At 42.9% G+C, this 71,320-nt stretch overlaps 4 protein-coding genes across 11 annotated transcripts; 3 read left to right on the top strand and 1 right to left on the bottom strand.

Annotated features, from left to right (window-relative positions):
- Positions 1–8,668: 8,668 nt before the first annotated feature.
- On the top strand, positions 8,669–9,869 carry LOC129830571 (extracellular matrix protein 1-like). The gene is made up of 3 exons (XM_055893141.1): positions 8,669–8,859; positions 9,008–9,267; positions 9,377–9,869. The coding sequence occupies exons 1-3, from the start codon at positions 8,787–8,789 to the stop codon at positions 9,578–9,580; spliced, it is 537 nt and encodes a 178-aa protein (XP_055749116.1). The 5' UTR covers positions 8,669–8,786; the 3' UTR covers positions 9,581–9,869.
- Positions 9,870–23,112: 13,243 nt separating this feature from the next.
- On the top strand, positions 23,113–37,470 carry LOC129831438 (26S proteasome non-ATPase regulatory subunit 4-like). 6 transcript variants are annotated; one of them, XM_055894834.1, is made up of 10 exons: positions 23,113–23,222; positions 24,401–24,541; positions 24,784–24,898; positions 25,032–25,118; positions 25,381–25,449; positions 35,432–35,641; positions 35,802–35,898; positions 36,073–36,207; positions 36,512–36,546; positions 36,846–37,470. In XM_055894834.1, the coding sequence occupies exons 1-10, from the start codon at positions 23,197–23,199 to the stop codon at positions 37,017–37,019; spliced, it is 1,089 nt and encodes a 362-aa protein (XP_055750809.1). In that variant the 5' UTR covers positions 23,113–23,196; the 3' UTR covers positions 37,020–37,470. The 6 variants fall into 6 exon arrangements, with proteins under 6 accessions (XP_055750809.1, XP_055750807.1, XP_055750805.1 ...); XM_055894832.1 differs by having other exon boundaries at positions 35,802–35,913; XM_055894830.1 differs by having other exon boundaries at positions 35,802–35,940.
- A 104-nt stretch (positions 37,471–37,574) lies between these two features.
- On the top strand, positions 37,575–53,648 carry LOC129831437 (zinc finger protein 687b-like). Of its 3 annotated transcripts, none has more exons than XM_055894828.1 (10): positions 37,575–37,805; positions 38,544–40,883; positions 41,146–41,408; positions 41,903–42,087; positions 42,512–42,688; positions 42,987–43,149; positions 43,329–43,664; positions 45,277–45,389; positions 45,723–45,819; positions 45,995–53,648. In XM_055894828.1, the coding sequence occupies exons 2-10, from the start codon at positions 38,558–38,560 to the stop codon at positions 46,568–46,570; spliced, it is 4,236 nt and encodes a 1,411-aa protein (XP_055750803.1). In that variant the 5' UTR covers positions 37,575–37,805; positions 38,544–38,557; the 3' UTR covers positions 46,571–53,648. The 3 variants fall into 3 exon arrangements, with proteins under 3 accessions (XP_055750803.1, XP_055750801.1, XP_055750802.1); XM_055894826.1 differs by having other exon boundaries at positions 41,110–41,408; XM_055894827.1 differs by lacking the exon at positions 37,575–37,805 and adding an exon at positions 37,812–38,071 and having other exon boundaries at positions 41,110–41,408.
- Positions 53,649–53,677: 29 nt separating this feature from the next.
- aqp10b (aquaporin 10b) lies at positions 53,678–56,389 on the bottom strand. The gene is made up of 6 exons (XM_055894835.1): positions 56,212–56,389; positions 55,195–55,321; positions 54,939–55,076; positions 54,732–54,850; positions 54,306–54,523; positions 53,678–54,104 (listed from the first exon to the last, which is right to left on the bottom strand). Exons 1-6 carry the CDS (start codon positions 56,296–56,298, stop codon positions 53,885–53,887), a joined length of 909 nt encoding a protein of 302 aa, XP_055750810.1. The 5' UTR covers positions 56,299–56,389; the 3' UTR covers positions 53,678–53,884.
- Positions 56,390–71,320: the final 14,931 nt, after the last annotated feature.

Below are 71,320 nucleotides of genomic sequence, written 5' to 3'. Positions count from 1 at the left end.
GGAGTGCCAAGTCTAGGTCCAAGAGGCTTCTAATCAGCTTCTACTCCCAAGCCATAAGACTCCTGAACATCTAGTCAAATGGCTACCCAGACTATTCATTGTCCCCCCCCCTCTGCACCTATCCTGTGTATGTGACAAAAACATTTTTCAAGAGGCAAAACAAACATTTTTTTTATTTTTATAAGGCCTATCCGGTGGGCTAAATCACAATGTGCTGTCATAATAACATTCAACTTGAATATTTGGGTTTGCAAGAGCTATTTTTGAAACATGAAAAAAAAAATCATGTCATGTGTCCTTGACAGAATGCCAGTTTCCTGAATGAGGCCTGTTGGCTACAACCTGCAGTGTGGTAGTGCTTGTGTCAACTAAAGCCTGTGTGCTTACCAAAGTTGTCATGGTGCAATAGAAAACTGGGCACTTTGGCACAAAGTGCACATTTTGTTTTGTTATAGGGGTATGATGACTGAATGTTCTTCTAATGAAGACAAGGAATGCTCGACTGACTAACGCTATAGGTAGGCCATAGAATGTGTCATTCTGTGCTGTGCACAGCAACCTCCCCCGGTTATTTTCCTTTATCAGCGTAACAGGCTATTATTCACTCACACAGCTAACTTTGCACTTAAATAATGGTGTTTTTGGCAGACTTTATTCTTGGTACTTCACCCTATAATTGCAGCCCTGAGTGATCACCATAACCAGTTTAATATTATTGGTTTCCCCCTACATGAGTAAAATGGTTTCACCTTAATTGGGGAGGATGAGCTCGTGGTAATTTGCTGAAGCAAAATAAGTGGAATGGTATCAAACACATGGTTTGATGCCATTCCATTCGCTCCATTCCAGCCATTATTATGAGCTGTCCTCCCCTCAGCAGCCTCCACTGGTCTGGACATAAGATAACATATGAGTTTTTCCTCTTGTTCATTCATTGAAATTATGGAACTACTGATGCAACCTGGTCACAGAGTGTTTAGTATTATTATGTACGTGAATCCGGAACACTCCCTTTAATATGATATATGTTACGTTTGGTAAAGTTACATGAGTCAGACGGCTACTGAAGGCAAAAATGAAAGGAGGGTGGTTGGTCGGGGTGAATGGGTGGGCGTATAATGTGAACGTCTAGTAACCCAAAAGGTTGGGTGTTCAAATTTCATCTGGACTTGAACCCGATCTAACATCTCTGGAAAGACCTGAAAATATCTGTGCAGCGATGCTCCCCATCCAACCTGACAGAGCTTGAGAGGATCTGCAGAGAAGAATGGGAGAAACTCCCCAAATACAGGTGTGCCAAGCGTGTAGCGTCATACCCAAGAAGACTCAAGGCTGTAATCGCTGCCAAAGGTGCTTCAACAAAATACTGAGTAAAGGGTCTGAATACTTATGTAAATGTCATATTTCAGGTTAATTTGTATAAATTTATAAAAATTCAAAAAATCTGTTTTTGCTTTGTCATTATGGGGTATTGTGTGTAGATTGATGAGGAAAAAATCTATTGAATTAATTTTAGAATAAGGCTATAAAGTAACAAAATGTGGAAAAAGTAAAGGTGTCTGAATACTTTCCGAATGCACTGTACTAGCATGTTAGCTAACCCTTCACCTAACTCTAACCCTTTTAGGTAACTCTTCACCTATCCCTAACCTTAACCCTTTTAGCTAACTTTTCCCCTAACCTTAACCCTTTAACTTAACCCTAACCCCTAGCCTAGCTAACGTTAGCAAGACAGCTAACATTAGCCACCTAGCTAGAATTGAGGATTCATAACATATCATAGTTTTGCAAATTCGTGACATATAGTACATTTGCAAATTCGGAACATATCATATGAAATGAATACATACGAAACATCTCTGAATTACAGACAGAATCATTTGAAATGCTCTGAGACCAGGTTGACTGATGAGGAATGAGAGAAATGTGTCGCTGTACGGACTACAACAATAAAAGGGACTTGATCAAGGTCAATGTTTCCAATCAGGCAATTGAGGTGATGGACAGGAGTGTGACATTGAAGTGGAAACAGGTAATTTTGTGACTGAGATATCAAGAGGGGATTCAATTTGTAAGTAGGGCCTACGAAGATGTCGTGTGTAAACTCATAGAAATAAGGGTCAAGTATTGTTCCCTGGGATACAATAAGATCAAAATACACATAATGTACCTTCAGAGGTACACATATAATCTCACACGGGTACTGTTCGGTAGCTTTAAGGGTACATGTGCGAATAATCTAGTATAATGGTACATTTTTGTAACCAATACTTCTTTATATAAAACAAATATATAATTATCACACTCTCAACTTACGATACATTTCTGTTTCCCAGGGTCCAAACGTATTTTGTGTACCCTCAACTCTTGATGGTACTGATCTGTACCTTAGCTTAGCAGAAAAGCAATGTAGAAGAAAGGTACATATGTGTACATATGAATAAAGGTACGTACAGTATGTGGATTCACCATAAGGTACAACTATGAATTTTTGCAACCTAAAATAAACGGCCTTGTCACCAGGCCTGAGGGCACACGTCGTCTTCTAGGTTTAAATTGAAGATGTGGCAAACAGGAAATCGCAATGTAACCTCAGTAATGTACCATCCAGGTTGTCGGTACCAGGTGGTTAGTCCTTATTAATAGACAGCAATCATTTGTTCACCTTTTCCACACAAACTTTGCGGAACTCAAAACTACAGTGCTCGTCTTTCATTTTTGGTCCGTTATGCATGAATATGAAGGCTCAGCATTTGTTGGTTGCATGTCATGCCTAAGTTTGCTAATCTTGTCAACGAAAAAGTTATTAAAGAGTTTGGCAATATCAAAGGGTTTTGTTGTGAACAAGCCATCTGCCTCAATGAAGGATGGAACTGAGGATGGAGCTTTTTTATATTTGTTTTAGGTGGCTTAGTGCAGAGCTTTTTACTATCATTCTTTATCTTTGTTCCATAGTATAGTTCTTCTTTTCGTTTATTTTTGATACGTGATTTCTCAATTTACTGTATGTTTGCCATTCTGCTGTGTTGACAGACTTATTTAGTATTCCCGTTGCCTCATTCCTCTCCATACAGTTTTTCAATTTATCATCTATACATGGGGAACTGGCAGTTCTGATGGACACATGCCTATCAATAGCCCGAAGAAGCTTTTTCATAAATGCTTCGAGTGCTGTGTCAAGTTGTTCCTCAGTACACACATCAGACCAATTTTCCACATCTTCGAAATAGGAATCATTGCAAAACCTCTTGTATGATCGGTTATACATTATTATAGGTCCAGTCTTGGGAACTTAGTTTTTTCTAAATATGGCTATTACATTATATTAGTATATAATTATAGGCCAAAATAGCATCACTGATGATATACAGCGCCTTCATAAAGTACTCACACCTCTTGACTTTCTCCAGATTTTGTTGTGTTACTGCCTGAATTTTAAATGGATTAAATATCGATTTTTTTTTTACTGTCCTACATTTTTTCTCCCCACCTTTATTTATCCAGGTAGGCTAGTTGAGAACAAGTTCTCATTTGCAACTGCGACCTGGCCAAGATAAAGCATAGCAATTCGACACATACAACTACACAGAGTTACACATGGAATAAACAAAACATACAGTCAATAATACAGTAGAACAAAGAAAAGAAAAAGTCTATATACAGTGAGTGCAAATGAGGTAAGATAAGGGAGTTAAGGCAATAAATAGGCCATGGTGGCGAAGTAATTACAATATAGCAATTAAACACTGGAATGGTAGATGTGCAGAAGATGAAGGTGCAAGTAGAGATACTAGGGTGCAAAGGAGGAAGATAAATAAATAAATACAGTATGGGGATGAGGTAGGTAGATAGATGGGCTGTTTACAGATGGGCTATGTACAGGTGCAGTGATCTGTGAGCTGCTCTGACAGCTGGTGCTTAAAGCTAGTGAGGGAGATATGAGTCTCCAGCTTCAGTGATTTTTGCAGTTCGTTTCAGTCATTGGCAGCAGAGAACTGGAAGGAAAGGCGGCTAAAAGAGGAATTTGCTTTGGGGGTGACTAGTGAGATATACCTGCTGGAGCGCGTGCTACGGGTGGGTGCTGCTATGGTGAACAGTGAGATGAGATAAGGCGGGGCTTTACCTAGGAGAGACTTGCAGATGACCTGGAGCCAGTGGGTTTGGCGACGAGTATGAAGCGAGGGGCAGCCAACGAGAGCATACAGGTTGCAATGGTGGGTAGTATATGGGGCTTTGGTGACAAAACGGATGGCACTGTGATAGACTGCATCCAATTTGTTGAGTAGAGTGTTGGAGGCTATTTTGTAAATGACATCGCCGAAGTGGAGGATCGGTAGGATGGTCAGTTTTACGAGGGTATGTTTGGCAGCATGAGTGAAGGATGCTTTGTTGCGAAATAGGAAGCCGATTCTAGATTTAATTTTGGATTGAAGTTGCTTAATGTGATTCTGGAAGGAGAGTTTACCATCTAACCAGACACCTAGGTGTTTGTAATTTTCCACATATTCTAACTCAGAACCGTCCAGAGTAGTGATGTTGGACAGGCGGGCAGGTGCGGGCAACGATCTGTTGAAGAGCATGCATTTAGTTTTACTTGCATTTAAGAACAGTTGGAGGCCACGGAAGGAGAGTTGTATGGCATTGAAGCTCGTCTGGAGGTTAGTTAACACAGTGTCCAAAGAAGGGCCAGAAGTATACAGAATGGTGTCGTCTGCGTAGAGGTGGATCAGAGAATCACCAGCAGCAAGAGCAACATCATTGATGTATACAGAGGAAAGAGTCGGCCCGAGGATTGAACCCTGTGGCTCCCCCATAGAGACTGCCAGAGGTCCAGACAACAGGCCCTCCAATTTGACACACTGAACTCTATCAGAGAGTTCTGATGAGACTGATGAAGTTGTTCAAGGTTAGTGATTAATTTTTTGCTGGTTTGTGGCCTGCTGGAGGTCATTTTGCAGGGCTCTGGCAGTGCACCTCCTTGCACTAAGGCGGAGGTACCGGTCCTGCGGCTGGGTTGTTGCCCTCCTACGGCCTCCTGCACGTCTCCTGATGTACTGGCCTGTCTCCTGGTAGCGCCTGCATGCTCTGGACACTACGCTGACAGACACAGCAAACCTTTTTGCCACAGTTCGCATTGATGTGCCATCCTGGATGAACTGCACTACCTGAGCCACTTGTGTGGGTTGTAGACTCCGTCTCATGCTACCACTAGAGTGAGAGCACCGCCAGCATTCAAAAGTGACCAAAACATCAGCCAGGAAGCATAGGAACTGAGAAGTGGTCTGTGGTCACCACCTGCAGAATCACTCCTGTTTTGGGGGGTGTCTTGCTAATTGCCTATAATTTCCACCTTTTGTCTATTCCATTTGCACAACAGCATGTGAAATGTATTGTCAATCAGTGTTGCTTCCTAAGTGGACAGTTTGATTTCACAGAAGTGTGATTGACTTGAAGTTACATTGTGTTGTTTAAGTGTTCCCTTTATTTTTTTGAGCAGTGTACAAGCTTCCAATTGGCTCATTCATCCCCCCTCCTCTCCCTTGAACTATTCCCCGGGTCGTTGCTGTAAGACTGTGTTTTCAATCAACTTACCTGGTAAAATAAATAAAAATAGTGTTTAACGTGATTTTTGAATGACTACCACCTCATCTCTGTACCCCACACATACAGATAATTGTAAGGTCCCTCAGTCGAGCAGTGAATTTTAAACACAGATTCAGCCAAAGTCCAGGGAGGTTTTCCAATGCCTTGCAAAGAAGGGCACCCATTGGTAGATGGGTAAAAAAGGAAGGAAACAGCTCATGAATTTCACCATTAGGCCAATGGTGACTCAACAGCATTGTAGTTAGTCCACAATATTAAGCTAATTGACAGAGAGAAAAGAAGAAAGCCTGTACAGAACAAAAATATCCCAAAACACGCATCCGGTTTGCAACAAGGCACTGAAGTAATACTGCAAAAATTGTGGCATAGCATTTTACTTTTTGTGCTGAATACAAAGTGTTATGTTTGGGGCAAATCCAATACAACACATTACTGAGTACTACTCTCCATATTTTCCAGCATTGTGGTGGCTTCATCATGTTATGAATTCACCTTTCAGCAGGACAATAACCTAAAACACAAGGCCAAATCTACACCGGAGTGGCTTACCAAGAAGACAGTGAATGTGGCCAAGTTAAAGTTTTGACTTAAATCTACGTCTAGCAATGATTAACAACCAATTTGAAAAGAATAATGGGCAAATGTTCCACAATCCTGGTGTGGAAAGCTCTTAGAGACTTACCCAGAAAGACCGACCGCTGTAATCGCTGCCAAAGGTGATCTACAAAATATTGACTCAGATGTGTGAATACTAACGTAAATTAGATATTTCTGTATTTAATTTAATACATTTGCAAAACTTTCTGAAAACATGCTTTCACTTTGTCATTATGGGGTATTGTGTGTATGTAGGTGGGAGAGGAAAAAAATCGATTTAATCCATTTTGAATTCAGGCTGTAACACAACAAAATGTGGAATAAGTCAAGGGGTATGAATACTTTCTGAAGGCACAGTATGAGTGATACAGCATGGTCACATTTCATTTGCTCTTTTAAACCTACCCTTTTGGAGTGACTTCAGTAGCAAAAGTCAATCTATTTAGTTTAAGTGGAGATCTCTCAACAATCATTCTCACGATAGCACATTGGTAATAGTCAGTGACAAACATAAGTAGGGCTGGGCATGGTTAAAACCAGGTTATGCAGAAAAGAAAGATGTGAAACCTAGCCCTACATAGTATGTCACCCTATATTTTTTGATGATGTCACACCAAATTAACATCCTGAAGTATAATCTATGTGGCTTTCAGTTGAGCAGAAATAGGAAGGAGAAAATGGAGACACTTTTTTTTAAAAGCCAAGGCAGATATTATTTTTTAACAAGAATTCTGCCTGAAAGATCTAACAAACGTTGACCAAGTTTAAAACGTAGGCTATGAGTAAAAGGAACGTCTGTGGTGGAACTTTTATGCGTAGGGTATAAGGTCGTTATAGAAGGTGATCTTAATACTGTAACACATGGGAGTCAAACTCATTCCACGGAGGGCCGAGTGTCTACGGGTTTTGGTTTTTCGTTTCAAATAAGACCAAAAAGTAATAAATAAATAATCAAACAAATATTTGAAAAATTAAAAAAGACCTAGACAACAAAGTGAGGGAAGTTCCTTACTAATTAGGGACCTTAATTCAATCAATCAAGTACAAGGGTGGAGCGAAAACCCACAGACACTCGGCCCTCCATGGAATGAGTTTGACACGTTTTGGAACAGAAGCAAATGACCGGAAGGCAAGTTCGAATCAATTCTCAATCTTTGTTGTATTATGAAATGCAAATGTGATGCATTGATGTTAATCACCTCTTTTCATCCCAAAAACAAGGTAAATAAACAAAATAAATAATCTAAAGCCTATTGAGTATGAAATAAAAACACACACAAAAGCAACAAAACAAGATATGATGCAAAATGACTCTCTCGTGAAAGAGAAAAAGAATCAGAGAGCTATGGTTTTAAAGCTGATCTAGTAAAAAAAAATAGAAGGTTAAAACCTTGGATGGGCGAGCAACGGGTAGCTGTAGATAGATCAATTCTCCAGTTGGTGCTGCCCATCCTATTATTATTTTCTCATTTGCTGCCCCGCCTACTGTTATTTTCTCATTGTGGATATAAAGTTGAAAACCTGATGTTTTAAAGGTACAAATTGAACATATTTTATACAGATTTGTCTATGTTTAAATTTGGTTACCATAATAATGATATAATCCTGTGGTTTAAATTTCGCCCTCAAAACAACAGTTTCAAATGCAATCTATTTCCCACGTCACAATACGTTGACAAATTACGTTGAAACAATGTTGAGTCAACCAGTTTGTGACCAGCTGAAAGGCACTCTGAGAAATCATATTGGAGGCGTGGCTTAGTTTCAGTTAGTTATTTTTGTCCACCCGTGAGTGGAAGTGTTGTATCAGTTGAAGTGGTCTATGGTAGAGGTACATTTTTACTCTTTTGAGAAGCAAGGCTTTGTCACTGTGGTGGTTCCTATAAAGGCAAAATGTACCTTTCTAAAAGCATGATTTGTACCTGTGGACTATATGTAAGAAATGTACTGAGGTACACACTGGGGTACAATTATGTACCTATAACTAAAAAGGTACAAAGGATGTATCTTACAGTGCACCACCCCAGTGACAAGCATTTGTACCCCTTTAGGAACAAATCTAAAAGAGTGTAGTCCCTAAAGTCCAACAAGTATGAATGATAGGCTAACTGGCTAAATATGGCAAAAGGCCTACATGTCAAGCCCAAAGAAGTGGATATATGACTCGATGGATTTGATTTTATTAGGATCTCTTTTAGTCCTCATTTGGACTAATCCTCCAAGAGGCCTTAAACATTCAAATACAATCACATTTTCACATATAACACACTGTTACAAATGGAGGAAAGGTTAACAAAGCAAACATTTGCAATGTAATCCAAGATTTTGAAGAAAGACCGAGCAGTACTCATTTGAGACGTACGCAGTTTCCTTTTCCAGTATCTACACCCTGCTCGCATCATTTCACATTCATGAGAGTGGCACGCCCGGGACTCACTCCCCCTACCATCTGTTGGATAAAAGCAGGTTGAAGATGAGGACAGTACAGCTTAGACAAACTTGAAGGAAAGCAGAAGACTTTTATCTCCCACGCAGAACTTCACAGAAGAGGAGAACTGAGTTTTTTTTCTAACAACAAACAAAACATGATTTCGGCTGGATTTTTTGCACATTCTTGGTTACTTGCACTACTGACTCTTCCTTGTGCAAAACTTGGAGGTATTGTATAATGTTTCTATACATTTAACATTTTGAAAGGGATTACACTCAAATCTCAAGTCTGCTATGAAACAGGTTGTCTGAATGTATCATGTTTTTTCAAGCTCCCTCATTTTCTTCACACTTTTTCTCTCTCTTCTATTCACAGGTACCCAGAATTTTGGCTCTCTGCAGGAGCCTGACGTCCCTTTCCCTCCTGCATACCCAACCCTACAGAATCTTGCTGCCATATGTCAGTATGGACAGAGTCGCCCCCGGTATCCACCTAGCTTCTTTCCTCGCTCTGGTGTCAGTTTTTTCCGGCGCTGTGGAAAAGCCATCAATCGTTTGGAGTCTTGGTACGGCATGTGCTGCAGTGGAGAAGTCGCCCAGCAAAACGTCCAGATCCTGTGCTGCGCTCAGCAAGCTGTGAGTCGTGTGTGTGTGTGTGTGTATTTATTTTATATGAATATATTGCATATTGGAATTATTTATTTTAAGTTATTCTATACTTTTCTCTATGTTTCTGTCCTTGCAGTGGCAGAATGCACTCTCCATGTTCTGTGTTGAAGAGTTTGCCGTAATGACCAAGGCATACCCGTGCTGCAGGAAGAGTGGAGAGGCCAGGTGGAGCTGCTTTAACGATGAACTCCCAAACCCCTTTTACGAGCCCACTGCAGGCTACATGGCCCCCCAGATGCCTCATGAACCAGGGTTCACCTGGAAGCCAAACACATGTTAGAGGCCACATGACTACAATATTTTGTATCACCTGAGCTTTTGTCTAAAAACACTTCATGTTTAATCTAATGATTGATTACTATTTCTGGACCGATTTTATTTGGATGGTATATTAAAGGGTTGGGGCTAGAGATAGTAAGTGTGTTGATAATTAGTTGAACTGTACACATAGGGAGACTATGCTATCCAAATTAGTTACATTTTCGGTGTAATTTTTCATGTTTGCACTGCTTCTTTTCTTGCCACTGAAAAATAAAAATATTATGCAAAACGTTTTGCAACCCTCTTTATTATTGTCATGATAATTAATTGCACATATCTACTACCACCGCCAAGTGTCTCTGTTGTTCCAACAAACTGACTGAATTTGATGTATTTTTGGTATAGTTACCTGCGGGCCGGATTGTATGGGTACAAATTCCTGATAGTAAACTATAAATCCCTTAAGAACTTTCAGACATGTTATGTCGCACTATATTGGGATCACGTCAATATGGTGTTCTTTCACGCGGCAGGATACCTTCCCGAGTAAGAATTTCAGATTAGTCCAGTGTACCGGGTAGTGCTGCAGCTGACCAACCACCTTAAATATCTGCAGCTGCACTGCTTCCACCTTTTCCTTTTTTCGACTCCTTTCAGGGAGGATTCACTTGGTAAGAGCGCTATGTTAGAGTGTATAAGCGCAGAAGTATACCCGCAGCTATTCAATAGCTTGGAGCAGCTAGCTAGCCTCTCCATCAGGGTCCTTTGCTGTCCCCCCCACTCGGTTTGGCTTGTGCCATCTCTTTTGGGTTTCGTCCTTGTGACAGTGTACCAACGTGTGCGATCCTCGGTTTGGTCTACCACTATTGCGGCACTGAGGGTTTGTCTTAGTTGTGTGTGACATGTCTGTCCATCGGAACCCTCCCGGTTATAGCCTTTGGGTTCAGGGACCGCACCTACCCAGCAAGATTGGGAGGCTGTGCAACTTTTACTGGCAGGCTAGCAGTTCTTCCCTAACATGCTGACCACACCGTTCGCATTTCGTGCGCGAGCGTTGCAAAAAAAAAAGAGTACACGTTATTCAGTCATTGCACCCACAATACTCGCACGCCTCTGTGAGGCCAGCCGCTAAAATAGAAATAAGTTATATTTGTGACGCTCAAAGCGCTGCAAGTCCTTCCTCTCCCATCTCCTTATTGGTTTTTAGGAGCATATACAGTTGAAGTCGGAAGTTTATATACACCTTAACTGAGTTTAAATGTATTTGGCTTTCACAATACAGTTCACAATTCCATTTAATCCTAGTAAAAATGCCCTGTCTTTTTTACTTTATCTTTAACTAGGCAAGCCAGTTAAGAACAAACTCTTATTTTCCAGTGGGTGGGCCCATGCCCAGTCATGTGAAATCCATAGATTAGGGCCTAATACATTTATTTCAATTGTCTGATTTCCTTATATGAACTGTACTCTGTAAATTTGAATGTTGCATTTATATTTTGATTCAGTAAGATTTGAGACGAGGGCTGTAGCTTTCAAATGACATGTCACTTTCTATTTTCTGACAGAAATAGGGGGGAACCCACCACCAACTCGCCAGACCCTGTACAGCATGGCTATCAAACTCATTCCACGGAGGGTAGAGCGTATGCAGTTTTTTTTTTCTTTCTTTCAATTAAGACCTAGGTAACCAGGTGAGGGGAGTTCCTTACTAATTAGTGACCTTAATTCATCAATCAAGTACAAGGGTGGAGAGAACCCACAGACAATTGGTCCTCCGTGGAATGAGTTTGATACATACTGTACAGGGTCCAAAACAACCACTCAGAGTTTAACAGGATAACTACTATAGGAAAACAGCCATAATGTTGTTAACCAATATCATTGTCTTCATCCAGTCACATTTGATTATTTTCAAAGCTATAGCTAACAATATTTGACATACTGCAGGTTTTTAAAGACCCAGACTTGTCGTTTCGTGTTTTCATTTTGGCCATGGAAAAAAATATTGCGATACTGGTATCGTCACTGCCTTTGTACATTTGTGGGATAAATGTTGCTGAGATGTGTCATATGTTTGTAATGATTATGTTAACATTGTTCTATCATGTATCATTTTGCATCTCAACATTGTAGCAAGGAACTGACTTCAACTTGGTCAGCAACTGTTGTATATGCTATGTCAAGCTACTGCATTTTTTATCAACTTCACTGAGATACTCCATCTACACTTGACTGTTTATCAAGGGCCATATGTATCAAGCGTCTCAGAGTAGGAGTGAAGATCTAGAATCAGGTCCCCCCACCCCCCCCCCCCCTGTCCATGTCATATTATTTCTTGTAATCTAAAAGGTTAAACTAATCCTAAACTGGTCCTCGCCATTTATCTCTGATAGCCCTTCATCCGGTGTAGTTGCTGCAGAGCTTTTTGAGGTCATGCCCAGAGGCCCCCACCATCACAGGGCCAGAAGTCCCTCTACTGCACCGCCATAGAGGCCATCCGAGGAGAAGCGCACGGCAAGGAAGCACTGGACACTGAGAACAAGTTTGTATTATGCATTTTCTTTTGTTGTAGGAGTTTAACCCTTGGCCTATAATGGTCCATCTCAATCCACTGATATTGCCCTTCCACATCGGTCTTCTTACGAAAACGTCTGTAGCGTCCAAAAGGTTTGGGCTACACACTAATGTGACCCCTCTGTGGAAAGCTGAGACTATGACGAACACAATGGTGTGCTCCGTTTTGAATGGAAGTATTGATGGAAGTGTGCACTCCCTGTCATGTATTTAAAAGGAATATGGTGGAAACTCCTTCCAGCCATGCTTGCACCAATACAATGCTTTTAAATGCATAATGGGGTGTGAACGAGTGCACACTTCTTGAGAAGGGTACAGAATTGGAGCGCAGGGAGGCCAACACCGCAGGCTCCGGACCCTCTCCGTTCCCCCAACCCTGCAGTGGCAGCTGCCTAGGAGTCCCACAATCCCAAAGCACACAGACCGAGACTGAGTGAGACAGCGGTGATCGATGTTAGGTGGGAGGGTTTAGGAAAGGGAGGGGAGTTTTGGGAAGAGATGTGGATGATGAGAAATGGTGTCTGGTTTGTTATTAAGCATATTGTGGTCATTGGAAGTTGCAGTTGAGAGCACATACCAGTGGTTGACGCCTTGTACAAAACAAATTATTAATGTTTCCCATACACTCAGGCGTGCGGTCAGAACGCCCTGACCTACTCCCCAAGACCCCCACACACAATGATGTCACCAGTAACTCTGGTGAAACAACCCTCCAACTCATCGTTGGGAAACTCGGGGCTCACTACCACGGCTCCTCCCATCAGATTTGTGTCTGTGAACGAGTGTCTTTCGCCAAGCTGTCCTGTTATATAATTGTTATATATAATTATAACTGTTATAATTTCCCATTGTCTCGTCACTACATCACATCTGTGTCATGTTAAAACGGTTGTATAATGCTTTCATTAATAATGCTTTCATTCGTCCTTTTCATTCGTCACAGGTCAGTGGGAAAGGAGGAGCACAAGGCAGCCAGCACAGAGCAGGACGCTAGCACCCCCAAGAGGTGAGGAACGGAAATGCATTCTAAGCTCTCACAGACACAACTTCTCTCTTGTCCTCAGGTGTTGAAGCACTGACATCAGTGTCATCAGTTGACGAGTGTTCCGGTGGAGATAACGGCATAGTTCCTCAAACATACTTGCATAACAGCTGCGTTCGATACCTCAACCTCTCAATACTGCAACCTATTAGTACCTAACAATAAAAGTATTTAACACCTTAACCCAGCGGTGTAAAACTAATTCCATGGAGGGCCTGGTGTCTGCTGGATTTAGTTTTTAGTTTTTTCCTTTCAAGTAAGCCCTAGACAACCAGATAGGTCTGGGCGGTATACCGTATTTTACTATATACACACACACACACCGGTATTTATGCACGGACCGGTTTGGGTTTTTACTTTACTTTCTATTACGGTATTTCAATGTTTGGTTTGTTAAATGTGATACGCAACTCAGTTCTTATAGTTTACTCAGTTCGCTACTTGAGTAGTCTTTCTCCCCCTCCTCCTTCTGCATGCCGCTGACCACACCAAGCCTGCCCCATCACTCAAGGAGAGCGCAGATGTTGGACCACGGAGTCACACGCACTTTATTGCGCTTCACTCTGCATAGTCAGATATCAGCATGTTTCTGCACCTTTCTACAAGTGTTCTATAACTACACTATTAATGTGTCTTACTGTCTGCAAACTACTGTCTGACACTTTGTCTTTTCTTAGCAAGTTCTAGCTAAAATGAATGGTTAGCCACCAATTCTAAATCACTAGTTAGGTAGCTTTCTAAAGATGTACTAAGAGTCAGAGCAAACAAAGCTAGCCAATACAGTGCCAGTGCTGGCCTAGATAAGCATGTTTGTGCAAAGGTATCTTCTAAATCGGAGAGGAATAGGCGAAGCATGAATATGCTAGCTTGCTACATGAGGTAAGAAAACATGTAATGTAACATCTAATTAGGGTCCCCTGGAAACACTGGCCAACACTGTCAATTACTCCCTGGCATATTCATTTGTTGTCATGTCAAACAATATATTCAAGATGCTGCCCACGGTAGTGTTGGAATCATGGAAATATAATGATTACTCTAATTCTGTAGTTGGGATATAGTGATATTCCATCTACAGAATTAGATTCATTATTCTACTTCCATTACGCCAACAGTTCACCAAATAAGTAGGCCTAGATTTTTTTGCCCATATCATGCAGCTCTGCATGGCACAATTTGGAAATGTAAAAGTGTAGGAAATTGAAAAATTGCTTAAAATGCAGATTTGTTGTTTGAAGTTGGATTGAACAGTATAAAACAATCAGAATGGATAAAGACCCACCCTAAAGGTCATGAACTACTCAAACATATTCAGAACTTAAAGATGGCGTGGAAGAACATGGCTGATGTTTTACATTTACAACCAATTGTGCAATTTTGTTTTTGCATTTTGTGTAACTTATTTTTTAAACTTATTTTGTGTACATAATGTTGCTGCTACCGTCTCTTATGACCGAAAATAACTTCTGGACATCAGAAAAGCGATTAATCACCGTGGACTGAAATAAACTTTTTTCTTTAACGAGTCCTACGAGAAGGATATCGTGCTTTCACTGGAACAGGCTCAGATCCACACCTTTTGGGTGAAGAAAAGACGCCGGAAAAGAAGATGCAGATCGGGGATCCATCTGATAATCCGTTCGGCCAGCGAGCAGACTCCCAATGCCTTCCATTCTCCTTGCTAATGTGCAATCGTTGGAAAATAAAAATTAATGACCAACTAAACTCAGCAAAAAAAGAAATGTCCACTCAATGTCAACTGCGTTTATTTTCAGCAAGCTTAACATGTGTAAATATTTGTATGAACATAAGATTCAACTGAGACAAACTGAACAAGTTCCACCGGCATGTGACTAACAGAAATTGAATAATGTGTCCCTGAACAAAAGGGGGGGTCAAAATCAAAAGTAACATTCGGTATCTGGTGTGGCCACCAGCTGCATTAAGTACTGCAGTGCATCTCCTCTTCATGGACTGCACCGGATTTGCCAGTTCTTGCTGTGAGATGTTAACCCACTCTTCCACCAAGGCACCTGCAAGTTCCCAGAGATTTCTGTGGGGAATGGCCCTAGCCCTCACCCTCCGATCCAACAGCTCCAGACGTGCTCAATGGGCTTAATATCCGGGCTCTTCGCTGGCCATGGCAGAACACTGACATTCCTGTCTTACAGGAAATCACGCACAGAACGGCTGGTGGATTGTCATGCTGGAGGGTCATGTCAGGATGAGCCGGCAGGAAGGGTACCACATGAGGGAGGAGGATGTCTTCCCTGTAACACACAGCGTTGAGATTTCCTGCAATGACAACCAGCTCAGTCTGATGATGCTGTGACACACCGCCCCAGACCATGACGGACCGTCCACCTCCAAATTGATCCCGCTCCAGGGTACAGGCCACGGCGTAACGCTCAATCCTTCGACGATAAACGCGAATCCGACCATCACCCCTGGTGAGACAAAACCGCCACACGCCAGTGAAGAGCACTTTTTGCCAGTCCTGTCTGGTCCAGCTACGATGGGTTTGTGCCCATAGACAATGTTGTTGCCTGTAATGTCTGGTGAGGACCTGCCGTACAACAGGCATACAAGCCCTCAGTCCAGCCTCTCGCAGCCTATTGCAGACAATCTGAGCACTGATGGAGGGATTGTACTTTCCTGGTGTAACTCGGGAAGTTGTTGTTGCCATCCTGCACCTGTCCCGCAGGTGTGCTGTTCGGATGTACCGATCCTGTGCAGGAATTGTTACACGTGGTCTGCCACTGTGAGGACAATCAGCTGTCCGTCCCGTCTCCCTGTAGCACTGTCTTAGGCGTCTCACAATACGGACATTGCAATTTATTGCCCTGGCCACATCTGCAGTCCTCGTGCCTCCTTGCAGCGTGCCTAAGGCACGTTCACGCAGAAGAGCAGGGACCCTGGGCATCTTCCTTTTGGGGTTTTTCAGAGTCAGTAGAAAGGCTTCTTTCGTGTCCTACGTTTTCATAACTGTGACCTTAATTGCCTACCGTCTGTAAGCTGTTAGTGTCTTAACGACCGTTCCACAGGGGCATGTTCATTAATTGTTTATGGATCATTGAACAAGCATGGGAAACAGTGTTTAAACTCTTTACAATTAAGATCTGTGAAGTTATTTGGATTTTTACTAATTATCTTTGAAAGACAGGGTCCTGAAAAAGGGACATTTCTTTTTTTGCTGAGTTTATTAAGATTATCCTAACCGGTATTAAGATTATCCTACCGAACATTAAAAAAAACTAACATCTTGTGTTTCACCGAGACGTGGCTGAACGAAGAAACGGACAATATAGAGCTGGCGGGATTTTCCATGCACCGGCAGAACAGAGACGTTACTTCTTGTAAGACGAGGGGTGAGGCTATGTCTTTTTGTCAATAACAGCAGGTGCGCACTGTCTAATATTAAAAGAAGTCTCGAGGTATTGCTCGCCTGAGGTAGAGTACCTTATGATAAGCTGTCAACCACACTATCTACCAAGATAGTTTTCATTTGTATTATTCGTAGCCGTCTATTTACCACCACAAAGCGAAGCAGGCACTAAGACCGCTCTCAACCAACTCTATAAGGACATAAGCAAACCAAAAAAATATTTTAGCCTACTTGGTAAATATTTTCTTCTTCTTGAACTGCACTGTTGTTTAAGGGCTTGTAAGTAAGCATTTCACGGTAAAGTCTGCTTGTTGTAAGTTTGTATTCGGCGCATGTGGCAAATAAAGTTCGATTTGATTTTTATTATAAAAAATTAAAATCATACCATTTTTTTTTTATATATTGTGATATGATATTATGGCCATATCGTCCAGCCCTACAACCAGGAGAGGGGAGTTCCTTACTAATTAGTGACATTAATTCATCAATCAAGTACATGGGAAGAGCGAAAACCCACAAACCCTCAGCCCTCCGTGGAATGAGTTGACGTGCCATTTTATTTTTATTTCACTAGGCAAGTCAGTTAAGAACAAATTCTTATTTACAATAACGACCTAGGAACAGTGGGTTAACTGCCATGTTCAGGGGCAGAACGACAGATTTTTACCTTGTCAGCTCGGGGATTTGATCTAGCAATATTTTGGTTCCTGGCCCAACGCTCTAACCACTAGGCTACCTGCCACCCCTAACCTAACAACACCAACCAATGAAAGTATAGTACTCAACACCTCAACCTCTTGTTACAAAACCTATTAACTAGCCTACTAATATTGTTGCACTCGCTAAGTCTAGGGGCCTAGTTAACTGTCTGTAACCTGATTTTGAGATGTGCATCTATACTGAACAAAAATATAAAACGCAACATGTCAAGTGTTGGTCCCATGTTCCATGAGCTGAAATAAAAGAACACAGAAATGTTCCATACGGACATGAAGCTTATTTCTCTCCAATTTTGTGCACACATTTGTTTACATCCCTATTAGTGAGCATTTCTCCTTTGCCATGATAATCTATCCACGTAATAGGTGTGGCATATCAAGAAGTTGATTAAACAGCATGGCCATTGCATAGGTGCACCTTGTGCTGGGGACTCTAAAATGTGCAGTTCTCACAACACAACGCCACAGATGTCTGAAGTTGAGGGAGCGTGCAATTGGCATGCTGACTGCAGGAATGTCCACCAGGGCCGTTTCCAGAAAATGTAATGTTAATTTCTCTACCATAAGCCGCCTCCAACATCATTTTAGAAAATCTGGCAGTACGTCCAACTGGCCTCACAACCGCAGACCTCGTGTAACCATGCCAGTCGTGGACCCCCACATCTGGCTTCTTCACCTGCGGAATCATCTGTGACCAGCCACCCGGACAGCTGATGAAACTGAGTATTTCTGTCTGTTATAAAGAAAAACTCATCCTGATAAGCCCACCCACTTGGGAGCCAGGCCCACCCATGGCTGCATCCCTGACCAGTCATGTGAAATCCATAAATTAGGGCCTAATTTATTTCAATTGACTGATTTCCTTATATGAACCTTATCTTAGTAAAATCTTTGATAATGTTGCATGTTACTTTTATATTTTTGTTCAATATATGTGACAAATCCGCTTATGAGGAACCAGAATTTTGACGACATGTTTAGTATCATGATACTCTATACCATTACGATACTTGATGCCAAAACGATAACACGCCAAAAAAAAGGCGTATTAGCCACGGTCATAGAATTGCACTTGATCCAGACATATCTTATGAGTTCAATATAATTAAATTTTTTATTTGAATATATGCATTAATGAATCAATTATACATTACATTTTACTTTGATAAAAAAACTAACATCAACGTAATCATTTATTTGAAAGGTAAATCTCTATTGATAAACTGGGTAAACTAAGATGTAGCCAAGGCCTTTCACAATACAAGTGAATGCATTTTCAATAGGAGTCTGTTCATGCATTGAGTTATTGAGCTTGTTTTGGCTGATTTAATGAGGCTACAGATGAAAAGCAATCTGTTTACCTTCCATTTGGGACTATTTATTGTACTGATCGAAGGTCACGTATGTAGCAATGGTTATGTGAGCTATTTGGATCACTCCAGTATATTGGTACCACTCCGCGGCGGAGGGATACATCCGAGGTGAGGATTTCAAATCAAATCAAAGTTTTTGTCACATGCGCTGAATACAACAGGTGTAGACCTTGCAGTGAAATGCTTACTTACAGGCTCTAACCAATAGTGTAAAAAAGGTATTAGGTGAACAATAGGTAGGTAAAGAAATAAAACAGTAAAAAGACAGGCTATATACAGTAGCAAGGCTATAAAAGTAGCGAGGCTACATACAGACACCGGTTAGTCAGGCTGATTTGAGGTAGTATGTACGTATAGATATGGTTAAAGTGACTATGCATACAATGGGGCAAAAAGTATTTAGTCAGCCACCAATTGTGCAAGTTCTCCCACTTAAAAAGATGAGGCCTGTAACTTTCATCATATCATACACTTCAACTATGACAGACAAAATGAGAATTTTTTTCTCTCCAGAAAATCACATTTTTTATGAATTTATTAGCAAATTATGGTGGAAAATAAGTATTTGGTCAATAACAAAAGTTTCCCAATACTTTGTTATATACCCTTTGTTGGCAATGACAGAGGTCAAACGTTTTCTGTAAGTCTTCACAAGGTTTTCACACACTGTTGCTGGTATTTTGGCCCATTCCTCCATGCAGAACTCCTCTAGAGCAGTGATGTTTTGGGGCTGTTGCTGGGCAACACAGACTTTTTTGCCCCACTGTATAGATCACTCCAATATTTTGGTATACCCGTACCAGCTGCCAAAACCACACCACAGCTCGCCATTGAGCGGATCCTAGCTGGACGTAGGCGACGAACCCCCTTCATAAACCTGGACACCAAGGGACGGCGCCCCACTGGCCTGTCCATCCACCCCACATGGCAGGCAGATTTAGCGGCCAAATACCCGCTCAGTGTAGAGGCTGTCAAGCCCTCATCAAAGCGAGACTGCAGGTATTGGAGGACATACTGCACCCCGCATGACTCGGGCACAACCTCAATACCAGTGCACCAAGAGCAGAACAAGCACCAGTGCAGTTGTAGCCGGCGCCCTTGCGTGCTGCATGGTGTTCATTACACCCTCCTGTAGTCCTAACATGGACCATTGGTGCCGTTCAGTGGCCAAGCCCACAGACTGAGGCGGTGCGGCCTTGGATGACACCGAGTTCCCCCAGCCTGAGACAGCAGGTCCGGTCTCAGGGGAAGTTGCCAAGGGTTCCCAGACAACAGCGACAGGAGAAGGCTGAACCAGGGTCATCAGGGCCAGTATGGGGCCACCAGAAGCAGACGATGCTCTGCCAACCTGGTTTTGTCCAGCACAGCCTGGATCAGGGGAAAAGCGTAACGCTCCAGCCCTGGCCAATCGTGAGCCTGGGCATCCAAACCCAGAAGTAGCCCCTTCATGGTGGTGAACAGTGCCAGCATCGTCCCCCAGGAACAGCCTATCACTGGCCAACAGGGAACAGCTGTCGTCCCCATCGAAGCAATCAACCTCCTGACGCAGGGCATGCGCCCTCCATTCAAGGTGGTCCCAGCGGTCTGACTCCTGCCCCCGTCCAGGACTAGTAGCAGATGGGCACTGCCTGCAGTGGCTCCGGGCAAGCTTCCTGGGAGGGGTACTGTGCCCAGTAGAGTGACTAATAGCTTGCTGGCGCACCACTCCTGAAGGAGGGAGCTCGTCCCCAGCCTGAGCCTGGCCGACCCACTCGCGCATGGCCTCCAATCACACCAGGCGCAGGCGTTCTGAGAACAGCACAAAACAGGCGTCCAGTAGGGCGCTCCACCGCCCTCTCCACGTGGCTCAAACCCAGGCAGTGCATACACGAGGTATACGGCTCTCCAGGGGGAGTGCCACCATCACACCTGTCAAAAAGGGAAGCCATAAGCTCAGCCAAGCCAGCAAGGCCCACGGAGCCAAGCCGGCAAAGGCCCACGGAGCCAAGCCGGCAAAGGCCCACGGAGCCAAGCCGGCAAAGGCCCACGGAGCCAAGCCGGCAAAGGCCCACGGAGCCAAGCCGGCAAAGGCCCACGGAGCCAAGCCGGCAAAGGCCCACGGAGCCAAGCCGGCAAAGGCCCACGGAGCCAAGCCGGCAAAGGCCCACGGAGCCAAGCCGGCAACGCCCTGGGAGAGTTTGTCATGACCCACTTGGAAGAATAGGAAACCGGTGAGGGATAAATTACCCAGTATCTCTGCAAAACCAGGGAAGACCCGTGTAGGAAATACAGGCAGGCAAAAAACAGCAAACGGGTAATGGATTTGATTTATGTGTTTTCATTTTTTTACACCAACTGCAATATTACCTAGTTGGTTTAATATCAAGCAGTAAAAACAGCACCATATGATGGAGTAACTCCATGAAGGAACTCCTAAGTTAATGTCTCAACATAGTGGAAGCCCACCACAATACTCTTACATTCTGCAGGGGAAAGAACAAGAAAAAAACCTTGTAGGGTAATTAGCAGAGAACCACACGATGTTAAGCAATTCACAACACACACAGAACAAGCCAGTTGGAAAGTTGTGTAAGGTAAATACAGTGTGGCAGCAAGAGCCACCAATATATTAAAGGATACACACGGAGTCTAGTGGAACGCAAACAAAACACAAGCACGACAAACCACGGGCGGAAGATGCAGATCAACCACGCGAAGCGAGTGGAGCACTCAAGAGGGGCTGGCCATGTGGCCAGCTGCAAATAGCCAGTGAGTATACTTCCACGCAAGATACTACGCTTCCCAGTGACTTACCAAGCAAACTTCAGGTTTGTACCTCAAACCATACGGACGACCACCGAGAAAATGAAAGAGAATGTGTGTCGCGGCCATGGGGTCTATATATAGGGGCAGAGCCCAGCCGTGACACAGGTGTACACGGGAGTAAATCTGTAAATTCTCACCTCGGATGTATCCCTCTGCCGCGGAGTGATACCAATATAGGGAAACATTACAACATTTGCCTAGAAGAAGCAATCTCTTTTATAAAAGTGTGTGCTGTCTCTAAAACCCATGACATCTTTCACACACAGTCAATTCAAGGCTCGAGCAAAGATGATATTGACTGGGAGAGAAGTGAGGTGGGGGAGACTAAGTGACTGGGTTTTTGGTGACAATCAGCTTTGTAATCAGCAATATTTTTGCGTTATGGTTTGTAAGTGTAACAGTGTAATTACATTTTAAATTCCTGCATAAAATGGGTATTATGCCACCTCCTGGTAGATTAGTGTGTTTACATTGTCTAATACACTCAGTGATAAGATTATGGGATTCTGAGTAATCCACAGCAGATTTATGCAGAATTGCTATGGTTGAGTTGAAATTTGAATGGTCCTGGGAGAGAAATTTGTAAAATCCACCTTTTACACTGTACATTACAAATGTATGTTATTAGTAACTGCTGTTGTTGGTTTGGCTTCAAATAAACCACTCTTTATGTTATTTGCCGAATCTCAGTTTTCCTTGTGGGTTTTATGCTAGCTAAAGTTCCCTCTGAAATTGGTAGCTAACTCGAAAATGCATCTTCTTTAGGAGTGCTATTTATATCCCATCGACTAATTATCATTCATCCATACTGTGTGTGTCCCATCATTGCAGGTAATTTATGACATATGTATATGTTTTATAAACTCATAAGCACCCGCCAGCGTATTAGCCTGGTTCTGTTAGTTGAGGCAAATACATTCCCTGAATTCATTAAAGAGAAATAATGTAATTTCATCGTTTTGATCTATTCAATATTATTCTACAATTTAGAAAGAATAACCCTTGAATTAGTAGGTGTGTCCAAACTTTTGACTGGTACTGCATATTGGAATCACAGAAATGCCTTTTCATATGCTGTCAATTGCACATTTTTATTTCTGTTCTTGGAGAACTGGCATGTTTTCATACTGTATTGCTCCCTGAATTTATTAAAGAGAAATAATGCAATCATTCTGTCTTGAAAGATATGATGTAGGGAAAATATTTTTACATAATTGACATGATGTGCTGTTTATATTATTTAACATGTTATTATAAATATGTTTGGAGGAATGATTACACATTTGGGTATCAGAAAAAAAAAAGCAAGGGTCTTTTATATGAGGTGCCATAGATGGGTTGGTTGTTTCGTAACAAAACCGACGTGTGCGCAACTATGGGGCAAAACAGACTTGGCTTAGATTGTTGACAACATGTAAACTATATTACAGTTTTTGGTTATGTAGCTAGTTCATTTTAGCCATATGAGCAATGACATGAAATCAGTCAAAACAAGACACGGTATCAAGAACAAGAATGAAACTAACTGAAACAAATCACTTACTCATGCGTGGCAGTTTCTTGTCATTGTTTGTAGCTATTTGGCCATCCAGAATCAAAAGAACTCACTGACTTCTGCACATTTTAGCTGCACATTGTCAGCTAAAACATCTATTAGCCAATCACATTTGTTGTTTCTTCTCTCCAATAGACAGTGACGTTCTTACATTGTTAGAGAGCGACCAGAAAGTTTTCAAAATGGGACTCGAAAGTACTATGGTGTGGTAAGAATAACACACATCTTGTTTGATTTATATCTGTTTCATAAATGATTTATTTATACGTTACAATGAAGGGAAGAAAACGCCGACGCAATTGTATACTTCTTGGGGTAAAATTGTTTATGCTAGCTAAACCAGTGAAATAGGGGGATTACTGATACTGACTGACTGTCCTGGCTGAGACGTTATCTATCGGTGTCAGGGAACATCAAGGCACAAAATTCGTCAACACTTTTCATTATCATATACGTTACTTGTCACTTTGAACAAATGGATAACAAACCAATGGCACCTGTTTGCCTACTAGCATAATGTTAATAACTAGCTTTGCCTGCCATTTAGCTAAACGTTAGCTTAGCTTGTATGCTAATCACAAGAGGTTGTCTAACGTGAATTGCTAGCTAGCTGGCTAAGTTAGACAGACATTAACTGTAGCTAACAATTTGTCTTTGCTTGCAATTTATTCAGCCTAGTTCTTCATATTTCCGGGTGTATATCAATTGGCTTCTTTACATATGTAATATTTCTGGGTGCTCTAGCTACTGGGCTAGAGCCCTGGCCCTGTGAATATTTATTAATGGGGGCGGGTGTTGCTCATTCCTATCCTACATGACCAGTTTATCTTGAAAGTTTCAACTGTCATCCAAACTATTCTAGTCTCCAGAGTCCAGAAAGGCATAAGAATGGCATTTTTTTTTTTTATCGAGCTGTGTACATTATCTTCCATTAGCTACCCTTTTACATGTTGCAGTGTCACCATTCTGAAAGCAGGTGTTTATAGAGCTGTGCAATATGGACAAAAATCCATATCGCTATACATTGCCTGAATTGATGTGATGATGATAAATGGGACGATAAGTCAGAAGCATTCATGTGCATTTCTTTAAATTAGCATTTAAACTGCTATTAACGGTAGTTTGATTGTAGTAGCCATCAATTGGCCCATTAACGGTCACCCATATTAGCACACTTCTCTAGTATAGGCTACTACTTCACATTTCTCTAGTATAGGCTACTTATCATAATGAACGTTGTCAGCAAAAGGCCTGCGATAAATGATTTGTATGATCCGTGTCGATCATTTTCAGTTTATCGTCCCAGCTCTGCATAGCAGCATTAACCATTCTGATAATCCTATTGTTCTCCAGTCCGACCAATTTATGTCCCTCTCTCATCTCCAGTGTGGACAATAGTGAGTATATGCGCAATGGAGACTTCCTGCCCACTAGACTACAAGCCCAGCAAGATGCCGTCAACATTGTTTGTCACTCCAAAACTCGGGCAAACCCTGAGAACAATGTCGGCCTAATCTCGATGGCTAAGTAAGCTTGTGTTTTTTTGTGTGTTCAAAATATGAGTTGTCTGACGAGAACAAACAACTATTCTGAAACTAGTGTTTCATATGAACATGTGAGTCTGAGACAAATTGAACCGTGTGGCCTGTAAAATAAAATGGAGGCCTCTGATATCAAATAGTGGTGTTTAGGTGGAAAACTGATGCCTTGACTGACAGACATTCCCAGTTTTAATGCTGTTTGGTTGGGTTTTTTATGTTTGACTGCAGTAACTGTGAGGTCTTGACCACACTGACCCCAGACACTGGCCGCATCCTGTCCAAATTGCACGCTATCCAGCCCAAAGGCAAGATATGCTTCTGCACTGGCATCCGGGTGGCCCATGTGAGTGTCATTGCCTCTGCAGAAAATATCATATAAGCCAAATAATTATTTTACACTGAGTTACAAAGGTTAAAATTGAGCAGGCTAGTGTTGTGTGTTCATGCATAATGTATTTTTCTCCGTGTCTATGTAGCTGGCTCTAAAGCACAGACAGGGGAAGAACCACAAGATGAAGATAATTGCCTTTGTGGGCAGCCCTGTGGAAGACAGTGACAAGGATGTGAGTTTGCCACCTACCAGCGTCTTATCTGAACATATATTTCTCTTACTTTGATGATATAGCAACTAGCCTAAGTATTGTGTAATTTTTCTCACAATGGTACTATTCTCTGGCACATACAATTTCTGTATAAAATGAATGTACATTATAGCTGGTCCCACAGAAGGTGTGTTATCAACAATAGACATGCAGCTTGTCACCATCGTTACTGGTCTTTCTCTCACCCTCTGCTTCCGTTCCTCCCAATCTATGGCTCCCACAGCTTGTTACAATGGCCAAGCGCTTAAAGAAAGAGAAGGTCAATGTGGATATTATAAATTTTGGGGAAGAGGTAAGACTTATTTCCTTGTGCCAGTATTTTTAATTAGCCCTATTTATTTTTATGTATACAGTTGAAGTCGGAAGTTTACATACACTTAGGTTGGAGTCATTAAAACTTGTTTTTCAACTTCTCCACAAATTTCTTGTTAACAAACTATAGTTTTGGCAAGTCGGTTAGCACATCTACTTTGTGCACGACACAAGTAATTTTTCCAACAATTGTTTACAGACAGATTATTTCACTTATAATTCACTGTATTACAATTCCGGTGGGTCAGAAGTTTACATACGCTAAGTTGACATACGCTAAGTTGACTGCCTTTAAATAGCTTGGAAACTTCCAGAAAATGATGTCATGGATTTAGAAGCTTCTGATAGGCTAATTGACATCATTTGAGTCAATTGGAGGTGTAGCTGTGGATGTATTTCAAGGCCTACCTTCAAACTCAGTGCCTCTTTGCTTGACATCGAAATAAAAATAAATCAGCCAAGACCTCAGAACAAAATTGTAGACCTCCACAAGTCTGGTTCATCCTTGGGAGCAATTTCCAAGCGCCTGAAGGTACCACGTTCATCTGTACAAACAATAGTACACAACTATAAACACCATGGGACCACGCAGCCATCATACCGCTCAGGAAGGAGACGCGTTCGGTCTCCAAGAGATGAATGTACTTTGGTGCAAAAAAATCCCAGAACAACAGCAAAGGACCTTGTGAAGATGCTGGAGGAAACGGGTACAAAAGTATCTAGTAAAACGAGTCCTATGTTGACATAACCTGAAAGGCCGCTCAGCAAGGAAGAAGCTACTGCTCCAAAACCTCCATTAAAAAAGCCAGACTACGTTTGCAACTGCACATGGGGACAAAGATCGTACTGTCCTCTGGTCTGATGAAACAACAATAGAACTGTTTGGCCATAATGACCATCGTTATGTTTGGAGGAAAAAGGGGAAGGCTTGCAAGCCAAAGAACACCATCCCAACCGTGAAGCACAGGGGTGGGAGCATCATGTTGTGGGAGTGCTTTGCTACAGGAGGGACCTGTGCACTTCACAAAATAGATGGCATCATGAGGGAAAAATTGTGGATATATTGAAGCAACATCTCAAGACATCAGTCAGGAAGTTAAAGCTTGGTTGCAAATGGGTCTTCCAAATGGATAATGACCCCAAGCATACTTCCAAAGTTGTGGCGAAATGGCCTAAGAACAACAAAGTCAAGGTATTGGAGTGGCCATCACAAAGCTCTGACCTCAATCCTATAGAAAATTTGTTTTGCAGAAATGAAAATGCCTGTGCGAGCAAGGAGGCCTACATACCTGACTCCGTTGCACCAGCTCTGTCAGGAGGAATGGGCCAACATTCACCCAACTTATTGAGGGAAGCTTGTGGAAGGCTACCCGCAATGTTTGACCCAAGTGAAACAATTTAAAGGCAATGCTACCAAATACCTATTGAGTGTATGTAAACTTCTGACCCACTGGGAATGTGATGAAAGAAATAAAAGCTGAAATAAATCATTCTCTCTATTATTCAGACATTTCACATTCTTAAAATAGTGGTGATCCTAACTGACCTAAGACAGGAAATGTTTACTAGGATTAAACGTCAGGAATTGTGTAAAACTGAGTTAAAATGTATTTGACTAAGGTGTATGTAAACTTCCGACTTCAACTGTACGTACATACATACAGTGAGCACCATAATTCATTGGACAGTGACCATTTTTTTGTTATTTTGGTTCTGTACTCTAGCACTTTGAGTTTGAAAGGAGACAATGACAACGAGGGTGAAGTGCAGACTGTCAGCTTTAATTTGAGGGTATTTTTATACATATCGGATGAACCGTTTAGAAATGACAGCACCTTTTGTACATGGTCCACCCCCCATTTTAAGGTACTACAAGTATTTGTTGAATTGGCTTCACAGATGTGTGTCGTTAGGCAGGTGTATTCATTTGTGTCGTTAGTGAATGCAGGAGAGCTGTTGATGAATGTATTGATTCTAGACTGCTATTGCCTATGGAGGTTGTTGTTGGGGTGTGACAACACGAGGAAGATCGCAGTGTCGATGCAAATGTAGCTGGCTGTCATAAGGCTCATAAAATCAATCAATCAGGAACATTGCAAAAACCCTGGGCATGCCCAAGTCAACAGTTTGGTTCATCATTAACAAGAAAAAAAACAACCGGTGAACTCAATTATGTCAAAAGACCCGGTAGACTGAGGAAGACCACTGTAGTGGATGACCGGAGAATACTCTCTATGGTGAAGAAACCCCCCCTGACAACAGCCCAACAGATCAAACACACTCTCTTGGATGCAGGTGTAGATGTCAAAGTCTACCATACGTGGAAGACTACACCAGCAGGACTACAGAGGGTACACTACAAGATGCAAACCACTGAGAAGCCTGAAGAACAGAAAGGCGAGATTACAGTTTGCTCTAAAGCACCTAAAAGAGCCACAAGAGTTCTGGAAAAAAAAATTGTGGACAGATGAGGCAAAGACTAACATGTACCAGAGTGATGGAAAGAGAAAAGTGTGGAGAGAAAAATAAAAGACATGCCCATGATCCAAAGCATACCACCTCATCAATGAAACATGGTGGACGGGGTGTTATGGCTTGTGCCTGTATGGCTGCCAGTGGAACAGGCTCACTTGTCTTTATAGATGATGTGACTGCAGACAGAAGTAGAACAATGAATTCTGAAGTCTACAGAAATATTTTATCTGCTCAAATAAAACCAAATGCCTTCCAACTCATTGAACGGCACTTCATCATGCAACAAGACAATGACCTTAAACATACTGCTAGAGCAACGAAGAGGTTTTTGATGGCCAAAAAGTGGAAAATCCTTGACTGGCTGAGTCAATCACCGGATCTGAATCCAATTGAACATGCATTTTACATGCTGAAGAGGAGACTGAATCAAATCAAATGTATTTATATAGCCCTTCTTACATCAGCTGATATCTCAAAGTGCTGTACAGAAACCCAGCCTAAAACCCCAAACAGCAAGCAATGCAGGTGTAGAAGCACGCTGGCTAGGAAAAACTCCCTAGAAAGGCCAAAACCTAGGAAGAAACCTAGAGGGGACCCGGGCTATGAGGGATGGCCAGTCCTCTTCTGGCTGTGCCGGGTGAAGATTATAACAGAACTTGGCCAAGATGTTCAAATGTTCATAAATGACCAGCAGGGTCAAATAATAATAATAATCACAGTAGTTGTCGAGGGTGCAACAAGTAAGCACCTCAAGAATAAATGTCAGTTGGCTTTTCATAGCCGATCATTAAGAGTATCTCTACCGCTCCTGCTGTCTCTAGAGAGTTGAAAACAGCAGGTCTGGGACAGGTAGCATGTCCGGTGAACAGGTCAGGGTTCCCATAGCCGCAGGCAGAGCAGTTGAAACTGGAGCAGCAGCATGACCAGGTGGACTGGGGACAGCAAGGAGTCATCATGCCAGGTAGTCCTGAGGCATGGCCTTAGGGCTCCGGTCCCCCGAGAGAGAGAATTAGAGAGAGCATACTTAAATTCACACAGGACACCGGATAAGACAGGAGAAATACTCCAGATATAACAGACTGACCCTAGCCCCCCGACACATAAACCTCTACAGCATAAATACTGGAGGCTGAGACAGGAGGGGTCAGGAGACACTGTGGCCCCATCCAATGATACCCCCGGACAGGGCAGTGGTCCCCAAATCAAGCAGGAACTGAAGATGGCTACAGTACAGGCCTGGCAGAGCATCACCAGGGAAGATACCCAGCGTCTGGTGATGTCGATGCATCGCAGACTTCAAGCAGTCATTGCATGCAAAGGATATGCGACCAAATATTAACAATGATTACTTTATTCTACATTATGTTAAACTGTCCAATGTTTTTTGATGCCCGAAAATGGGGGGGACTATGTACAAAAGCTTCTATGATTTCTAAACGGTTCATCCGATATGTATGAAAATACCCTCAAATTAAAGCTGACAGTCTGCACTTCACCCTCATTGTCATTGTATCCTTTCAAACTCAAAGTGCTAGAGTACAGAACCAAAATAACTTAACAAAATGTCACTGTCCAATGAATTATGGTGCTCACTGTACATACATACATACATACATACATACATACATACATACATACATACATACATACATACATACATACATACATACATACATACATACATACATACATACACCAGTCAAAAGTTTGGACACACCTAGGGTTTTTCTTTATTTTTTACTATTTCCTACATTGTAGAATAATAGAGAAGACAGCAAATGAAATATCACATGGAATCACATGGTAACCAAAAAAGTGTTCTAGTTTTATATATCTATTTTATATTGAGATTCTTCAAAGTATCCAACCTTTGCTTTGATGACAGCTTTGTACACTCTGGGCATTCTCTCAACCAGCTTCATGAGGTAGTCACCTGGAATGCATTTCAATTAACAGGTGTGCCTTGTTAAATGATCATTTGTAGAATTTATTTCCTTATTGCATTTGAGCCAATCATTTGTGTTGTGACAAGGTAGGGGTGGTATACAGAACATAGCCTTCTTTGGTAAAATACCAATTCCATATTATGGCAAGAACAGCTCAAATAAGCAGAGAAATGACAGTCCATCATTACTTTGACTGACCTTCATGTCTTAATCTGGAAATTGTCAAGAACTTTGAAAGTTACGTCAAGTGCAGTGGCAAAACCTATCAAAGGCTATGATAAAATTGGCTCTCATGAGGACAGCCACAGGAATGGAAAACCCAGAGTTACCTCTGCTGCAGGGGTGTATGATTCATTATTAACTACTCTGATGTGATTGTGATAACATACAGGAACTCAAGTCCTTTTGTTCACCCGACCTAGAATATCTCGCAATCAAATGCCGACCGTATTACCTCCCAAGAAAATGATCTTCGGTTATAGTCACATCCGTGTATATTCCCCCTTAAGCCGATACCACGACGGCCCTCATAGAACTTCATTGGACTTTATGCAAACTGAAAATCACATATCCTGAGGCTGCATTTATTGTATCTGAGGATTTTAGCAAAGAAAATTTGAGGAAAATGCTACCGAAGTTCTATTAACATATTGACTGTAGTACTCGCACCGCTAAAACACTCGACCACTGTTACTCCAACTTCCGGGATGCCTATAAGGCCCTCCCTTTGTCAAATCTGATCACGACTCCATTTTGCTTCTGCTTTCCTATAGGCAGAAACTCAAACAGGAAGTACCCGTGCTAAGGACTATTCAATGCTGGTCTGACCAATCGGAATCCACGCTTCAAGATTGTTTTGATCACGCAGACTGGGATATGTTCCGGGTAGCCTTTGAGAATAACATTGACTAATACACTGTTACGGTGACCTAATTTATCAGGAAGTGTATAGGAGATGTGTACCCACGGACTATTTAAACCTACCCTAACCAGAAACCGTAGATGGCAGCAGTCGCGCAAAACTGAAAGCGCGAACCACCGCATTTAAGGTGACTAGTAATATGGCCGAATACAAACAGTGTACTTATTCCCTCCGTAAGGCAATCAAACAGGCAAACGTCAGTATAAAGACAAAGTGGAGTCGCAATTCAATGGCTGACACGAGATGTATGTGGCAGGGTCTAAAGACAATCACGGACTACAAAGGGAAAACTAGCCACATCGCGGACACTGTCTTGCATCCGGACGAGCTTAACACCTTAACCCACTTTGAGGATAACACGGTGCCACCGACGCAGCCCGCTACCAAAGACTGTGGGTTCAAATTCTCAGTGGCCGACATAAGTAATTTAAGCGTGTTAACCCTCGCAAGGCTGCTGGCCCAGAAGGGCATCCCTAGCCACGTCCTCTGAGCATGCGCAGACCAGCTGGCTGGAGTGTCCACCATTGTTCCTGTACCCAAGAAGGCAAAGGTAACTGAACTAAATTACTATCGCCCCGTAACACTCACTTCTGTCATCATGAAGTGCTTTGAGAGACTAGTCAAGGATCATATCACCTCACCTGACACCCTAGACCCACTTAAATTTGCTTACCTCCCCAAAAAATCTACAGACGATGCTATCTCACTGCACACCGCCCTGTCCCATCTGGACAAGAGGAATATTTATGTAAAAATGCTGTTCATTGACTTTAGCTCAGCATTCAACACCATAGTATCTTCCAAGCGTATCATGAAGCTTGAGGGCCCTGGCTCTGAACCCCGCCCTGTGCAACTTCCTGACAGGCCGCCCTCAGGTGGTAAAGGTAGAAAACAACACCTCCTCTTCGCTGATCCTCAACACAGGGGCCCCACAAGGCTGTGTGCTCAGCCCTCTCTTGTACTCCCTGTTCACCCATGACTGCGTGGCCACGCACGCCTCCAACTCAGTCATCAAGTTTGCAGACGACAAAACAGTAGTAGGCATGATTTCCAACAATGACGAGACAGCCTACTGGAAGGAAGTGAGGGCCCTGGGAGTGTGGTGCCAGGAAAATAACCTCTCACTCAAAGTCAACAAAACACAGGAGCTGATCGTGGACTTCAGGAAACATCAGAGTGAGCACCCCCATATCCACATCGACAGGACCGCTGTGGATAAGGTGGAAAGCTTCAAGTTCTTTGGCATATCCATCACCGACAAACTGAAATGGTCCACCCACACAGACAGTGTGGTGAAGAAATTTGGCTTGGCACCTAAAACCCTCAAACTTTTACAGATGCACAATTGAGAGCATCCTGTCGGGCTGTATCACCTCCTGGTATGGAAACTGTTCCGCCCACAACCGCAGGGCTCTTCAGAGAGTGGTGCAATCTGCCCAACACATCGTCCGAGGCTACCTGCCCTCCAGGACACCTAGAGCACCCGATGTCACAGGAAGGCCAAAAAGATCATCAAAGACAACAACCACCCGTGCCACGGCCTTCTGGATGATAACGGGGTGAACAAGCAAAGTCAGTACAGGTGCATCAAAGCTGGGACCGAGAAGCTGTTTTTCAGTCTCTATCTCAAGGCCATCAGACTTAAATAGCCATCACTAGCACATTAGAGGCTGCTGCCCCATATACATAGACTTGAAATCACAGGCCGCTTTAATAGTAGAACACTAGTCACTTTAATAATGTTTACATATTTTGTATTACTCATCTCATATGTATATACTGTATTCTATTCTGCTGTGTCTTAGTCTATGCCGCTCTGACATTGCTCGTCCAAGTATTTATACATTCTTAATTCCATTCCTTTGCTTTAGATTTGTGTGTATTGTTAGATATTACTTGTTAGATATTACTACACTGTTGGAGCTAGAAACACAAGCATTTCACTACACCCGCAGTAACATCTGCTGGACACTTATGTTGCCAATAAAATTAGATTTGATTTTCAGAGGATAAGTTCATTAGAGTTAACAGTCTCAGAAATTGCAGCCCAAATAAATGCTTCACAGAATTCAAGTAACCGACACATCTCAACATCGACTGTTCAGAGGAGACTGCGTGAATCAGGCCTTCATGGTCGAATTGCTGCAAAGAAACCACACCTAAAGGACACCAATAAGAAGAAGAGACTTGCTTTGTCCAAGAAACAGGAACAATGGACATTAGACCGATGGAAATCTGTCCTTTTGGTCCAATGAGTCCAAATTTGAGATTTTTGGTTCCAACCGCCGTCTCTTTGTGAGACGCAGAGTAGGTGAACAGATCTCTGCGTATGTGGTTCTCATTGTGAAGCATGGAGGAGGTGGTGTGGAGGTGATTTTCTGGTGACACTGTCGTTCACTTATTTAGAATTCAAGGCACACTTAACCAGCATGGCTACCAAAGCATTCTGCAGCGATACGCCATCCCATTTGGTTTGCTTTTAGTCGGACTCTCATTAGTTTTTCAACAGGACAATGACCCACACACCTCCAAGCTGTGTAAGGGCTATTTGAACAAAAAGGTGTGATGGAGTGCTGCATCAGATGACCTGGCCTCCACATTCACCCAACCTCAACCCAATTGAGATGATTTGGGATGAGTTGGACCGCAGAGTGATGGAAAAGCAGCCAATAAGTGCTGAACATATGTGGGAACTCCTTCGACTGTTGGAAAAGCATTCCAGGTGAAGCTGGTTGAGTGAATGCCAAGAGTGTGCAAAGCTGTCAATGCAAAGGATGCTACTTTTGAAGAATATAAAATATGTTGATTTGTTTAACACTTTTTTGGTTACTACATGATTCCATATGTGTTATTCAATAGTTTTGATGTCTCAACTATTATTCTACAGTGTCGAAAATAGTCAACATAAAGAAAAACCCTGGAATGAGTAGGTGTGTCCAAACTTTTGACTGGTACTGTTTATATATACAGAAAGTATTCAGACCCCTTGACTTTTTCCACATTTTGTTAGGTTACAGCCTTATTTTTAAAAGTATTTATTTTTTTCACTCAAACTACACACAATACCCCATAATGATAAAGCAAAAACAGGTTTTTAAATGTTTTTGCTTTTTTTTTTTTTTACTCGGTACTTTGTTGAAGCACCTTTGGCAGCGATTACAGCCTCGAATCTTCTTGGGTATGACGCTACAAGCGTGGCACACCAGATCCTCTCAAGTTCTGTCAGGTTGGATGGGGAGCGTTGCTGTACAGCTATTTTCAGGTCTATCCACAGATGTTCGATCGAGGTCTAGACTCTTGCTGGGCCACTCAAGGACATTCAGAGACTTGCCCCGAAGCCACTCCTGTGTTGTCTTGGCTGTGTGCTTAGTGTTGTTGTCCTGTGGGAAGGTGAATCTTTGCCCCAGTCTGAGGTCATGAGCGCTCTGAAGCAGGTTTTCATCAAGGGTTTCTCTGTACTTTGCTCTGTTCATCTTTGCCTCGATCCTGACTGGTCTCCCAGTCTCTGCTGCTGAAAAACATCCCCACAGCACGATGCTGCCACCACAATGTTTCACTGTAGGGATTTTGCCAGGTTTCCTCAGATGTGACACTTGGCATTCAATGTTGGTTTCATCAGATAATTTTTCTCATGGTCTGAGTGTCCTTAAGGTGCCTTTTGTGAAACTCCAAGCAGGATGTCGTGACTTTTTACTGAGGAGTGGCGTCTGTCTGGCCATTCTACTGTGAAGGCCTGATTTGGTGGAGGGCTGTAGAGATGGTTTTCCTTCTGGAAGGTTCTCCCATCTCCACAGAGGAAGTCTGGAGCTCTGTCAGAGTGACCATTGGGTTCTTGGTCACCTCCCTGCCCACGACCCTTCTCCCCCGATTGCTCAGTTTGGCCGGGCGGCCAGCTCTTGGAAGAGTCTTGGTGGTTCCAAACTTCTTCTATTTAAGAATAATGGAGGCAACTCTGTTCTTGGGGACCTTCAATGTTGCAGACATTTTTTGGTACCCTTCCCCAGATCTGTGCCTTGACACAATCCTTTTTCGGAGCTCTACGGACAATTGACCTCATTGCTTGGTTTTTGCTCTGACATGCCTTGGGACCTTATATAGACAGGTATGTGCCTTTCCAAATCATATCCAATCAATAGAATTTACCACAGGTGGACTCCCAAGTTGTGGAAACATCTCAAGGATGATCAATGGAAACAGGATGCACCTGAGCTCAATTTCGAGTCTCCTAGCAAAAGGTCTGAATACTTATGTAACTAAGGTAATGTTTTTATATATATATATATATATATTAGCAAAAATCTGTTTTTTTGCTTTGTCATTATGGGGGTGGGGGTGTGTGTGTGTGGATTGAGGGGGGGGGGGGGGCAATTTTAATACATTTTAGAATAAGGCAGTAACCTAACAAAATGTGGGAAAAGTCAAGCGATCTGAATACTTTCCAAAGGCGTGTGTGTGTGATTAACACAATTCTTTGGTTTTAACTCCTGCTTGTTTCCATTTCAAGCTAAATACATTTATTTTATAAATGTTCATAGATAACACAGTATTAACTCTTGAATTGTTCATTCTCTCTCTCCCCTTCTACCATATTCTCGATTGCTTCCTCCATCGTCCTCCAGGAGTTTAATACGGAAAAGCTGACTGCCTTCATCAACACTCTGAATGGGAAGGAGGGTACGGGTTCCCACCTGGTGACTGTACCCCCAGGGCCTAGCCTGGCTGACGCTCTGCTCTCCTCCCCCATCCTGGCTGGGGAAGGAGGCTCCATGATGGGCCTGGGCGCCAGCGACTTTGAGTTTGGCGTGGACGCCGACCCCGAGCTTGCTCTGGTAAAAATGCAATAGGGTCCCTTTTAAAGTGACATTTTTGCATTTACATTTTGGTCATTTAGCAGATGCTCTTATCCAGAGTGACCTTAATCAGTGAACCAGAGTTACCAGCATACAGTTTCTCTGGAATTTAACTAACTGTGTGTCCCTCTCTACTCAGGCTCTGCGTGTGTCCATGGAGGAGCAGAGACAAAGGCAGGAGGAGGAGGCTCGCCAGGTGGCTGTTGCTTCTGCAGCCGATGTCACCACAGCAGACAGTAAAGAAAGGGAGGGTAGGGATAGCTATGTGTGTATATGTAGTGAGTACGTTTTGTGTATCCCTTTTGTCTGCTGTATTATTTATGCATAACCCTTCTAATTTCTCACGTATGTTAGTTATAAAGGAGAATGCAGATGTTTGTACTGTAATGGTTTAATTGACTCGCTCTCAGAATCCGAGGAGGCCCTGCTAAAGATGTCGGTGTCTCAGCCTGAGACGGGTGGTGCTGCAGTGCTGCCTGACTTCAGCAATATGACAGAGGAGGAGCAGATTGCATACGCAATGCAAATGTCTCTGGCTGGAGAGGGTGCGTTATAATCACCATCCACACTCATGCTTTCAGAATAGCATCCACTGACACACACACACTTTGCGGTGTGGATGATTAAAAATGGACCCTAGGTAGGTATTTTTTGTAACATTTCGTTTTAAAGCTTGGTACTTACCATTGATCTGGACTGTCATAGTTACACTGACACACCGCAAACAAAAACAAAGGGACAGGTGCAGCCACTTGACATTTCCAGATACATAGAGTTTCCATATGATATACATTTGATTTGATTTTGACTCTCTCCCTCTATTCCCTACCAACCCGTCCCTGTGATTAGAGTATGAAGATGCTATGGACACTGAAACTGCCAAGGTAGGTAACTCGCATGATCAGTGAAATCAGAAACCTTATCGTTTGTTTGTCAATACAGTTGTGTGACGTCGGTCCGCTACAATTTCCCAGTTGCAGTTTATGAAACACGCCCTTTCTCGATTTAGTCACTGATGTTTTGTCTCATTCATGTGGAAGTTCTCCATCTCCCTTCCAATCAGGATCACCTCTATTTGCAAGTACATGTACCAGGGATTTGACCTGCTGAAATGGTGCTAACAAACAGAATATATAATCAGTGCGTGCCCTTATTAATGATGTGCCTTGTGGTTCTTCCTCAGGAGGAGGATGACTATGATGTGATGCAGGACCCAGAGTTCCTCCAAAGCGTCCTGCAGAACCTGCCAGGTGTCGACCCTAACAATGAGGCCATCCGAAACGCCATGGGCTCCCTGGCCTCCCAGACAGGCCCACCCAAGCCTAACCGCAAGAAAGACGAGGATAAGAAGAAATGAGGCATGGGGACAGACAAATTGACAACACACATGGGTTGTGTCCGAAGTGGCACCCTTTTCCCTAAATAGTGCACTACTTTTGACATGGCTCTGGTAGGGTAGTTGAAACCGACAGAATTATGCAAGGCTACAGACAGAAAGACAGTTGAACGGACACCAATGCATGATATGACAGACAGTCAACAACATTCACAAGAAACCCACAAGCACGCACAAACAGACCAGACAATAAGACCAAACCGGAATGCACCAGGATTGTCATACAATCTAAAAATGGAATATCCATCTTTTCCGGTTTCTCACTGATTTACCCCATCTTATTAACTGACTGACTCGCAGACTGACTGGCATTATACGTTGTATTTAATGACAGGTCCCCAAGCTTGTAAACTAAACAATATCCTCCTTTTATTTTTGTTATTTTTCCATTGCAATAAATAAGACGAATGAAGCTTGTTGGTATGTACATCTGTCTGATTGATTGCTTGCCCAGTCCCCACTCAACCCCATATAGCTAGAACAGGAACGATTAATTCGAGAGAGGTGTGTGAACTATTGTGGCAAGAATTAACATATCTGTTTTTGTGTCATCTTTTGTGTTCACATTTAGAATTAACAAATGACAATTGTCCGTATGTGGCACCATTCCCGTGACAATTTATTTTTGTGGCTTTGGCAATAAAAAATTGCATTAATACAATGATCTGATAGGACCTCTTCATCGTGTGGCAGGAAGTAAAGGCACGCCATCTGGAGCGAGCGACAATAGTGGAATCACAGATCCAGGTAAACTATAAAAAAATATGTGCAATTGAGAATCAAAATACCGGTACCATCAATTGTCCACAGTAACAACGATCTATGGTTATTTCCCAGTAACTCGTTATGAATGCATGGAATGGCCTCCACTAAAGGACCCCTCGCTCTGCTTGGGCTCAGCGCGGCCGGGCCATCTAGCCTGGCGGGGGAAGCCGAAATAAACTTACAGCTGCGAGACGTTTGCGGTTTTAAATGATTGATTAATTGTGAAGCCATTGCAGGTTAATCCAAATGTAAAGTATATCGAATTTAACGTACACACTCAGTGAATTAATCTATTGAACAGATAAACAATTGAATGTATTTCTGAGCTAAATATGTTGTTGCTAGTCTGTCGTAGATGTTAGTTAGCGGTAGCTATTTGTTGACAATCGTAGCGAGACGGGCTGTGTGTCAAACTGCATTGTGCTCATGCTAGGTAATGGCAGCACCCCTCTCGCAATGTTTACTGTATGCAATGTTTTGCTACGCTGGCTAACAGTCGCTACAAATACTCGGGTCAAATAAATCCTGTTCGGCTTCGATCGGTGTTAATAACTTGCTTAGTTACTAACTAGCTAGCTACCTTTACTGAACTGCAACCTATAAGGACAGCCTACTGGCTATCAATTTAGCAATTTTAATGAGAAATTAGAAACACAGGATGTCTTAAACTTGGAATCGTATCACTCATTTACTGCCCTCTTGGTGTATCCTCTTTTGCAGGATTTGGTCCCGGCATGGGGGACATGAAGACCCCAGATTTCGATGACCTATTGGCAGCATTTGACATTCCTGACATCGATGCTAAAGAGGCCATCCAGTCTGCTGATGAGGCTGACGGGCCAGGCGGTGCACCTCTGGGAAAGCCGGACGGTGGGGTTGGTGTAGGGCCTTCTCTGAGACCACCTAGCCCCACGGACCCCCAGGCTGACACCCCTATTGTCAGTGTTATCGTAAAGAACTGTGTACGACCTGACATCGATGGAGGGGATGAGGACACAGACCAGAACACTATGGACAGCATTGCCGGGGTCGCTATGGGTCCACGGCTCGGTGTCTGTGCCCCAGGCATGGTGGAATCTGAACCACTCAATCACAATGGATTTGGGGCTGCTGGTATAACTACTCCCCTAACCCAGGCTCAGGCCCAATCTAATGGGGAGCCGTGGTCAGTGTCTACCCCCAAAACAGAGGGAGGAGGAGGCGTTGCTGGATCAACTAAATCGGTCAAGCAGGTTGGCAATATATTCAACAGACTGAAGCCTCTTATGGCGCAAGGGTCGGGAGACCCTGTAGGGAGGGCGAGGAAGATGCAGCTCCTACAGCAGCAGCACACACGAAAAGAGGCAGGCAAAGAGGCTTCGTTATCCTCCTCTTCATCTGTTGTGTCTGCGTCTCTTGTCTCAGGCGTGTCAGTAGGACTGTCCTCTCCTTTCTTCCCACCTTCCAAGCCTCTGCTCCCGTCCCCGTCACCCGCCCTCTCCTCACACCCGTTGCACTCATCTCCGCCGTTTAACGGGGCACCTAAAGCCAGCTCGGCATTGTGTCCCAGAGACTCAGAGGGGGATGATTCTGATCCGGACCTAGGGCCCCCGCTGCTGATCCAGGAACCCTCTGACTCCCCCTCCCGCACCCCTCCCAAACTGACCCGTCGTTTTAGGTCCTCTGCTGGCCGCACTGACTCCACCCATCCCATGGCCTCATTGGCAGCTCATCCCAAACCAGGGGACACTCCCTCGGGCTGTAGAGTGACCTCATCAACCGCCCAGTCAGGCTCCACCAAGAGTCTACCACAGGAAGACAAACACCCAGAGCATGTTATAGAAGAGCGAGACTCACCTGAAAGTCCTGAGCCAGAGATACCCATATCGGCAGCACCAGTAACCGCCAAGAGGTGCTCCAGCCCTGCAGTAGCCTCCACACCGCCCCCCTCAGACCTTCAGGAGCCTAAGGAGGAGGAGGAGGAGATGGAGGTGGGAAATGGAATAGAGAAGGCTATGGATGGCAAGGAGGAAGAGGGTGCAATTGGAGAGGAAGAGGGTACAAGAACAGGAGAGGAGAAAATGGAGGTGAGTGATGGCAAGTCTACGCCTCCAACCACTGAAGGTTGCACCTCAACTCCAGGAGGGCCTGCTGCTCCTGTCCGGCCCCTCAAAGTGCGGATAAAGACCATCAAAACCTCCACTGGTGGAATCACCAGAACTGTTACCAGGGTCGCACCCAAAGCAGGTGCTGCTGGAGCAAAGGGTTTGGATCCCAGCAAAGCTCCACCAGTGGTGCGGAAGACCCCAGTCAACAGGGCCTGGAAACCTGACACTCCCTCTGGTCGTATGGCAGCCTCCCAGCCACAGAATTCAAAGAGCCTCAACACACTACCCGTGTCTACACTAGCAGCCAGTAGTGCTATGCTAGCAGCTGCAACCAAGGCTCAGAACAAGATGGCTGCCTCCTCGGACAAGGCCAAGGTATCTGCCACTGCTGTTAGCATCACTAAATCTGCCGCCCTGCCTGCCACTCCCTCGGTTGCCTCCTCTCCGAAGTTCTCAGTAGCCACTGGTGGGATGAGCGTACGTCCTGTTGGTGCTAAAACGTCTAACGGAGGCAGCGCCAGCGTCCTAGCCGGCACTCACCAGCCAAACAAGCCTGCCTCCATTGTGAACAGCACGGGCGCCGTCATTTCCCGCAGCCAGTCTAGCCTGGTGGAGGCCTTCAACAAGATCCTCAACAGCAAGAACCTGCTGCCCAGTTATAAGCCTGACCTCTCGGCGGCTCCGCCCCCAGAGTGGGGGCTCCCTCTGCCTGCCATGGGCTACCGCTGTCTAGAATGTGGCGATGCCTTCGCCCTGGAGCGGAGCCTGGCCCGCCACTATGACAGGCGCTCGCTGCGCATCGAGGTGACCTGCAACCACTGTGCCAAGCGGCTGGCCTTTTTCAACAAGTGCAGCCTGCTGCTCCACGCCAGGGAGCATAAGGAACGAGGGCTGATAATGCAGTGCTCTCACCTCGTCATGAGGCCCGTCACCGTGGAGCAGATGATTGGCCAGCAGGACACCACACCCATCGGTAAGGCGGGACTTTCGGAAGAGTTTCGTGAAAATGGCTTCGTCCCATATACGCAGCAAAAAAGTTTAAGCAATTTAGGACGCATACGATGTGGCTATATAAACCAAGCTTTATTTCTGTCAGGGTGTGGTCCATGTTATTTTATGAAATACAAGAGAGATACCATCATGCAATTGACTTCCAACTTATTTGTATTCTTGCTTCGCTTTCTTGCTTTGTTGACCAGGCATGTGTTCCCCTTCAATCTCCTCTCCTCCTCCAGTCTCCTCCCCCTCCACCATGTCCGGAGCCCCCGCCGTGTCATCCAGTTCCAGCCCACTGAAGGACACACAGTCTCAATCTGCAGCCCAGCTGAGACCGGTCCGCCGTGTGCCCCAGATCCCCCAGGTGCTGATGCCCCTCCCCAGCAAGAAGGGAGAGGTGCTGCAGTACCACAACTTCAAGTGTCCCGAGTGCCAGGCCCAGTTCTCTGGCAAGGCCGAGCTGGTCGCCCACTTCCAGCAGATCAGAGCTACCCCCAACTCGGTGAGTCCTTTACAGAGCCTGAAGTATGGGTTTGCATTATTCACAGGCTAATGACGAACTACTAGTGTCAAGCTTAGTCATACGTAATGACTGAATGAGGCAGTTTCCCAGACACAGATAATGGACTGCTTTACTTTATGTATTAGTCAATACTATTACGCAATATTAGTGTTTTACTATGAAAACAAGGCATTTCTAATGCCTCAATATGACTTAATTAACTTTAAAACATGGTCTCTCTCTTCCTTGGCCAGACCTGTGGGTGTGCATTGATGACTGGCTTATTACACAGTACTTGTATTCGTTTTACAGTATTAGAAGTAGTAGTGTATTCATAGTGTTATGCCTTAGTCAACTTTTAAACATTTTCTCCCTCTCTCTCCTCCCTACCCAAACCTGTATGCTGCCAATGTTTACTCTGAAAACGAGTTATGATGAATTCCTCGATGTGTGTGCTGCATGTCAATTGTTCAACCTCTCGTCTTCCTGCCCAGACCTGTATGCTGTGCGCCCCTCCCATGATGCTGCCTAACTGGTGCAGTGTGTCGGCTCACCAGAGGATTCATAAGCACCGGGCACCCCACGTCTGTCCAGAGTGTGGGGGCATCGCCCGGCAGGCCAGCTTCCAGACCCACCTGGAGGAGGCCTGTCTGCACTTCGCCCGCCGCATCGGATACAGGTGAAGAGATAGTGTCTGCACTTACAAATCGGCAAACAAGTGTAATAAGTCCGCACACAAAAGGATGTCGCAAAAGTATTTTCACTAGCTTAAACAGATGTTTCGGCTTAGCGACCTTATTCAGTGTGTAGGCCATCTGCACTGATAGACAATTGTGCTACAAATACATGCAAGTGTAAATACCACAAACTACTGCTTCGATGCAGTATTATTATGACACTCCATTGTCAGGTGGATGTATGAGAGGGATACATACAGTAATCAAATGCAAATACACGCCCCTCTAACTCAAAGATATGTGAAAAGATGTGGTTGAAGATTCTTTCCGCAGTTGCGTCACAATCAAGCCACCCAATTGTCAACGGCCACTCTATAATTAGCATCAGTGACTAAACCTATGTGTTTTGTTCATATGTTCCCCCAGGTGCTCCAGTTGCCAGGTGGTCTTCGGGGGTCTGAACTCCATCAAGTCCCACATCCAGACGGCCCACTGCGAGGTGTTCCACAAGTGCCCCAGCTGCCCTATGGCCTTCAAGTCTGCCCCTAGTGCACAGGGACACATCAGCACCCAGCACCCCACCCTCACCGGGGGACAGGCCAAGTAAGTGCCCCACAGTCACTGAACCATGTTATGTCTCTTTAGGTTTAGAGCAGTGTTTTCCAATCCTGGTCCTGAGGACCCAGAGGGGTGCACGTTTTTGTCCTAGTGTTCTAGCACTAACACACTTAATTCATGTGTGTTAGAACAAAAATGTACACCTCTTTGGGTCCCCAGAATTGGGAAACACTGGTTTTTAGTTGATTGTAAAAGCATGTCTCTTGTCTGTTTTTGTCACAATTTGAGCCCCGAAAAAAAAGCTTCATTCACTCTTAAATTCCCTCTATCTCTGTATTTGCAGATTGATCTACAAGTGTGTGATGTGTGATACAGTTTTTACCCAGAAACCCTTACTGTACATGCATTTCGACACCCACCTGGCCAAGCAAAAAGTGCATGTGTTCAAGTGTCCTGACTGCACCAAACTCTACGCGCAGAAAGGTTCCATGATGGAACACATAAAGGTTTGTTTAGTGAAATTCTAACTCACAGGTAAACATATGATTGTAGTAAAGGAAAGTGATATGTTAGTTGATCAATCCACTGGATGGTAAATAGTAATTTATAGGAGTTAATTTGTCAATATTGTCTTCCCTTTTCTCTTGTCTGATTGGTTATCCCTTTCTTACCTCCTCTTATCCAGACTGCTCACAGAAGGCTGTCAGTCAAACAGGAGGGCCAATCCAATGCCTCTGCCCCTGCCCCCACCAACCCCTCAGCCCCCTCCCTCCCAAAATCCAAGCCCTCTGCAAAAAAGGACAACTCAGATGGGGAGGACTGGGGCCGAGACCAAGAGGAGGAGGAGGAGGAAGGAGAGGAAGAGGGGGGTGAGGACTATGAGGAACCTGAGAATCAGTCTAGTTCTATGGAGGTAGACAGCCATCGTGGGACCATCTCAGAATGGAGCTGCCAGCAATGTCAGAAGACCTTCACACAGAGTGACGACTACATCTCTCACATGAAGACAGAGCACGGAAAGGTAAGGCCGTACAAATGTACTTATCTGTATAACCGATGCCCCACTTCACATAAAAAATAAAGATGTAAATCGATTATTTTTAACAAATCAAATGATTCGCTTTGCCATTGTAGTATTTGGGATTCGGTTAGATCGCGGTGAATTTAATCAAATAATAATTTGTGAATTGCAACAACAACAAAAAAATGGAGCCTTCCGTTTGGATTATGTTGCTGTAAAACTTGTTTTGGGCATTGCAACACAATAGATGCCAGTCAACTTGCAGAGAACACTTCGAAGGAAAAATAAATCTGACTAACCTAGAATATACAGTGCATTCGGAAAGTATTGAGACCAAATTACTTTTTGCACATTTTGTTACGTTAGACTTATTCTAAAATTGATTAAATATGTATTTTCTCATCAATCTACACACAATACCCCAGAATGACAAAGCCAAAACAGATTTTTTTACATTTTTGCAACTATTAAATATAAAAAACATATCTTATTTACATAAGTATTTAGACCCTTTGCTATGAGACTCAAAATTGAGCTCTGGTGGATCCTGTTTACATTGAAATATGGCAGAACCATGCCTCTGGAAAAATTTACTAATTTGTCTGGGACATGCTTGCTGTAGCTAGATTTCCATACAATTTGCGACCGATTTTCATGTGAATATTCAAAAATCTGCATAAAATAATATATGCACATTTTCCCACGAGATATGTTGCCATCAATCTGACTTATTGCGGATAAAAGTCTGCGTGATGACGTCGTGCACATAAAAATGTTTGGTTAAATTCCCATGTACCGAATGGAAAAATACAAGTTAAATGGGTTTCCATTGCATTGAACTTTACTGATGGTTTTGTCACAAAAACTGTTGCGTTATATAGCAAATGTGTCTGGTCTTGGCACGTGTACTCTAGCCAACAGCTTGCCGATGTAAGCAACCTACATTAAGAGATTTTTATGGATAAGAGCAATATTTTTATTTGTTAAACTGCAGCCAAGCATCGATCATCACGTCACAAAAATAAGACCCTCAATATTTATTGGAACGGAGCATTAAGCTCATGTGCACTTTCACAATTGATTCTGTAGCCTAATAAACTGCATGGTTTCCCAAGGACCACACAAGAGGACCACACAAGAGGACCACACAAGAAATCGCGTAACTCCAAGTTTACTTCGTTATGATATCAATATTTGCGCATTGAGACATTTCCTCCGCAATTTCTCGCAAAATTAGTTTTACCGTTACAAAAAGATCCCACCATGTCGAATTATATATACTTTTTGTCTGCATTTATAAAATATAACCGGCATATCCTATTTCCATCAGCCCGGTCATTCCTTTTTTCATGCATCAGGTAATTCATCCTTAAACGGTTGGATGGAAACCTGGTTAGAGATATTATCTGACACCAATGTAGTTATTTAGTAGGGTACCCTGACTGGGACTAAAACCCTGGTCCCTGTGACTGTCATTCCACAAAAGAAAATCTCTTGCTGAGGTCACTAGGTGTTGTACCAAGGTTGTTTAGTATTTGTATGACCTAAGTATAGTGTGTACACACGCACAGAGAACTCACCCTCTCTTTTCTCCTTGAATCTGCCTCTGTAGGCTACGAAGAAGTTCCCGTGTTGTGTGTGTGAGAGCTCCTTCTCCACCTCTTCCAGCCTGCGGCGCCATGTACGCGTCATCCACGAGGGCAACAAGAGAGTCTTCCACTGCCAGTGAGTGAACACCATACTCATCTAAACTTCCACAAAAGCACCATATTTTTTTGTCCCCTGTAGCTCAATTGGTAGAGCACGGATAGTGGGCTTGATTCCCAGGGCCACTCGTACGTAAAAACAAATGCTGTATGTATGACTAACTCACTTTGGGGGGGAAAGCGTCTGCTAAGTAGGATATATATATATATTATATATGAAAATGTCTGTAGAGTTGATATGACAAGACAATTAGCAGGGATATTTAGAATGTTAAGTTCAGTCGAATATCAGCCCACCTAGGAAAAGTGTGCAGCATCCTCAGAGCCTATGTGTGTACTTGTGTGTTTGCAGATATTGCACAGAGGGCAAGCGGACCTTCAGCAGTCGGCTCATACTAGAGAAGCATATCCAGGTCCATCATCACAGAGTCAGAGCCACTGACGGACAGGTCGGTTAGAATCCATTCTTCTTTCCATCACTTGGTGGGGGTCCATTTCAGTAATGTTACCCATGGTGTGGTGACTTGGATCTGAGTATGTTAAACCAAAAATCAATAATGCTTTTTGACATTCTCTCGTTTTCCCCCCCATCACCCCTCTGTCCCCATGCATGGCTCTCCACAGACCAGGAAGCGTTCAGTCCCGGGTAAGGGCCCAGGCAGCTCATCTGAACTTGACGGAGAGGGGGGGCCACCAGGGGACGAGGAAGGGGGCGGCACGGACAGCAGAGAGGCCACAGAGGGGGGCGAGGAGGGCAGCATTCCCGTGAAGAAAACACGAGCGTTGGCGCTTCCCGAGCCCGAGGAGGACGACAACGTGTTCCGCTGCGTGCCGTGCGGCTTCGCCACGGAGGACGGCGCCGAGTTCCAGCGCCACATCCCGCAGCATCGCGCCGACGCCGCCTCCTTCCAGTGCCTGCAGTGTGGCGTGTGCTTCGCCTCAGCTGGCTCCCTGGGACGCCACCGTTTCATCACCCACCACGTGAGAGATCCCCAAGGGGAGTCCAACCACAGGCCACCCCGCACCCCCTCCTCCCCGGACGGCTTACCCTCATCCCCACAGGACGGAGAGGACGGTAAGGGGAAAATGAGCTGCAGGGTGTGCAGCCGGCGCTTCGACAGGGCCTCCGACCTTAACACCCACTTAAGGACCCACGGCATGGCCTTCATTACCGCCCACAAGACGGACAAGCCCCAGTAGGGTGAAGTTGCCCCTAGATGCTGATCCTGGGTCAGTTTTGCATTTACCCCACTAATGGTTAGGATTGGGGGAGAAGAAGCAGATCCTAGATCTGTAACTCGGGGAAACTTCACTCCAGAGCCGGACAAGCCCCAGTATGAAAAGGAGGGGTGAGGAGTGACGGACAGGCCTGGGAGATGAGGGGTTTTGACTTGGAATCATTTTAGGGGAACTGAATGTGGATAGATGAGAGCTGACCTAGATGTACTTCTGAGCCACTTGAACTTGCCAGAGTGTTTCTTTGTCACACTCGCATGCTGATCATCATACTGAGCAGTGGACTGGACACGCATGAGGATGGGAGTTCTGAGGGTCAAGACCACCTGATCATAGCATTGACATCAGCCATATGTGTCCAACTTTTTTCCATGATTGTGTATGTTTTTCTGCCATTTAATATGGTTTGTCTATCTTAATGTGAACCATACTATCATTTCTACATGCACTTCCTTCTGTATTTTCTTACTCATTTCCTTTTCCGAGCTATGCGTCACGAAAGGTATTCTGTCTTGCATTACATCGTTAAACTTGCATCTACACCAACCCACTGTACAAAGAAAGCACTCTTGTTGGTCATAGATCAGTTTCTATGGGTCCACCTCTTTAGTGAGGGTTTGATAAAACTGTTCTCAAATCAGTGTCCAATTTTAAATTGGTATCTGAAGCAAAAAAATAGTATTGAGAGTAACACTGATTTTATGTACTAATGACATTGTTCTATTTATTTATATGAAACACATTGTCGTCGTTGTTTGTGAGTCATTTGCAGCCAATCTTATAGCAAGATTCAATGGTAAAGGGAACTTGAAATGTATGACACAGACAGGTAGGTGAGATTTATTTCTCTATTTGATACGCTGAACAAAAATATGAACGCAACATATAAAGTGTTGGTCCCATGTGTCATGAACTGAAATAAAATATCCCAGAAATGTTCGATGCACAAAAAGCTTCTCTCAAATTTTGTGCACAAATTTGTTTTAATCGCTTTTAGTGAGCGTTGCTCCTTTGCCAAGATAATCCACCAAACAGGTGTGGCATAATCAAGAAGCTAATTAAACAGCATACTCATTACACAGGTGCACCTTGTACTGGGGACAATAAAAGGCCACTAAAATGTGCAATTTTGTCACACACAATGCCAGATGTTTTGAGGGAGTGTGCAATTGGCATGCTGACTGCAGCAATGTTCAGCAGAGCTGTTGCCAGAGAATTTCATGTTAATTTCTCTATCATAAGCTGCCTCCGTCGTTTTTGAGAATTTGGCAAGTACGGCCTCACAACCACGCCAGCCCAGGACCTCAACACAAACTGTCAGAAACCATCTCAGGGAAGCTAATCTGCGTGCTCATCGTCTTCACCTGACTGCAGTTTGGTGTCAACCGTGTCAGTTGGCAAATGCTCACCTTCGAAGGCCACTGGCACGCTGGAGAAGTTCTCTTCACGGATGAATCCCAGTTTAAACTATACTAGGCAGATGGTGTTGTGTGGATGAGTGATTTGCTGATGTCAACAGAGTGCCCCGTGGTGGTGGAGTTATGGTATGGGCAGGTATAAGCTACGGACAACGAACACAACATTTTATCAATGACAATTTGAGCGCACAAAGATATTGTGTTGCGATCCTGAGGCCCACCATGCCATTCATCCGCCGCCATCACCTCATGTTTCAGCATGATAAAGCAACACCCCATGTCTTAAGGATCTGTACACAATTCCTGGAAGCTCAATGTCCCAGTTCTTTCATGGCCTGCATTCTCCAGTCGCCCATTGAGCATGTTTGGGATCGACATGTACAACAGCGTGCTCCAGTTGCCGCCAATATCGCACAGCCATTGAAGAGTGGGACAACATTCCACAGGCAACAAACAGCCTGATGTGTCACGCTGCATGAGGTCACACCAGATACTGACTGGTTTTCAGATCCACGGCCCTACCTTTTTATTAAGGTATGTAACCTACACATGCATATTGGTATTCCCAGTCATGAAATCCATAGATTAGGGCCAAATGTATTTATTTATATTGACCGATTGCCTTATATGAAGTGGAAAATCTTTAAAATTGTTGCGTTTATATATTAGTTCAGTGTAGATTATTGTAACCCGTCTTGTTTCGAGTGGTACATTGTCATCAATCTTCTAGCCAAGATAAGTGAGTTCCAAGATTTTACCAGTGGTGGACATGGGTATATGTTGCACGGAACATATCATGCACGAAATGAAAGCGTTCGTGTTTTGTTACAAAAATGTGAATTTAAGTATAGTATTTGTACTCAAATGTTTTGTTCTTCAACCAATTTGAAACAAAAAAAACTGGATTTTTATGGGAGGTGGGCTAGCTATAGATTGTCACTCACAACTAAGCAGAGGGAGAGTGCGAGGGGTTGTAATTGTGTTTTAATGTGTATGGACATTTCTCTGAATTGTTTTCTAACTGCAGAATCAGTGCTTGACCTATTTATTTTCCTTTTTATTTTGTCACCTGCTATGAAACACTGTATATGTGTGTATATATATATATATACCGTGCATTCGGAAAGTATTCAGACCCCTTCCCTTTTTCCACATTTTATGTTTAGCCTTATTCTAAAATGGATTAAATAAAACATTTTCCTCAATGTACACACAATATCCCATAATTACAAAGCGAAAACAGGTTTTTAGCAAATTTACTAAAATTAAAACATACCTTATTTACATAAGTATTTAGACGCTTTACTATGAGACTCGAAATTGAGCTCAGGTGCATCCTGTTACTACAACTTGGAGTCCACCTGTGGTAAATTAAATTGATTGGACATGATTAGGAAAGGAATACCTGTCTATATAAGGTACCACAGTTGACAGTGCATGTCAGAGCACAAACCAATGAGGTCGAATAAATTATCCGTAGAGGTTCGAGACAAATTTGGGGAGGGGTAACAAAACATTTCTGCAGCATTTTAACCACCAAGACTCTTCCTAGAGCTGGCCGTCCGGCCAAACTGAGCAACCGCAGGAGAAGGGCTTTGGTCAGGGAGGTGACCAAGAACCTGATGGTCACTGACAAAAGATCCAGAGTTCCTCTGTGGAGATGGTAGGACAACCATCTCTGCAGCACTCAACCAATCAGGCCTTTATGGTAGAGCGGCCAGACGGACGCCACTCCTCAGTAAAAAGCACATAACAGCCCGCTTGGAGTTTCCCTAAAGGCTCCTAATGTACTCTCAGACCATAAGAAACAACATTCTCTGGTCTGATGAAACCAAGATTGAACTCTTTGGCCTGAATGCCAAGCGTCAGGTCTGGAGGAAACCTGGCACCATCCCTATGGTGAAGCTTGGTGGTGGCAGCATCATGCTGTGGGGTTGTTTTACAGTGGCACGGACTGGGAGACTAGTCAGGATCGAGGAAAAGATGTACAGAGGTCCTTGATGAAAACCTGCTGCGGAGTACTCAGGACCTCAGACTGGGATGAAGGTTCCCCTTCCAACAGGACAATGACCCTAAGCACACAGCCGAGACAACACAGGAGGGGCTTCGGGACAAGTCTCAATGTCTAGGGTGGCCCTGTCAGAGCCCAGACTTGAACCCGATCGAACATCTCTGGAGAAACTTGAAAATGTGTGCAGCGAGGCTCCCCATCCAACCTGACAGCTCTTGATAGGATCTGCAGAGAATAATGGGAAACTCCCCATACGGAAAGGGAGCCACTGGGAGTGGTGAGTTCGTCATCCTGTTTGCCCAAATACTGGTGTGCCAAGCTTGTAGCATCATACCCAAGAAGACACGAGGCTGTAATCACTGCCAAAGGTGCTTCAACAAAGTACTGAGTAATGGGTCTGAATACTTATGTAAATGTAATTTAAGTTTATTTGTCATTATGGGGTATTGTGTGTAGATTTGAAGGGGAAAAAAACTATTACATTTTAGAATAAGGATGTAACGTAACAAAGTCAAGGGGACTGAATACTTTCCGAATGCACTGTATATACAGTACCAGTCAAGTTTGGACACACCTACTCATTCCAGGGTTTTTCTTTTACTATTTTCTACATTGTAGAATAATAGTGAAGACAAACTATGAAATAACACATATGGAATAATGTAGTAAACCAAAAAGTGTTAAACAAATCACAATATATTTGATTCTTCAAAGTAGCCTCCCTTTGCCTTGATGACAGCTTTGCACCCTGTTGGTATTCTCTCAACCAGCTTCACCTGGAATGCTTTTCCAACAGTCTTGAAGGAGTTCCCACATAGGCTGAGCACTTGTTGGCTGTTTTTCCTTCACTCTGCGGTTCAACTCATCCCAAACCTTCTTATTGGGTCGAGGTTGGGTGATTGTGGAAGCCAGTTCAACTGATGCAGCACTCCCATCACTCTCCTTCTTGGCCAAATAGCCCTTACACATCCTGGAGGTGTGTTAGGTCATTGTCCTGTTGAAAAACAAATTATAGTCCCACTAAGCGCAAACCAGGTGGGATGGCGTATCGCTGCAGAATGCTGTGGTAGCCATGCTGGTTAAGTGTGCCTTGAATTCTAAATAAATCACAGTGTCACCAGCAAAGCACCCCCACACCATCACCACAACTCCTCCATGCTTCACGGTGAGAACCACACATGCGGGGATCCTCCGTTCACCTACTCTGCGTCACAAAGACACTGAGTTGGAACCAAAAATCTCAAATTTGGACTCATCCGACCAAAGGACAGATTTCCACCGGTCTAATGTCCATTGCTCGTATTTCTTGACCCAAGCAAGTCTCTTCTTCTTATTGGTGTCCTTTAGTAGTGGTTTCTTTGCAGCAATTCGACCATGAAGGTCTGGTTCACCGAGTCTCCTCTGAACAGTTGATGTTGAGATGTGTCTGTTACTCTAATGAACTTATCTTCAAATCAAATTTTATTGGTAACATACATGTTTAGCAGATGTTATTGCGGGTGTAGTGAAATCCTTGTTGCTAGCTCTAACAGTGTAGTAATACCTAACAAGTAATATCTAACTGAAGCATTTATTTGGGCTGCAATTTCTGAGGCTGGTTACTCTAATGAACTTATCCTCTGCGGCAGAGGTAACTCTGGGTCTTCCTTTCCTGTGCCGGTACTCATGAGCCAGTTTCATCATAGCGCTTGATGGTTTTTGCAACTTCACTTGAAGAAACTTTCAAATAAATTTTCCACGTTGACTCTCCATGTCTTAAAGTAATGATGGACTGTCATTTCTCTTTGCTTATTTGAGCTGTTCTTGCCAATATGGACTTATCCCTATTTGGTAAAAGTCCATCTTCTGTATACCACCCCTACCTTGTCACAAATGCATTGAGGAAAGAAATTCCACAAATTAACTTTTAACACCTCCAGGTGACTACCTCATGAAGCTGGTTGAGAGAATACCAAGAGTGTGCAAAGCTGTTATCAAGAAGAATTGCAAATATATTTTGATTTGTTTGACAATTTTTGGGTTACTACATGATTCCATATGGGTTATTTCATACAGTAGTTTTGATATCTTCACTATTATTCTACAATGTAGAAAATAGTAGGTGTCAACTTTTGACTGGTACTGTATTCGTAAAGTATTCAGACCCCTTGATTTTTCTACATTTTGTTACGATCTAGCCGTATTCTAAAATGTATTACATAGTTTTTTTCTTTATCAATCTACACACAATAACCCATAATGAAAAATTTAAAAGTTTTTTTTTTTTATGTAAGCAAATGTATAAAAAAATAACTCACATTTACTTAAGTATTCCAACCCTTTACTCGGTTCTTTGTTGAAGCACCTTTGGCAGTGATTACAGCCTCAAGTATTCTTGGCACACCTGTATTTAGCCCGGGTAGGCCGTCATTGTAAAATAAGAATTTGTTCTTAACTGACTTACCTAGTCAAATATAGGTTAAATAAAATATATATATATTTTAGCGAGTTTCTCCCATTTTTCTCTGCAGATCCTCAAGGTCTGTCGGGTTGGATGGGGATCGTCGCTGCACAGCTATTTCCAGGTCTCTCCAGAGATGTTCGATCGGGTTCAGTCCAGGCTCTGGCTGGGCCACTCAAGGACATTCAGAGACTTGTCCCGAAGCCACTCCTGCACTGTCTTGGCTGTGTGCTTAGGGTTGTTGTCCTGTTGGAAGGTGAACCTCCAGGTTTTCATCAAGGATCTCTGTACTTTGCTCTGGTCATCTTTCCCTTGATCCTGACTAGTCTCCTAGTCCCTGCCGCTAGAAAACGCCACCACCGTGCTTCACCGTAGGGATGGTTGCAGGTTTCCTTCAGATGTGACACTTGGCATTCAGACCGCAGAGTTCAATCTTGGTTTCATAACACCACAGCATTTTGTTTCTCATGGTCAGTACTTTAGGTTCCTTTTGGCAAACTCCAAGCCGGCTGTCATGTGCCTTTTACTGAGTCGCCGCTTCCATCTGGCTACTACCATAAAGCCCTGATTGGTGGGGTGCTGCAGAGATGTTTGACCTTCTGGAAGGTTCTCCCATTTCCACAGAGGAACTCTGGAGCTCTGTCAGAGTGACCACCGGGTTCTTGGTCACCTCCCCGACCAAGGCTCTACGGACAATTCATTCCATGGCTTGGTTTTTGCTCTGACATGCACTGTCAACTGTGGGACCTTTGATATAGACAGGTGTGTTCCTTTCCAAATCACGTCCAATCAATTTAATTGACCACAGGTGGACTCCCAAGTTATAGAAACATCTCAAGGATGATCATTGGAAACAGGATGCACCTGAGCTCAATTTCGAGTCTCATAGCAAAGGGTCTGAATACTTGTGTAACTAAGGTATGTTTATTTTTTATATATATTCGCAAAAATGTCTGTAGATTGAGGAATAGTTTTTATTTCATCCATTTTAGAATAAGGCTGTAACATAAAATGTGGAAACAGGGAAGGGGTCTGAATACGTTCCAAAGGTACTATAGATAAATAATGATTCCGCTTTTATTTTCCATCTGTATTGTGGTCTGTGTGCTGAATTGCCATACATTTTATGTGCCGTTTCAAAATAAATGTTTGAGGGAGAACTTGCTTTATCAAGTCTTTACTTCTGTCCAGTCATTGAAGAAGCTTTATATAACTGTTTAGGGATAGTATTGTATGACATTTTTAATTTAGGCACATTTACATTATGTACAACTACAGTATTTTATACAGATAGATAATCATTCCTCTGTTTATAATTGTGACACACACACTAGTGTCTTGCAAAGAGTGTAATCCTATAGCCCTTTAGGATATAACCATTTCAAATCCCACTATTAGATTCTCCCATTTCACATGATGGTCCCATCAAGTCCATCCTTAGGGTCTTTTTTTTCTGGATGTAGCTCCACTGCCTGCCTGCTCTCAGTGGCTTGTCCTTGGGCTGAGGACTCCGAGATGAACCCCTCCTCTGGATGGTGGACCTCAATGAGGAGCTCGTAGATCAGTGTGCCTACCAGAGCGCCGGCACAAGTGGCCACTAAAGGCACCCACCACCAACTATGTCCCGCCCTGAGAGGGAAAGAAACAGTAACACCTGCTATCTGTATCAGCGTGTACACAATGTCAAAGTACAATACTTTGCGTTCAGCTTAAGATCCTCATGTGAATTTCAAGATCCCCCTAAAAATGCCTAACATATTAAAGCGCTTGTTTTGGTTTACTTAAACAAGGGCATTAAGAGTGTCAAAATATGTAGCAGAACTGACTTACCTAAACACCTCATCCCCCCAGCCAGCAATGTATGTGAACAGTCTAGGCCCAATGTCTCTGGCTGGGTTAAGGGCATAGCCGCTGTTGGAGCCCATGGAGACTCCGATCACCAACACCACAGCCCCCACCAGCACCGGCTGCAGATCTGCAGGCGCCGGGCTGTTCCTGCTGTCCCCCAGAGCCAGGATACACACCATGAGAGCAGCTGTGCCCACCACCTGGAGATGGTGAGCCGGTTAACCACTACAGAGCAGTGACACCATGATAAAGACTAACTATGAAGGCTGAGACACCATTCAACCTCCCAAATTATTGATAAGAAAACAGCCCTTAGTAAAATACCTGATTGGGTCTTCCAGGTACAAATACATTTCCAATGTGTTTATGTTAGTTATCCTATATTCAAACCAAAAAGGGGGTTCCGACCTGGTCCATGATGCCCCCCCACAGGCTCAGGTAGTCAGCAGGGTATGTGGAGAAGATGCCTGCTGTGGCTTTGGGACCGCTCACAGTCAGGTGACCACCACTGTATAACTGTATAGCATCTGTGAATGGAAACACACACACTATCATGCTCCAGCCATAACTTTTGATTCTAGTATTCAATATTGATATTCTACATTTTCCCCTTACCATAGTACTGCAGGGCTACGGTGGCAGCAGCCATAAAGGCCCCCAGAATCTGGAAGAAGATGTAGAAAGGCAGGCGTGTCCAAGGATGCCTGCCCAGAAAGCAGAGGCTGAGAGACACTGCAGGGTTCAGGTGAGCACCTTTTGAGAGAACAAAACAACCATTATTTTGATAATGTATCAACTATTTCATCAAGATATGGCCTCTTTCGGTCCTCTCCCTCATCCACTTGTATAGATGTACACTCATAGACTTTACCTGACACCCCACGGGAAACATAGACTCCAAAGGTGGTTCCCAGAGCGAAACCCAGATTGATTGACAGGTAGTGACCTTTACTGTTTTCAGATGTCGTTACCTGGGCAACGGAGCCACATCCAAACAGCTGCAGTCACAACAAAACAAGGCCTGTATCAGAGGAGTTACATCCCTAATGCATCATATCCCCATTTTTTTTAACTACTGCTTGAATTGAGATGTCAAACAATCTCAGAATTTACTGTCATGGGCAATAAATCAGGAAGGCCTATATCAAATGTCAGTTGAAAGTGGTTCCCCATTGTCGTCTACTCAAATAGTGGGGAAAGCTCAGAGTACCATTCAAGATTAGGCATGTTTGGCTGATAAACGAAGGACAGTCTTTACAGTCCTCTGTTCTGAGGAAGTGTATCGCTTTATGATTTTCTTGTGCCCTATAAGTTTTATTGACCCTGGCAAGAGCAACAAGGCATTAATCTCAAGGCTTGGGGCATGTTCAATAGGGCAGAACGTTTATAATATTGCAAACCGAAATGTACAAGCATTCTCTTTTCCAAATTACTCACACTCTACTGATTTAGGAATTCCCATGCTCTCTTTCGCTCTCGCTCGGGGGTCAAAGTCCTTGGTTAGCCATTGTGATGATCCACCAATAGCACAAAGGGGGTTTTGCAAGCACTTACAATTCAAAACAAGATCAGAGCGAGATAGCGTGTGGAAGGACTGGAGATTCAAATTAGAATAATAGAAACAAATGCCAAAGTGGAAGGGACAGCACCTGCGCTGTCCCTTCCACCATTCACTGGACTTTGACAGACCGACCAATGGACAGATGTCTTAAGGGATAAGGCTCTGCCTAACCTGAAGGATACACACATATACAATCCTTGAAATACTACAATCATCTCCCTCTGCCTAACCTCAACCCTTACAACTGAGGTACAGAAGGACAAGTCTCTCCAACCATTCCTACAGAGCTGCATGCACTGTTCTGCCCAGTATCAGAAAGGCACTCACAATCATGATGTAGACCCCCAGGCACTCTGCCAAACACTCTCTGGCAAGGCTACTCCTGATTCGACATTTATTGAGCAGTCGGTCCATCCCTGTAGCGTGTTTTGGACACCAAAAAGGAAGCTTCTATAATGTCCTCATCAGTAGTACTACGTGACTTGGACAGTGAACTCTTCCTCTCCGGCTGACTAGTTCACACAGACCGAGAAGGCGTGCACTCATGCCGCAATCCTCAACGTCACGTGTTTTATTGCATGACTGAGGCATGTAGAAAGGTTATCACTTTGTGGGCCGTTCCACGAATAGAGTCGTTTCTTTGTCCTTTTTAAGTCGGAATTGTGCACCAATATTACATTTGTTTGTTATATTAAATGAAGAGCCCTTTAATATAGAACACATGGAAAATTCAGTACATCTTGATGTCCCTCGTCGTTTCTAGGAAACAACCCCAATGCTATTATTGGGGGGGGGGGGGGGGTCAGCTTTCATATTGCAACTAGATTGTGGCTTCTATCAATGTAATTGTCTGCATCATTTCCAATCCCCCGTATTTATTGTATAAAAATTTATATTTTTCCCTAACCCTACCACTTTCCCCTAACATTCTATTGGTTGCAAGAACTTTGTATCATAACTTAAGTAGAAAAACTCTACGTTTTGAATCCAGCGTTGTTTTGTGTATCAGTTCTTAAACCATGTGCCTTGGAATTGGTACATCGATATTTTCCAGACTATTTTGCAATCTGTATGGCACAGCTGTAAATTTGTTGGTCTAGCAATATCTAACAATACACACAACCTAAAAGTAAAATAATGGCACTAAGGAATATGCAAATATTAGGATGAGCAATGTCAGAGTGGCATAGACTAAAATACAGTATATACATATGAGATGAGTAAAGCAAAAAATATGTAAACATTATTGGAATAACTAGTGTTCCATTAATAAAGTGGCCAGTGATTTCAAGTCTATGTATATGAGGCAGCAGCCTCTAAGGTGCAGGGTTACGTAACCGGGTTGAAGCCGCCTAGTGATGGCTGTTTAACAGTCTGATGGCCTTGAGATAGAAGCTGCTTTTCAGTCTCTCGGTCCCAGCTTTGATGCACCTGTACTGACCTCTCCTTCTGGATGATAGTGGTGTGAACAGGCAGTGGCTCGGGTGGTTGTTGTCCTTGATTTATCTTTTTGGCCTTCCTGTGACATCGGATGCTGTCGGTGTCCTGGAGGGCAGGGAGTTTGCCCCGGGTGCTGCGTTGGGCAGTGTGATAAAAAAAGGACATATTTACCTGATTTGTATGATATTAATAGTCAACGATTATATACACTTAACTAATAGTAAGACATTTCTCTGCTTCATTCTGAGTGAACTGAGAGGAGTCTTTTGAAGCTTGGGCTTGCAACTGGTTAAAACCTTTCAGGGCTACCCATCCCGGATCCGGGAGCATCCTCATCAAAAAAGCTGACTAGCATAGCCTAGCCTAACGGGACAGGGATATCATATAATATAATTTAATGAAATCACAAGTCCAATACAGCAAATGAAAGATAAACATCTTGTGAATCCAGCCATCATTTCCGATTTTTAAAATGTTTTACAGCGAAAACACAATATGTATTTATATTAGCTAACCACAATAGCCAAACACACAACGCCATGTTTTCACCATGTTTCCACCGCATAGGTGGCTTTCACAAAACTCAGAAATAGAGATAAAATTAATCACTAACCTTGAACAGCTTCATCAGATGACAGTCTTATAACATCATGTTATACAATACATTTATGTTTTGTTCGAAAATGTACATATTTGAGGTATAAATCGTAGTTTTACATTGCAGCCACCATCACAAATAGCACCAAAGCAGCCGTGGTATCGGCTTGAGGGGGAATATACACGGCTGTGACTATAACCGAAGAGAGTTCTCTTGGGAGGTAATACGGTCGGCATTTGATTGTGAAGTATTCTAGGTTGGGTGAACAAAAGGACTTGAGTTTCTGTATGTTATCACGAAACATAAACCCCCACCTTTCTTCTTCCCAGAGAGTTCTTTTTTCCTGTCTGTGCAATATACTGAGAACCCAGCTGGCTGTATGGACAAAGACAGTGCCATGTTTCTGTGAAACAGTATGTTACAATCCCTGATGTCTCTCTGGAAGGGGATCCTCGCCCTGAGCTCGTCTACTTTATTATTCAGAGACTGAACATAAGCAAGTAATATACTCAGAAGCAGTGGATGGTGTGTGCGCCTCCTGAGTCGGACTAGAAGACCACTCTGAATACCTCTTCTGGATAAGCCTCTGGAATCAGTTCAATTGCCCCGGGGGGTACGAACAAAGGATCCAACTCGGGAAAGTCATATTGCTGGTGAGTTACCGCCGCTCCAATATCCAAAAGTTCTTTCCGGCTTTAGGTAATAACACAAAACTTTTCCTGGGCTAATAAAAAACAAAATACTGTAAAGTTGCTTAGGAGCTAGAAGCAGAGCTGCCGTATCTGTCGGCGCCAAGTTTGCATTTATGTTGTCATATAAAGTTCTGTCTTTTCTGGTGGATTAAACAGAGATTGCAACCAACTTTCTATGGGTTGTTTTAAAAATAGCGATACTTTGGAGATTATTTAATTTTTAAATAACCGAAAGTCAGAGGTTGTAATCTGAATTAAGGGAAAAAGGCCACTCTTTACTGATCTGCTAGAGAACCAGTTTGGATTTAAGTAACGCTTTTGTATGACTGAAGCCTTTAGTGAGGTCTAATGCTTTAGTATTTAATAATTTCTGCCCGCCGAATTCAAATTCATTATATAAATAGACCCGTTTAATTTTGTCAGGCTTGCAATTCCAAATAGAATTGAATACTTTTTGCTTATATAATTTTAAAAACAAGTCATTAGCTCATTGATTTTTCCATAAATAGACAGGCATTTTTGTTTCCATTGGGTTACCTCTTGTCCTCATTAAAATGTGCAGCAGCCTTGACAAAAGTATTGGGTGTACACCTCATGAAATGTTAACAAGACGACCAATGAACACCCCAGGGGTGAGACCTATAACTGACCGACATAGTGTGACCATCTTGAGTACATGAAGGAACTAACTTCGGTTATACGTTTTCTCCACTCTCACACTAGGAAAGCAGCAGAACCAATCCCAGAGGTCCGGATGGCACCATCTCTCGCATTCCACGTTTCTCCCAGGTTGGCAACCATCCTGCTTTAGGACACAGAGGAGGAAAGAGGCTGAGATCCACTGATAAGCAGGGCCAGAGGAGAAAAGGGGAAGACCAAGGTCAGAAGAACCAACAGAGGGTTTAGCCACAGAACCTGAAGAGTCATCAGATGTCGAGGAAACCATCATACATGCCCACTATGGTTGTGAAACAAGAAAATCGCAACCATGGAAACACACATGCAGGATATTTCTTGCTCTCCAAATCCTACCCGTTCCCTTTGTGGACGGGGATGTGGAGAATAATAAAGGGGTGAAAGCAGTGACATACATAGGATTACAGGGGAAGGGGAACACATCTGGCACACGGGTAATGATTTTCCATGAACCCACTTCCACAGCCTTTCTGTGGGAAAGCCAGGTAGTACCGATTGGAAAGAATGATTTTGGATGTTAATTACTCCATTTTATGCAAAGGAACAATACCAGGGTTCGACAAAGAAACAGCAATTATACTATTCTGATGTTGGTCACTAGGGGAAAGGAAGCAGCATGGGAATGTGGATTATCCAATAAGACAACAGGTAACAGTACAGATGCAGCTAAAGAATTTCAGGAGGTTGGGCCCATTGAGACTAAATGGCCAAAGTAGAAGAATGTTCCTAGTGTACAACCAGGTAACAATTCCCAGCTGATTAAATGCATAGGACCTCCAAAAGTACAATGGGGAGAGTATCTGACTGGTAGTGTAAAGCCCCTAAATGATAAAGGAGATGTTGTGTTGACGGGATTAAAACCCACAATAACTCCCCCTGTTTGTATCTGCAACTCAGGGAATGTGGATGTAGGAAACACTACTAATTGCCTGTCTTACACAGGCCTTAAAACAGATACCAGTAGATTTGATGTATTGGATGGGCAACAATTGATAACTAGGGTAAATATGTCAAATATAGGCAAAGGCATTGGGACACCTCCGGTTCATCTCTGGATCTGTGGGGGTAATGGCTACATTTTCCTCCCCATGGGATGGAAAGGGTGTTATTATCTGGGGGAAACTGAACTGACAGTAGCAACATTACTTGTTGCTGAACAGTTCTTTGCAAATTCGTTTCAGATCGAATGGCAGAGCTAAAAGAGCAGTGGCTCAAAATAATGAAGCTAATGGACATGTGCTGTCTCAGATAGAGATGTCAGCCCTAGTAATCTTTCCAGGTGCAGGAGTTGTAGTAAGGGGATTAACCATTTGACATACTCTATGCAGGCCCATACTAGTTTGAAGGTACAGGGTTTTACTCAGTTGTCACTAAATGTGCAGAATTTGAAGGCAGTAGTGACAGGTCCTTTGGAAGAGACGATGAGGTCATGTTGTGTCATGTTGCTTCCTGACTCTTCTGACAACATGACAGCTATTATAAATGACCTGGCTAAATTAGGAGGTACTCTGTGAAAAGTTGACAACACTAACTTTGACCAAATTGGACACTGGTTTACTGGTGTATTTGGAAACGTGATGGGTAAGGTGATGATGATGTTCTTGTCTGCCATGATTGTTCCACTTCTGGTAGGACTGCTGTGCTTTGCTGTTGCTTGGCTAAAAAGACTGTTGAACATTTGGGGATTATGGGACACATGTATGTTGGGGTGGTTACAAGAAGGGAGCAAACTTACCTAATGTGGCAAGAGGGAAGATATGGGAGATACTAGAGCTTGTCATGTATATATGGGTCAACTGAGAGAAGAGTATAGTGATTGGAGAAACTATGCTAAAGGGGATTTTAGTGTGTTAGACTTACAGTAACAGGTGACAGATGTAAACATTTACAGAATAGAGGAAGGCATGGGAGCACCTTTTGGATGGATGTGGGTATGCAGTGACAAGGGGTATCTCACTTTACTTCCTGGATGGGGGGGTGGGGGGTGTTGTTATTTGGGGAGAACAGAAATGTACATGTTAAGAATTCCGGTCATGGATCTTTTCAATGAGACTCTGTATGAGACTCTGGGGTACTGAGTCAATGAGTCAATGAGACTCAGTACCCCAGTGTTGTAAAAACAACTCTGGGGTACTGCAGCGTGCCAAACGACTCATCCCAGACAATCAGGAAGCCTATGGTCATGTTCTACACCTGGGTGAGATTTTTGGTATGTCAGTCACCCTACTGGGGTGTGGCTGTCCTAGGAAAGTGGGTAAACAATTGAACCTACTCTTTACAGGCCCATATGAATTTAACGATCCGAGGATTTAGCCAACTCTCATTAGATGTTCAAAATCTGAAAGCAGTCGTCAGCCGCCATGAGTTGACTTTAGATTGTCTTTAGGCGAAGGAAGGAGGACACTGTGCTAGGTATTACTGATCCTGAAAATTGTGTTATGCTCCTCCTTGACTCCTCTGAGAATAGGACTGCAATAATTGATCAAATTGCTGATCTTAGTAAAATCTGAAAAATCTGTTTTTGACAAAATTGGTGACTGGTTTAATGCTAAATTTGGAAATGGGAAAAGTTATGTTAACTTTGTTTTCATTGTTTACTCCTGTACTTGAAGGAGGTTTGGTGATTTTGGTTACTGTTTATATTTGTAAGAAAATTACTAACTGCTCTTGAACATGCTGGAATGATGGTGTTGGTGGAAGCTGATACAAATCGTGCTGAAGGTGATACTGGTGCATTTCTGGTTTCTCTTAATCCCATTGTTATTTCAACTCGTGTGGTTCTTCCCAGGACTCAAGAGGAAATGGGAGTATAGCCAGACTCACCCCACCCCCCACCAGCATTCCAGGAACCTCAGGAGTTGTTTCTCCCGTTAGAAGGCCATCCCTGTGATCAAATGGATCGGGGGGATTTGCCAACTCTGTTTGATTTCAGAGGAGAATATTATGATTGAAGCTGTGAGACTAATTAGTCTCAAAGGGGGAAATGAAAGGGGTTCACCTAGGGGTCATGATAGGGGCTGTACCAAATATTTGCTGTATTATAATAATTGATTATGCTTATGTTGTATTAATAGAAGAGGGGTTACATGTATAGGGTCCTAGACTACAGATTAACAATATATATACATAATGAGGTTTAATATTGTTCCACAGTACTTTTCTAGTCTCTCTGCTTCTTAATAAGAAACTGTCTGAGAAATGTGTGACTGAAGACAGAACTCTGCAGGGGAGTGTAAGAGATAAGAGACTAGTCAGACATTCCACTATAAATCAACTTGGACATTTACTGCTAAGCTTTTAGATAGCTATATAAACAAGAGTTTTAGTGTTGAGTAGGAATGATTTTGGTCTCATACGTTGAAGATAATGATGTAGGCAGTGACATTGCCAGCAGCACACCACCCTGCATACCACTACTGGCTTGCTTCTGAAGCTAAGCAGGGTTGGTCCTGGTCAGGCCCTGGATGGGAGACCAGATGCTGCTGGAAGTGGTGTTGGAGGGCCAGTAGGAGGCACTCTTTCCTCTGGTCTAAAAAATATCCCAATGCCCCAGGGCAGTGATTGGGGACACTGCCCTGTGTAGGGTGCCGTCTTTCGGATGGGACGTTAAACGGGTGTCCTGACTCTCTGAGGTCATTAAAGATCCCATGGCACTTATCGTAAGAGTAGGGGTGTTAACCCCGGTGTCCTGGCTAAATTCCCAATCTGGCCCTCAAAACCATCATGGTCACCTAATAATCCCCAGTTTACAATTGGCTCATTCATCCCCCTCCTCTCCCCTGTAACTATTCCCCAGGTCGTTGCTGCAAATGAGAACGTGTTCTCAGTCAACTTACCTGGTAAAATAACGGTAAAATTTAAAAAAAAAAAAAAAAAAAATCACTAGGGCTGGACTTTGGGTTTAATAAAATAACATGGGACCTTTTCTTTGATGCAGAACTTACTCGGAAACATGAGTTATGTTCCTGTTGTCAACTTCTGTCTGCAATTGCATTGATCAAGGTTTTTGAATGATTTAATCAAAGATATTGTCATAATGCTAATTTCACCAATGAGCCAATGACTGACAAGGAACAAGGAAATTAACCCCAAAACCATATCTATTTTTTCTAACTTTGTATAAATATGTATTGCTGTGAGAATTTCTCTCTTTGGGATATGAATACCGAGTGTGTCCGCTTCGACGTCAGACAATTGTATTGGAAAACTACATGGTAATGTAAAAGTTGTATTTTTTTAGTGATCCAATAGGTATTATGGTACACTTGTCATAATTTGCTTGTAATCCAGAGATGTTATGAAGAAAATCTAGATCCTCTGAGGGATCCAAAAGAAAACATGTATCATCAGCGTACAATGACACCTTTGTTTTTAAGCCCTGAATTTCTAGCCCCTTGATATTATAGATGGATGTGATTTTAATAGCCAACATTTCAATGGCAATAATAAATAGATATGACGATAGTGGACAACCTTGTTTTACTCCTCTTGACAGTTTAAAACTTTCTGAGAAGTAAACATTATTTACTATTTTACACCTAGGGTTACTATACAGTTGAAGTCAGAAGTTTACATACACCTCAGCCAAATACATTTAACCTCAGTTTTTCACAATTCCTGACATTTAATCCTTGTACAAATTCCCTGTTTTAGGTCAGTTAGGATTACCACTTTATTTTAAGAATGTGGAATGTCAGAATAAGAGTAGAGAGAATTATTTATTTCAGCTTTTATTTCTTTCATCACATTCCCAGTGGGTCAGAAGTTTACATACACTCAATTAGTATTTGGTAGCATTGCCTTTAACTTGGGTCAAACATTTCGGTTAGCCTTCCACAAGCTTCCCACAATAAGTTGGGTGAATTTTGGCCCATTCCTCCTGACAGAGCTGCTGTAACTGAGTCAGGTATGTAGGCCTCCTTGCTCGCACACACTTTTTAAGTTCTGGCCACACATTTTCTATGGGATTGAGGTCAGGGCTTTGTGATGTCCACTCCAATATCCTGACTTTGTTGTCCTTAAGCCATTTTGCCACAACTTTGGAAGTATGCTTGGGGTCATTGTCCATTTGGAAGACCCATTTGCAACAAAGCTTTAACTTCCTGATTGATGTCTTGAGATGTTGTTTCAATATATCCACATAATTTACCTGTCACATGATGCCATCTATTTTGTGAAGTGCACCAGTCCCTCCTGCAGCAAAGCACCCCCACAACACGATGCTGCCACCTCCGTGCTTCATGGTTGGGGTTGTGTTCTTCGCCTCGCAAGCCTCCCCCTTTTTCCTCCAAACATTATGGCCAAACAGTTCTATATTTGTTTCATCAGACCAGAGGACATTTCTCCAAAAAGTACAATCTTTGTCCCCATGTGCAGTTGCAAGCCTAGTCTGGCTTTTTTATGGCGGTTTTGGAGCAATGGCTTTCTTCCTTGCTGAGTGGCCTTTCAGCTTATGTTGATATAGGACTTGTTTAACTGTGGATATAGACACTTTTGTACCTGTTTCCTCCAGCATCTTCAAATCAAATCAAAGTGTATTTGTCACGTGCGCCGAATACAACAGGTGTAGTAGACATTACAGTGAAATGCTGAATACAACAGGTGTAGACCTCACAGTAAAATGCTGAATACAACAGGTGTAGTAGACCTTACAGTGAATTGCTTACTTACAGGCTCTAACCAATAGTGCAAAAAGGTATTAGGTGAACAATAGGTAGGTAAATAAATAAAACAAGAGTAAAAAGACAGGCCATATACAGTAGCGAGGCTACATAAAGACACCGGTTAGTCAGGCAAATTGAGGTAGTATGTACGTATAGATATGGTTAAAGTGACTATGCATATATGATGAACAGAGTAGCAGTAGCGTAAAAGAAGGGGTTGGCGGGTGGTGGGTGGGACACAATGCAGATAGCCCGGTTAGCCAATGTGCGAGAGCACTGGTTGGTCGGCCCAATTAAAGTGACTCTGCATATATGATAAACAGAGAGTCCTTTGCTGTTGTTCTGGGATTGATTTGCACTTTTCGCACCAAAGTACGTTCATCTCTAGAAGACAGAACGCGTCTCCTTCCTGAGCGGTATGACGGCTGCGTGGTCCCATGGTGTTTTTACTTGCGTACTATTGTTTGTACAGATGAACGTGGTACCTTCAGGCATTTGGAAATTGCTCCCAAGGATGAACCATGTTTTTTGTTTCTGAGGTCTTGGCTGATTTCTTTTGGTTTTCCCATGATGTCAAGCAAAGAGGCACTGAGTTTGAAGGTAGGCCTTGAAATACATCCACAGGTACACCTCCAATTGACTCAAATCATGTCAATAAGCCTATCAGAAGCTTCTAAAGCCATGACATAATTTTCTGGAATTTTCCAAGCTGTTTAAAGGCACAGTCAACTTAGTGTATGTAAACTTCTGACCCACTGGAATTGTGATACAGTGAATTATAAGTGAAATAATCTGTCTGTTAAGTAATTTTTCCCTCAATTGTGTCACACACAAAGTAGATGTCCTAACCGACTTGCCAAAACTACAGTTTGTTAACAAGAATTTTGTGGAGTGGTTAAAAAACGAGTTTTAATGACTCCAACCTAAGTGTATGTAAACTTCCGACTTCAACCCATTGTATAACAGAGATTCTCCAAAATCGAAATATTCAAGGCATTTGTATATACACAACCGTTGAAAAGTTTGTGGTCACTTAGACATTTCCTTGTTTTTGAAAGAAAAGCACATTTTTTGTCCATTATAATAACATCAGATTGATCAGAAATACAGTGTAGACATTGTTAATGTTGTAAATTACTATTGTAGCTGGAAACGGCAGATTTGCTTTAATGGAATATCTACATAGGCGTACAGAGGCCCATTTTCAGCAACCACAAATCAAATTGTATTAATCACATGCGTCGAATACAACAGGTGTATGTGTTCACCTTACAGTGAAATGCTTACTTACGAGCCCCTAACCATCAACGCAGTTAAAAAAAATACAGATAAGAATAAGAGATAAAAGTAACAAGTAATTAAACAGCTGTAAAGTAACAATGAAAGGACTATATACAGGGGGGTACCGAAACAGTGAAAGGAAAAAAAGGATTCTGCTAGTCCGTGGTGAGTAATCGCAGTCCTGATGTCTAGAAGTTATTTTCGGTCATAAGAAATGGCAGCGGCAACATTATATACACAATAAGTTTTTAAAAATAAGTTACAAACAATGCAAATTAACGAACAAAAGAACACAATCGGCTGGGGGCACATAAAATGTCTGCCTTCTTCTCCCGCGCAATCTTATCACTCCCGTGTTCCAAAGGCACGTTGTGTTAGCTAATCCAAGTTTAACATTTTAAACGGCTAATTGATCATTAGAAAACCCTTTTGCAATTATGTTAGCACAGCTGAAAACTGTTTTGCTGCTTAAAGAAGCAATAAAACGGGCCTTCTTTTGACTAGTTGAGTATCTGGAGCATCAGCATTTGGGGGTTCGATTACAGGCTCAAAATGGCTAGAAACAAAGAACTTAATAATATATTAGACTTTATCTTTGTTGAATAAGTTCCTACAGTTATTTTATTCTGTGCCTTTATGGTACAGTTCTTATTGCTATCTATCTGTATTGTTAGTCTGTCTATTTCCTTTGTTAATATGAACTCTTTCGACCTACATTGCTTCTGTTTTAAAGATGAGTATTGAATTGCATGGCCTCTAAAGGCACATTTAAAAATGTCCAATACAATAAGGGGATCTGCTGTACCTGTATGTTGGAAAAAGTCAGTTATAAATTCTTCTGTCCTGGTTAAAAACAAGTTGTCATCCAATAGGCGTTGATAAAATGTCCAATACCCTCGTCCACGTGGAAATTCTGTAAGAGTAATGTACAGTGTATTCAAAAAGTATTCAGACCCCTGGATTTTTCCACATTTTCTTACGCTACAGACTTATTCTATAATGGATTACATCGTTTTTTCCCCCTCACACACACACAATACCCCATAATGACAAAGCAAAAACAGTTTTGGGACATTTTTGCAAATGTATAAAAAATAAAACTGATATCACATTTACATCAGTATTTACATCTTCTTGGATATGATACCACAAGCTTGGCACATCTGTATTTGGGGAGTTTCTCCCATTCTTCTCTGCAGATCCTATCAAGCTCTGTCAGGTTGGATGGGGAGTGTCGCTGCACAGCTATTTTTAGGTCTCTCCAGAGACATTAGATTGGGTTTAAGTCTGGGCTCTGGCTGCGCCACGCAAGGATATTCAGAGACTTGTTCCAAAGGCACTCTTGCATTGTCTTGGCTGTGTGCTTAGGGTCATTTTTCTGTTGGATGGTGAACCTTCGCCCCAGTCTGAGGTCATGTGTGTTCTGGAGCAGGTTTTCATCAAGGATCTCTACTTTGCGCCTGTAACGGCTCTCTTTCGGTGAGTGAGTTGACCAAGGCGCAGCGGGTGATGAATACATAATGTTTTAATGACAAGACGGAAAAACACGAAACGAAATACACTTGAATGATTTACAAAATAACAAAACGAACTAGACAGACCTAAACTATGAACTTACATGAAACGAGGAACACAATAAACAGGAACGACCGAACGAACGAGACGAGACGGTACAGTGTGGTGCAAAATACACAGACACAGCGACAATCACCCACAAACAAACAGTGAGAACCTCCTACCTTAATATGACTCTCAATTAGAGGAAAACGCAAAACACCTGCCTCTAATTAAGAGCCATACCAGGCAACCCAAAACCAACATAGAAATGGAAAACATAGACTGCCCACCCAAAACTCACGCCCTGACCATCACACACATACAAAACAACAGAAAACAGGTCAGGAATGTGACAGCGCCGTTCATCTTTCCCTCGATTCTGACTAGTCTCTCAGTCCCTGCCGCTGAAAAACATCCACACAGCATGATGCTGCCACCACCATGCTTCACCGTAGGGATGGTGGCAGGTTTCCTCCAGACGTGACACTTGGCATTCAGGCCAAAAGAGTTCAATCTTGGTTTCATCAGAGAATCTTGTTTCTCATGGTCTGAGAGTCTTTAGGTGCCTTTTGGCAAACTCCAAGCAGGCAGTCCGGTGTCTTTTACTGAGGAGTGGCTTCCGTCTTGCCACTACCATAAAGGCTTGATTAGTGGAGTGCTGCAGAGATGGTTGTCCTTCTGGAAGGTTCGCATATCTCCACAGAGGAACTCTAGAGCTCTGTCAGAGTGACAATCGGGTTCTTGGTCACCTCCCTGACCAAGGCCCTTCTCCCCCGATTGCTCAGTTTAGCTAGGTGGCCAGCTCTAGGTAGAGTCTTAGTGGTTCCAAACTTCTTCCATTCAATAATGGAGGCCACTGTGTTCTTGGGGACCTTCAATGCTGCAGAAATATTTTGGTACCCTTCCCCAGATGTGTGCCTTGTCTCTGAGCTCTACAGACAATTCCTCCGACCTCATGGCTTTGTTTTTGCTCTGACATGCACCTTCAACTGTGGGACCTTATATAGACGGGTGTGTGCCTTTCCAAATAATTTCCAATCATAACAGATGTTTCTACAACTTGGAGTCCATCTCAAGGATGATCCATGGAAAAAGGATGCACCTGAAGTCAATTTCAAGTCTCAAAGCGAAGGGTCTGAATACTTAAGCAAATAAGCTGGTTTTCATTTGTAATAAATGTGCAAACATTTCTAAAAACCTGTTTTCGCTTTGTCATTATGTGATATTGTGTGTAGATTGCTGAGGATTTTTATTTATTTAATCAATTTTAGAATAAGGCTGAAAAGTAACTACATTTGGATGAAGTCAAGGGATCTTAATACCTTCCGAAGGCACAGTACTGTGTATCTCACAAGGTCAGAATATTTAAGCCTAGTTCCAACATTTCCATGATATTCTTGATGTACTTAAGTGCATAAGGGTGATAGTTTGTAATGTTATTTCCTTCACAAACCATTGAGGTATTTAAAACCATATTATAATCACCCTCCATAATAATAGTATTTTATTGCTTGTAGGTTTGAAAAATTATTCATTTTTTTTCAACGAAGCGTGGATCATCATTATTTGGATCATATAGATTAATTATCCAAATCTGTTTCCGGTTCAATAACATATTTAAAAGAATCCATCTACCTTGCAGATCTGTTTGGACAATTTGCATAGTTAATATCATCACCCTTTTGAGTTTCTTTTCCCATGGGTGTAGTATATTTCACCCAACCTGTCCTTTTTACACACAACTTCATCAAAAATTGTTCAATGAGTTGTTCAATATAAAAATTATATTATATTCCTTCTCTTTTAGCCAGGTAAATACTCTATTTACTATAATGAGATACAGTACAAGTTTAAATTCTATTTAACATATGTATGATAGTGTAGAAAAACCCAGTTCTATCCCCGTATACGGGTAGTAGAACCTAACATAGGATGATGTACCCAACCCAGTTCTATTTTCTATAACCCCTCTTCTTCTTTAGTTTCACAACATTTATTCACTAACCACACTACTGTAAATGGTTCTACATATGTGTGGTAAATAACCATAAATGGTTTCAATTGTATTTTAACTTCAGTACAGGGGTCTCCACGTCTCCTCTCTTGTGGATGTAATGGAAGAGTAAACTCACAACTTGTCTTTTCCAACACGCAATTCACAAATGTATCCCTTCTTGTACTAGTCTTAAAGACTTGTCTATACCAGTCTAGATTTATTTCAGTACATAGAAATTATTGATATTAACTAGCATATATCCATTCACTGTTATCAAATACACTCAACTCATACAACAATTGTCCCACACCAAATCTATAACCCCACCAATTATACATATATCAAAACAAAACCAGTGCCTCCCTCAGGTAAGAACACCATACATAAATCCAGTGTCTTCCCTCAGGTAAGAACACCATACACAAAAACCGTGCCTTCCCTCAGGTAAGGACACCATACACAACAATTCTTTAAAAACCCGTGCCTTCCCTCAGGTTAGGACACCATACACAACAATTATTTAAAAACCCGTGCCTTCCCTCAGTTAAAAACACCAAACACAACAATTCTTTAAACAAATCAAAATATATTCTTCAAAGTAGCCACCCTTTGCCTTGATGACAGCTTTGCACACTCTTGGCATTCTCTCAACCAGCTTTACCTGGAATGCTTTTCCAACAGTCTTGAAAGTGTTCACACATATGCTGAGCACTTGACTGCTTTTCCTTCACTCTGCGCTTCAACTCATCCCAAACCATTTCAATTGGGTTGAGGTCAGGTGATTGTGGAGGCCAGGTAATCTGGTGCAGCACTCCATCACTCTCCTCAAATAGCCCTTACACAGCCTGGAGGTGTGTTGGGTCATTGTCCTGTTGAAAAACAGGATGACAGTCCCACTAAGCACAAACCAGATGGGATGGCGTATCGCTGCAGAATGCTGTGGTAGCCATGCTGGTTAAGTGTGCCTTGAATTCTAAATAAATCACAGACAGTGTCACCAGCAAAGCACCATCCCACCACCTCCATGCTTCACGGTGGGAACTACACATGCAGAGATCATCCGTTCACCTACTCTGCGTCTCACAAAGACATGGCGGTTGGAACAAAACATCTCAAATTTGGACTCATCAGACCAAAAGGACAGATTTCCACCGGTCTAATGTCCATTGCTCATGGATCTTGGCCCAAGCAAGTCTATTCTTATTGGTGTCCTTCAGTAGTGGTTTCTTTACAGAAATTCGACAATGAAGGCCTGATTCACGCAGTCTCCTCTGAACAGTTGAGGTGTGTTACTTGAACTCTGTGAAGCATTTATTTGGGCTGCAATTTCTGAGGCTGGTAACTCTGGGTATTCCTTTCCTATGGCGGTCCTCATGAGAGCCAGTTTTATCATAGTGTAACCGATGTGAAATGGCTAGCTAGTTAGCGGGGTGCGCGCTTATTGCGTTTCTATCGGGACGTCACTCGCTCTGAGACCTTGAATTAGTTGTTGCCCTTGCTCCGCAAGGGCCGC

This window comes from Salvelinus fontinalis, chromosome 32, assembly GCF_029448725.1.
Source record: "Salvelinus fontinalis isolate EN_2023a chromosome 32, ASM2944872v1, whole genome shotgun sequence".
Classification (NCBI taxonomy): Eukaryota; Metazoa; Chordata; class Actinopteri; order Salmoniformes; family Salmonidae; genus Salvelinus; species Salvelinus fontinalis.
The sequence above is the reverse complement of the archived record's forward strand: the minus strand, read 5'-3'. Positions and strand labels throughout refer to the sequence as shown.

Excerpts from the sequence above, each read along its gene's own strand:
- aqp10b (XM_055894835.1), bottom strand. The coding sequence starts at position 56,298 with ATGGACCGACTGCTCAATAAATGTCGAATCAGGAGTAGCCTTGCCAGA. Across the intron at positions 55,077-55,194 it reads TGTTTCCCGTGGGGTGTCAG|GTGCTCACCTGAACCCTGCA; the intron begins GTAAAGTCTATG and ends TTCTCTCAAAAG. Across the intron at positions 54,851-54,938 it reads CGTAGCCCTGCAGTACTATG|ATGCTATACAGTTATACAGT; the intron begins GTAAGGGGAAAA and ends TTCCATTCACAG.
- LOC129831438 (XM_055894829.1), top strand. The coding sequence starts at position 23,197 with ATGGGACTCGAAAGTACTATGGTGTG. Across the intron at positions 35,642-35,801 it reads CCGACCCCGAGCTTGCTCTG|GCTCTGCGTGTGTCCATGGA; the intron begins GTAAAAATGCAA and ends CTCTCTACTCAG. Across the intron at positions 36,547-36,845 it reads TGGACACTGAAACTGCCAAG|GAGGAGGATGACTATGATGT; the intron begins GTAGGTAACTCG and ends GTTCTTCCTCAG.
- LOC129830571 (XM_055893141.1), top strand. The coding sequence starts at position 8,787 with ATGATTTCGGCTGGATTTTTTGCACATTCTTGGTTACTTGCACTACTG. Across the intron at positions 8,860-9,007 it reads TCCTTGTGCAAAACTTGGAG|GTACCCAGAATTTTGGCTCT; the intron begins GTATTGTATAAT and ends TTCTATTCACAG. Across the intron at positions 9,268-9,376 it reads TGTGCTGCGCTCAGCAAGCT|TGGCAGAATGCACTCTCCAT; the intron begins GTGAGTCGTGTG and ends CTGTCCTTGCAG.
- LOC129831437 (XM_055894826.1), top strand. The coding sequence starts at position 38,558 with ATGGGGGACATGAAGACCCCAGATTTCGATGACCTATTGGCAGCATTT. Across the intron at positions 40,884-41,109 it reads GCAGGACACCACACCCATCG|GCATGTGTTCCCCTTCAATC; the intron begins GTAAGGCGGGAC and ends TTTGTTGACCAG. Across the intron at positions 45,820-45,994 it reads TCAGAGCCACTGACGGACAG|ACCAGGAAGCGTTCAGTCCC; the intron begins GTCGGTTAGAAT and ends GGCTCTCCACAG.